The following is a 72,089-nucleotide window of genomic DNA, read 5'->3' on the forward strand; positions in this document are numbered from 1 at the left end:
TGTTCCCTGTATTTGCACTGGTGGCGAACTTTGATGCCCAGTGGATGTAATATGTGTAATAGCCGTGATAGCCTAGTGTAAGTTGCTTGCTTATTTATTTCCTTGTTGTCTTGTTTATTTGTTTGCTTGTAGTCAGTGCAGTTCTTTTTCTGCGGTTTGCTAGTGGCTGCAATAACCTATTTTTTAAAACTAGGCCACAATAACCATGGGCTAATATTTACTGTAGTGACACTAGGCCTCCTACGGGCCGTAGAAACAGTGGGCCTTCTACGGGCCGTAGAAACAGTGGGCCTTCTACGGGCCGTAGAAACAGTGGGCCTTCTACGGGCCGTAGAAACAGTGGGCCTTCTACGGGTCATAGAAACAGTGGGCCTTCTACGGGCCGTAGAAACAGTGGGCCTTCTATAGGCCGTAGAAACAATGGGCCTTCTACGGGCCGTATCATCAATGGGCCTTATATGGGCCGTATGATCGATTGGCCAAACATGGGCCAAACAGACTGCATTCTAGCCGTAAACGGGCTAGAGTTGGAATCGTCCGTTCATGGGCCGACCATAACGGGCCATCGTTAATAGGCCGTATTTGATGACGCTATGAAAACGGCCCAACGTATTAACGGACCACAAACGGGCCGACTGTAACCACGGGCTGAATTTGGCCCATAAGCAGAAAATGACAGTAACGGGCCGTAAGTAAACGAATGCTGGAAATTAGCCCAAGAATAAATGGGCTCTGAGAAGGCCGAAAGATAACATGGGCTGGAAACGGCCCAACGGAATAACGGGCCGTTAATGGGTATAAAGTAATACACTGTTCTTTACGAGCCAGTTTCACCATAGGCCGTTAATGGGTGTAAAGTGATACACTGTTCATTACGGGCCAGTTTCACCACGGGCCGTTAATAGGCCAAGAGTTACATAGGGCCTCATATGGGCCGAAAGACGTCATGGGCCATACATGGGCCAGAAGTGAAAACGGGCTAGAATCATATTGGATTGCCCAGATGACGCTACTGGGCCTAATTCGAGTAGGGCGTAACGGGCCTTGGGTTAGCGGGTTGTAAATGGGCTATATGTGAACAGGCCGTTAACAGGCTTTCCATGGGCCGGCCCGCCACCTTTTGACCAAGTCAAACGGGCCGGCCTTTTCACAGGAATGGGCCTCTGTTGGGCCGTTCCACGTGTCGACGTATCATAGGCGCCTTCTGTCCAATGAGTGGATGACATCTGTCCCAGCGATAAGCCGACACATGTTTCCTCCAGCCAATGATGATTTTACACGTGGAAAATCCCCATTGGTCGGGGCTGTTAACGGGTTATCGGATGCAAAACCCAACCCGATAGCTTAACGGCGTTCCGTTACGGTGGATGCCACGTGTTGGTCACCCTTGACGAAAGCACTTCTGTGACGTGCGATTTATCGTCATGGAAGTGGACACTTCCGTGATGATAATTTTGGTAATGTCATGGAACACTTCTATGACAGCACAGGTATGACTATCTTGATTCTGTCATAAATTTGTCATGGATGTACATGCATGACAAAAAACGCGACCTACTGTGACAAACACGTATCATCACGGAAGTGTATTTTTTTTGTAGTGTCTCCCGCAGCTATGCAACACCCTTGGGTGCAAGGAGCTTTAGCCGTTACAAGAAAGCTTCATAAGGAAATAATGGACCTCAAACATCAAGTCAATAAGCTCGAGGAGGAGACTCGTATCCTGAGGGGAATCATCGCCAAGAATATCATATCACCATCCCCGAAGAAAGAGATATAATCACATGGGTATGGGCACTCCCCTTGGCAACTGCCAAGCTTGGGGGAGGTGCCCCGGTATCATATCACCATCACACCCCTATCTTTACCTTTTTCCTAGTTCGATCCTTTTAGTAATATCTTGATCTAGTAGAATAAAGTTTTAGTATGATCTAGTCATGAGTTTTGCTTTATGATCCCTCTATGTAATCGAGTCCGTGAGCTATATAATAAAGATTAGTGTTGAGTCAAGGGCTTGATTTTCTTGCTATCATCTTGAGGGAATCAAAGAAAAAGAAAGAATAAAAAGAAATAAAAAGAGATCATATTGATCTTATGGAGAGTAATGACTTCACATATAAAGAGTATGATGATTAAAAGTTGTTGAGAGTTGACAAAAATAGCTTTGGTCATCGTTGCAATTAATAGGAAGTAATAAAGAAAGAGAGGTTTCACATATAAATATACTATCTTGGACATCTTTTATGATTGTGAGCACTCATTAAAATATGACATGCTATAGAGTTGATGTTGGACAAGGAAGACAACGTAATGGGTCATGTTTTCTTATATCTGAGATAAAGTATATTGTCATGGATCATCCAACATGTTGAGTTTGCCTTTCTCCCTCATGCTAGCCAATTCTTTGCACCAAGTAGAGATACTACTTGTGCTTCCAAATACCCTTAAACCCAGTTTTTCCATGAGAGTCCACCATATCTACCTATGGATTGAGTAAGATCCTTCAAGTAAGTTGTCATCGGTGCAAGCAATAAAAATTGCTCTCTAAATATGTATGATTGATTAGTGTGGAGGAAATAAGCTTTATACGATCTTGTGATGTGGAAGAAATAAAAGCGACGGACTGCATAATAAAGGTCCATATCACAAGTGGCAACATAAAGTGACGTTCTTTCGCATTAAGATTTTGTGCATCCAACCCTGAAAGCGAATGACAACCTCTGCTTCCCTCTGCGAAGGGCCTATATTTTACTTTTATCTTCTACCTTATGCAAGAGTCATGGTGATCTTCACCTTTCCTTTTTACATTTTATCCTTTGGCAATCATAGTGTGTTGGAAAGATCCTGATATATATATCCAATTGGATGTAAGTTAGCATGAACTATTATTGTTGACATTACCCTTGAGGTAAAAGGTTGGGAGGCGAAACTATAAGCCCTATCTTTCTCTGTGTCCGATTAAAAAACTCTATAACCACAAGTATTGCGTGAGTGTCAGCAATTGTGAAAGACTAAATGATAGTTGAGTATGTGGACTTGCTGAAAAGCTCTTATATTGACTCTTTCTGATGTTATGATAAATTGCAATTTCTTCAAAGACTGAGATTATAGTTTGTTAGTTCTCAATGAAGTTTCTGATTCATACTTAACATTGTGAATAGATTGTTACTTTAGCATAAGAAATCATATGACAATATCCATATATGTTGTTGTTATAAGAATGATCATGATGCCCTCATGTCCGTATTTTATTTTATTGACACCTCTATCTCTAAACATGTGGACATATTTATCATTATCGGCTTCCGCTTGAGGACAAGCGAGGTCTAAGCTTGGGGGAGTTGATACGTCCATTTTGCATCATGCTTTTATATCGATATTTATTGCATTATGGGCTGTTATTACACATTATGTCACAATAATTATGCCTATTCTCTCTTATTTTACAAGGATTACATGAAGAGGGAGAATGCCGGCAGCTGGAATTCTGGGCTGGAAAAGGAGCAAATATTAGAGACCTATTCTGCACAACTCCAAAAGTCCTGAAACTCCACGGAAGTTATTTTTGGAAATAAAAAAATACTGAGCGAAGAAAATACCAGAGGGGGCCCACACCCTGGCCACGAGGGTGGGGGCGCGCCCTACCCCCCTGGGCACGCCCCCTGCCTCGTGGGCTCCCTGGTGGCCCTCCGGTGCCCATCTTCTGCTATATGAAGTCTTTCATCCGAGAAAAAATTAGAAGCAAGCTTTCGGGACGAGACTCCGCCGCCACGAGGCGGAACCTTGGTGGAACCAATCTAGGGCTCTGGCAGAGCTGTTCTGTCGGGGACACTTCCCTCCGGAGGGGGAAATCATCGCCATCGTCATCACCAACGCTCCTCTCATCGGGACGGGGCCAATCTCCATCAACATCTTCACCAGCACCATCTCCTCTAAAACCCTAGTTCATCTCTTGTATCCAATTTTTGTATCCAAGTCTGGGATTGGTACCTGTAGGTTGCTAGTAGTGTTGATTACTCCTTGTAGTTGATGCTAGTTTGTTTATTTGGTGGAAGATCATATGTTCAGATCCATTATGCATATTAATACGCCTCTGATTATGAACATGAATATGCTTTGTGAGTAGTTACGTTTGTTCCTGACGACATGGGAGAAGTCTTGCTATTAGTAGTCATGTGAATTTGGTATTCGTTCGATATTTTGATGAGATGTATGTTGTCTCTCCTCTAGTGGTGTTATGTGAACGTCGACTACATGACACTTCACCTTTGTTTGGGCCTAGAGGAAAGCATTGGGAAGTAATAAGTAGATGATGGGTTGCTAGAGTGACAGAAGCTTAAACCCTAGTTTATGCGTTGCTTCGTGAGGGGCTGATTTGGATCCATATGTTTCATGCTATGGTTAGGTTTACCTTAATACTTCTTTTGTAGTTGCGGATGCTTGCAATAGGAGTTAATCATAAGTGGGATGCTTGTCCAAGTAAGGACAGCACCCAAGCACCGGTCCACCCACATATCAAATTATCAAAGTACCGAACACGAATCATATGAACGTGATGAAAACTAGCTTGACGATAATTCCCATGTGTCCTCGGGAGCGCTTTTCTCTATATAAGAGTTTGTCCAGGCTTGTCCTTTGCTACAAAAAGGATTGGGCCATCTTGCTGCACTTTATTTACTTTTGTTACTTGTTACTCGTTACAAATTACCTTATCACCAAACTATCTGTTACCGATAATTTCAGTGCTTGCGGAGAATACCTTGCTGAAAACCGCTTATCATTTCCTTCTGCTCCTCGTTGGGTTCGACACTCTTACTTATCGAAAGGACTACAATAGATCCCCTATACTTGTGGGTCATCAGCGGGCACGACAGAATCAAGAACCTGATGACATCTCGATGGCCTCATCTGACCCTCGAGTGCGTCCAGGCCAACGCGAGCCCTGAAGGACAGGCGGAGGGGAGACGCGCGCGTCATCATTGGGCGATGCCGCGACGACCACCGCCGGGCCGATGGGTGCGACGGCCCCGATGTTGGTGAGCCTGCGCTCGGGGTTGGTGGGTGCCTGCCTTTCGAGGTTGGGTGCGCTGCCTTTACTCGTGAGATGCGGCAAGTCCATTGGCCGTCCGTCCGCATGTTCAAGACAAAGATGCCCAAGAAGTATGATGGAAGGCTAAACCCGGCAGAGTTTCTAAGCATCTACACCATCATTGTTCAGGCTGCCGGGGGAAGAGATGAGAAGGTGTTTTCCAACTACTTCCCTTTGGCTCTCAAATCCAATGTGAGATCCTGCCTGATGCACCTATCGGAGAACTCCATTTCATCATGGGCTGACTTGTGCCATGAGTTCATTGTCGCCTTCACTAGCGGCCATCAAGAACCAGGTCGGCCCAGCGACTTGCAGCTTCTCCAACAGAAAGAAGGAGAGACTCTCCGGAAGTATTTGCAGAGATTCAGCAGAGTCCACAGGAACATCCCGAACATCCATCCAGCAACTGTGATAGCCGCCTTCCAGTCTAATGTGTGCAATTGTGTAACACCCACGATGCGACTATATCTCCCACGTGTCGAGGCACGACTTAGAGGCATAACCGCATTGTGGTTTTGTCGCAAGAAGGGTCATCTTCACACAATCCCATGTAATGAACAAGAATGGGATAAGGAGTTGGCTTACAATCGCCACTTCACACAATACATAAATAAATCATACATCAATCAGAGTACACACATAGGTCCGACTACGGAACCAAAAGAAAAGAAGACAACCCCAAATGCTAGATCCCCGATCGTCCCAACTGGGCTCCACTACTGATCATTAGGGAATGAAACATAGTAACGACCAAGGTCCTCGTCGAACTCCCACTTGAGCTCGGTGGCATCACCTGCACTGGTCTCATCGGCACCTGCAACTGTTTTGGAAGTAACTGTGAGTCACGAGGACTCAGCAATCTCACTCCCACGAGATCAAGACAATTTAAGCTTATAGGAAAGGATGGGGTATGAGGTGGAGCTGCAGCAAGCACTAATCATATATGGTGGCTAACATACGCAAATAAGAGCGAGAAGAGAAGCAACGGAACGGTCGTCAACTAGTAATGATCAAGAAGTGATCCTAAACTCCTACTTACGTCAACCATAACCCAAAAACCGTGTTCACTTCCCGGACTCCACCGAAAAGAGACCATCACGGCTACACACGCGGTTGATGCATTTTAATTAAGTCAAGTGTCAAGTTCTCTACAACCGAACATTAACAAATTCCCATCTGCCACATAACCGCGGGCCCGGCTTTCGAAAGATAATACCCTGCAGGGGTGTCCCAACTTAGCCCATTATAAGCTCTCACGGTCAACGAAGGATATTCCTTCTCCCGGGAAGACCCGGTCAGTCTCGGAATCCCAGTTTACAAGACACTTCGACAATGGTAAAACAAGACCAGCAAGACCACCCGCTGTGCCGACAAATCCCGATAGGAGCTGCACATATCTCGTTCTCAGGGCACACCGGATAAGCTAAGCGTACAGGTACCGACGTAACCCAAGTTGCCAAGGGATGGTCCCGCACGGTGCTCTAGTTTGGACCAACACTCAGAGGAGCACTGGCCCGGGGGGTTAAAATAAAGATGACCCTTGAGTCTGCAGAACCCAAGGGAAAAAGGCTTAGGTAGGCAAACGGTAAAACCAAGGTTGGGCCTTGCTGGAGGAGTTTTATTCAAAGCGAACTATCAAGGGGGTCCCATAAATCACCCAACCTCGTAAGGAACACAAAATCAGGGAACATAACACCGGTATGACGGAAACTAGGGCGGCAAGAGTGGAACAAAACACCAGGCATAAGGCCGAGCCTTCCACCCTTTACCAAGTATATAGATGCATTAATTAAAAATAAGATATATTGTGATATCCCAACATATCCATGTCCCAACATGGAACAAACTTCATCTTCACCTGCAACTAGCAATGCTATAAGAGGGGCTGAGCAAAAGCGGTAACATAGCCAAACAACGGCTTGCTGGGAAAGGTGGGTTAAAGGCTTGACATGGCAATATGGGAGGCATGATATAGCAAGTGGTAGGTAGCGCGGCATAGCAATAGAACGGACAACTAGCAAGCAAAGATAGAAGTGATTTCGAAGGTATGGTCATCTAGCCTGAGATCCCGCAAGGAAGAAGAACGAGTCCATGAAGAAGACAAACGGACGTAGTCGAACTAATCCTCACAACTCCGGAACGAAACCGAAGCTAACGAGAGAAGCAACCCAGAAAGAAACAAACAACATAGTAAACAACCACCACATACACATGGCATGATGCAAAAACAAATATGATGCATGTCTGGTTTAATGAGGCATGGCATGGCAAAGTGCAACAAACAACACTACAAATTAAGTGGAGCTCAATATGCAACGAGTAGCATATTGACGAAACACCACATCAATTATTTAGTTCTCTCTCGGTTATGTACCCAACAATATTAAATGTTATTAAACATGGCAAGAGGTGAAGCATAAGTAAACTAACTAATTAAGCATGTTAAATGAGGCCGGAAATAACAAACAACAATTCCGAAAAAAATCCTCATGTGCATATTTTAGATTTGGTACTGTTCTGCCCTAAACACAATTTTAATGTTGTTAAACAGCAAAATAAAGTGCACCATGTTAATCTATGCATTTTTCTACCCCATTTACATATAATGTTTATTAAAATCCGAGCTACGGTTATTTAGTTATGAAATAAATCATTTTAGCATGGCATTTAAGCAAATTAAATAAACAGCAAGTTTAAACATTTTAAACATGGATGAGAGCAGCATATTGTGAAACTAGATAAAATTCTGAGCATTTTACATATATAAATCATTTTAATCCGATGCACGGTTAATTAGTTATTACATGCATGAACATGAGGGGTTTTTCTGCAAAACTGGAATACTCTGGATAATGGACAAAATCGTAGCTCTGGGAAAAAAAACTACACGGGCCGAAACTGGCTAGGCCCATAGGAGTAGGGGCGCTGGAGGCTCACCATGGGCCTTGGCCCGTGGGTGGAGCTGGCTGCAGGCCTGGCCGCTCGGGCTGATGAAGTGGGCGCTTGGGGCTGGAGGATGCTGGCCCAGGCACTGGAGGCGCGGTCAACGCGAGCAGCAGGGGCGCGTTGTCCCGTCTCGCTCGAAGCAGGGGAAGCAAGGGCGGCGGCAGGGACTTGGCGAGGCGGCGAAGCCGAGGGCCTTGGGCGACGGCGGTGGACTTGGCGAGGCGATGTAGCTGGCAGGACTTGAAGGAGCTGGCAGGGCGGCGTGGGACTTGGCGGTCAACGCGGCAGCGGCGGCTTCCTCTGTCTTCTCCCGACAGAAGGAGGCAGTGCGTCTCGGGGTAGCGCAGTCAACGGCGGGATTTGGCGAGTGCAAGGGAGGGCGAGGACGAGCAGATCCGGTCGGTGCTTGCCGTTTCCGGCGCGGAGGAGGACGGGAATGGATTCCCGGTGGACCGAGGCAGGTCGGGGACGGCAACAGTGGAGCTCCGGGGCAACGACGACCTCTTGTGATTGCTGAAAGAGGCGTGTTCGAAGTAGAGACGATGCAGCGGTCGCAGGGTTCAGAGAGGTTGCGAGGTTCAGGCGGGGATGGACGCCGGCGACGCGGACGAGGTGAAGGCCTCCGGCTGAGAAGCTCCAGGCGGTGGCGCTGCAAGATCAGGGACGCGAGCATCCATGGCGTCGGGTTCCTGCTAGAGAAGGGAGAGGCGAGAGAGATTAGAGAGGTTGAGAGGGAGAGAAGCAGGGGGTAAATGAAGAGAAGGCAGGGCGTGGCGACCTGGTGGTTGCCGGCGGCGGCGCTGGTCTTCGGACGCGAGGCGAGGAGGAGGCCAGGGACAAGGCAGGGCTCGTGCAGGTGAAGGAGGAGCGCTGCGGGATTGGTCCAGTGAAGAAAACGAGGGAGGATTTGGATCGGGGAAGAACTCGAGGTGGGAGGATACAAAAGAGGAGTGGCGGCGGCGGCTAGGAGGATGGATGGGACATCTCCCTAGAAGTTAGGGTTTGTCCATATTTAGATTAGGGGTCTTTATATAGGGAAAGAAAGGGGTATTTTGGATCATCTGATTAAAATCGGACGGCTGAGAGAATATAGTTTAGGAAGTCCAATGAAGAAAACGGTGATGTTTTATAGATGTTTGGGGATGATCCGAATCCAACAGTAACAACAAACCGGGTCGGGTACGGGACAACTTTCGGACGCGCGGGAGGGGATCGCGGGCTGACGAGAGAGGTTAGTTGGTTTGACAAGAGGGAACCGAAAACACTGTTGGTCTCGTAACGGTCAACGAAGACAAGGGGAAAATGCGGCAACTGCGAACGAATGCAAGTTTTAAAAACAAAGACGACAACGAGTGCCGATGCAATGCAGATGATGCGATGATGAAAGCAACAAACAAATAAAACACACGGCGGTCACGCAAAACATGGCAGGCGTCTGGAGCGTCGGTCTCGGGGCGTTACAAACTGAAGGATTCGTTCCAAGATGAACGTGCGGTTGCCCAAGACTGTGAAAGAGCTCTATACCTTGGTGGACAAGTGTGCTCGGATGGAGGAAGGAAGGAAACTCCCAGGAGAAGAGGATTGCATCAACGTCGACTCAGAGGACGACAATGAATCCACCAGTCAGAAGAAGAGCAAGAAGCGCAACAAGAGGCGCAAGGATAAGGCAGTGATGACTGTTGAAGGATCGGGTACACCTAGTACCGGCAAGAAGGCTAAAGCCAAAGCCCCCGGCAAGGAAGCTGCCGCGTGCGCTGACTGTCGGGAGGCTGCGGCTACCAAGAAGGCCGGGAAGGGCGATTGGCCATACTGCAAAATTCATCCAACCAAGGGCCACGACCCTCAAGAGTGTTATCAAGTTGAGCAGCTCGTTAAGAGATAGAGAGCAGAATATGAGAAGCGTGATAAGGAAAAGGGTTAAAATGCCGCTGGCGGCAAGGGCCAAGGTGGTGAAGTAAATCGCCTCGGCAAACCCTTCCGGAAGTAAGGAAAGCCCACCAGGGGTCGAGAGAAGGAAGCTTGCAATGATGAGAGTGATGGAGGGGATGGAGAGGAAACCAGTGAGCAGGAGTTTCAGAAGGCCACTAACACCCTGTGCATTGACAGGGTGCATCCCTGCACTCCTCTCATCGCCAATTCAAACGGTGGACAAGTGAGGTCAATGTTGTAGAACCAGCGCCAGAGGCCCGGAAGCCACTCAAATGGTCGCGCACACCCCTCATCTTTGACAAAGAGAACCATCCTGATCGTACCACTGTGGTAGGATGTTTCCCATTGTTGGTCTCCCCAACAATTCGCAACCTCAAGGTCACAAAGATGTTGGTTGATGGCGGGGCCGGATTAAATCAGGTTTCCCCAAAGGTCATCAGCAAACTCCAGATAGCAAAGGATGAGTTGAAGGTCACCGGCACGTTTCAAGGAGTTAGTCCCAGCAGGAGTCATCCTAAGGGAAAGATCACGTTGCATGTGACATTTGGAGGGGAGCTAAACTATCGGACTAAGAAGATTGTCTTCGATGTGGTCGACCTCCCCCTGCCGTACAATGGGATCCTTGGATGCCCAGCCCTAGCTAAATTCATGGAGGCATCCCACTATGCCTACAACACCTTGAAGATGTCTGGGCCAGTAGGAGTCATTTCCATCCCATCAGATGAGAAGGACGCAATTATTTGCGTGGACAAGATGTACTGGGATGCAGTCGCGGCAGAGACAGCGGCAGCAGCGGTTCCCACCAAGGAGGACAGAGGAAAGAAGAAGGATAGCAGGGACGATGGCAAGGAATCCGGGAAGCGTACCTCTCTGGAGAGCGTTGCACCTGTTGAGTGACTTGCCGGAGAGTTCCAACAGCAAGAGATCCAAGGTTGCTGCACCACAAGTGAGGAAGGTCCCGACAGGGCTGGCTGGCATTGATGGTTCCTTCACTATCAGTGACACCCTAGATGACAAATAGGAAAGCGCGCTCGTTGCCTTCCTGCGGGCGAATATCGATGTGTTTGCCTGGCAACCATATGATATCCCCGGTGTTCCCAGGGAGGTAATCGAGCACCACCTAGCTGTCTACCCACACGCACGACCTATCAAGCAAAAAGTTCGAAAGCAGGCCTTGGAGAGGCAGTAGTTCATTACAGACGAGATCAAGAAGCTTGAGGCAGTTGGTTTGGTCAAAGGAGTGCTACATCCAACATGGTTAGCAAATCCACTAGTTGTTCGGAAGGCTAATGGGAAATGGAGGCTTTGCATAGATTTCACAGATCTCAACAAGGCTTGCGATTTTCTCTCCTTTTTGGATGCATGTTCTGGGTACCATCAAATCTTCATGTCCAAGGAAGACGAAGAGAAGACCTCGTTCATCACCCCATGTGGTACGTACTATTTTATCAGCATGCCTTTTGGATTAAAGAGTGGGTCTACTTTTGCAAGGGCAGTCCAGATTGGTTTTGAGCCAAAGCTACACAGAAACATTGAGGCTTATATGGATGATATTGTGCTCAAGACCAAGGACAGAGCAACCCTCATCCAAGACATGGAGGAGACATTTGCTAATCTGCGCAAGATCAACTTGAAGGTCAACCCGGAGAAGTGTGTGTTTGGTATTCCCTCCGGCAAGCTACTTGGGTACTTTGTATCCCATCGGGGGATCGAAGCCAACCCCGGCAAGATCAAGGCTTTCGAACAGATCCAGACGCCAAGGACTTTCAAGGATGTGAGGCGTCTGACGGGGTGCGTTGCCGCGCTAAGCAGATTCATTTCTAAGTCTGCCGAACGCGCCCTGCCGTTCTTCAAAATCTTGAAGAAGACAGGGCCCATGAAGTGGACCCCAGAAACAGATGCGGCTTCGCAAGAGTTGAAGGCCTACTTGTCCTCTGTGCCCACCTTGGTTACCCCCAAACCACAAGAACCGTTGCTGCTATACTTAGCGGCAACCAATCAAGTGGTCACTGCAGTCATAGTGGCGCAACGGGAAGTGGAAGAAGCCGAAAGTGAGCAAGGCCCGGCAGACCCAGACAAGGATCACGCAGAAATGAGCACGGTAACGAGGGCACCCCCAAGGACACGGCAAAGAAGAAAGTGGTGCAGCACCCAATGTACCTCGTCAGTTCCCTACTACAGGGGGCTAGATCGAGGTACTCTGGCGTGCAAAAGTTGATCTTTGGTCTCATCATGGCCTCAAGGAAACTGCGCCACTACTTCAAAGCCCATGAGATCATGGTTGTCACTCGCTTCCCGTTGCAAAGGATACTCCGGAACCCTGAGGCTACCGGGAGAATAGTGGAATGGGTGTTGGAGTTATCCAGTTTTGGCCTGATATTTGAGAGCACATCAACAATCCAGAGCAGGGTGTTGGCAGAGTTTATTGCGGAATGGACGCCAACCCCTGATGAGGAAGTGCTGGAAACAGTCATCCCCGGCAAGGAGGCGCCCCAAGAATGGATCATGTATTTCGATGGTGCATTTTCCCTACAAGGTGCAGGGGCTGGCGTGCTTCTCGTCGCCCCTCCGGGGAGCACTTGAAGTACGTCGTCCAGATGCATTTTGCTCGAGAAGAGGCAACCAACAATACAGCAAAGCATGAACGGCTCCATGCCGGGCTCAGGATTCCTGCAGAATTGGGAATTAAGAAGTTGATCATTCGAGGAGACTCACAGCTTGTGGTGAGACAAGTCAACAAGGATTACCAAAGTCCAATTATGGAGGCATACGTTAAGGAAGGGAGAAGATTGGAGGAGCGTTTTGATGGATTGCAAACAGAGCATGTACCCCGTGCAGAAAATAGTGTAGCTGATCATCTGTCAAAGCATGTTGCACAGAAGCTTCCTATGGAACCAGGAACTTTGTTCTCCATCTTACTCAGCCCTCCGTATCCCCAGCGACAATGGCCCGGAAAAGGAGAAAGATGGACTCCGGTAAGCCTCTCCCGATAGAGCCTTCCGCTCCTGGTAGGGACCCTGCCGGAAACAACTCCTCACCACCTGCGGGGCCGCACCCTCCAGCCGGGCCCATGGTCCCCGCAAACGAGGAATGTGCCCCATCAGTTGAGGAGGTGCCGCTAGTCCTTGTTGCCGAGCCCCAGGCTCGAACTTGGGCAAGGCACATAGTCCACTTCCTCCAAACCGGAGAACTTCCCGATGACCAAGTTGAAGCTGAAAGAGTAGCCCGAAGGGCCAGTATGTATCAGTTTGTTGATGACACTTTGTACAGAAGGAGGCCCAACGGTGTGAAATTGAAGTGCATCTGCCGGGAAGAAGGAAAGGAACTGCTGGCTGAGATACACAAAGGCATGTGCGGCTCCCACATTGGATCAAGGGCATTCGTTGGGAAAGCATTCCAGCAAGGATTCTATTGGCCCACAGCCCTCCAAGATGTGGTTGAGCTAGTCACCAAATGTGAAGCCTGCCAGTTCCATTCCAAGAAAATCTACCTACCTGCCCAAGCTCTTCAAACAATCCCTTTATCATGGCCATTTTCGGTCTGGGGGCTCGATATCCTCGGCCCTTTCCCCCGAGCAGTCAGGGGCTTTGAATTCTTGTTCGTTGCTATCGACAAGTTTACAAAGTGGCCGGAAGTTGCTGCCATGAGAAAGGTGACTACTCAATCAGCTATCAAGTTCTTGAAAGAATTGGTGTGTCGTTTTGGAGTCCCAGCAAGGGTCATTACCGACAACGGCACCCAATTCAAGAGTCGTGCCTTCATGCAATATGTTCATGCCCTCGGAAGCAAGATCTCATTTGCCTCTGTTGCACATCCTAGAAGCAACGGGCAAGCTGAGAGGGAGAACGTTGAAGTGCTGCGGGGACTCAAGACAAGAACCTTTGATACGCTGCAGAAGCACGGCAGGCGGTGGATCGATGACCTGCCGGTAGTTCTCTGGTCCCTTAGAACGACACCAAATCGAGCTACCGGGCAGACTCCCTTCTCCCTAGTCTATGGGACAGAAGCAGTTATCCCCACGGAACTCATTCATGGGTCGCCTTGAGTGCTTGCCAACGATGAAGTAGCGCAAGATCAGCAGCGGTGTGACGACGCTGTGCTACTCGAGGAGAACCGTCTCCGGGCTGCTACGCGTGCTGCACGCTATCAGCAAGCCCTACGTCTCTATCACAGCCGCAGGGTTCATGCCCGTTGTTTTGAGGAAGGCGACCTTGTCCTCAGGCACGTTCAGTCCGCCAAGGGTACAAACAAGTTGACGCCGAAGTGGGAGGGCCCTTACCGGGTAGTTCGAGTCACCAGACCTGGCGCAGTCCGTCTGGAGACCGGAGATGGCATTCAATTGCAAAACTCATGGAATATTGAGCATATCCGCAAGTTCTACCATAAGGCGCGGCTGTCGGGCCCTGCCCGACAGCCACCCTTTTGTACAGGCCTTGCCTCAGCTGCATGTAACCCCTTGTACAAAGCCAGGCGATGACCCTGAGCAACAGAGAAATAAACGAAGCACTAGGGGCCCCCGACCAAGTTGCATGCATGCATGAGCATTCCAAGAACATTGCATAAGCATTTCATGAGCATTTGCATGTGCATATAGATAGGATTGCATCTTGCATCATTCCCATCTGCATGAAGCTGCAAGTTCCTATCGTGATTTTGGCTTCTACAAGGAGTTGAGGAGATGGACCAGCACTGCGATCCCGGGCAAGCCAAACAGATAAGTTCTACCTCTTGTCCATAAGTGTTTTGTAAGCTGAAACTTGTGCATAAGAAAACCTCGCCACGCTTCGAAACTTAGGTGCTCCCATCCTTGGCTCGAACGTTGCTTCAGCCAGGATGGTCGCAGTGGCCTTTGATGGAAAGGGGTTGGCGGGGGGCTGGTCCCTTTATTTCTTGCCCGGTAGGCTCAGTTCTTCGGCAACAAAATAAAAAGGGTACTGGCAGGATAGCCTACCGGGGAAAACTCATTTATTTAAAATAAAGAGGCATTTCACCTCTGCATGGACATATACATGCGCGGGTTCCCGGCAAGGTTCATTTTTTCATTAATATGTAGATCCTACAAGTACAAGCCTTACAGAACACAGACATGGACTCGAAAGATTACATTATTTGAACTAAAATTTGGCAAGTGCCGACAAGTTTAAGATGGAAAAAGATAAGTGTCCTGTGATGCCTTTGCCCCTGTGCATCTCCTTCAGGAATAGGTCGAGGAGGCCGGTGGCGAACCCAGCTGGGATTCGGCGCCTCCCCAGGATCAGGATGGCGTTTCCCATCAGCAAGGAGGAAGAAAACGGAGGTCAGGTGCGGATGGTGACACTGCCGGAGGGCCAGATGGGGGACACGGAGGCACAGGCAAACACGGCTCGTCGGAATGGTCGTCCCCGTTCTTGACGCGTCGTGGGTTGCCACCGCCACTCGCATCACTACCACCCGAAGGCCTCAGCACGACAGCCGAACCAAACACCATGCTCTCTGGTATATCCCACAAAGAGCATGGTCGCCCCAATAGCCCTGACATCAGAAACCACTGCACGTTCCGAAGACGTGTATGGGGGCGAGAAGCCCTCCTGCATGGCAAGAGGATGACTCCTAGGGGAGATCAGGTTCGCCTTCGCCAGCGGCGAACCCCTCTCGTGACTCCTCCTCAGCATCGTAGGAATGAAGAATGAGGAGCGACCGACTACCACACCCCGCGCCCAGTACGGGCCTCGAAATGGTGTCATTCACGTCCCCTCCCACTAGAATCAAGGCTACTGGCGACCCGATGACGAGCGCACCGGAGTCACCACCTCCGGCATTGTCACGGCGCCGCCGGAGTACCCCCCCGGATCCGTGAGAAGTTCTAAACAAAAGCCCGGGGCTTGGCCCCAGGCTCTTCTCTTCAACATGACCGGCGAAAGGTAGAAGACAGGGAAGAAAGGATGCAGAGATGGATGGCGCAGCTCTCCCTTCGCCCCTCCTTTTATAGGCGGACCGGGGAGGGGAGCTGCTCCCTCAACAAGCAACCACCGCCCTCCTCCGCCAATTCAAGAAGACCGGGCCCTCGCCTTGATGCTCTTCCGCGCCACGCGACTCCGTTACCTACCCTGCGTGATGCATGCAACATAGGTGGCTAAGGATAAGGGCGTGATGGGAAGAGTGAATTGGCAGTTTCTACCGCGGCGTTAAAGTCATTCACGGGCCATTACAAGGACGGCCCCACCATGATTGGCTTTACGCGACACGCGGGAAAACCAAAAACTGGCCCATGCTCAAGATTAATGAAGAAGCAAAGAAGACTCCAAGAGACCAGCCTCTTTAGTGCCCCTGCCTATGCACTTATTAGGGCCTACCCCGATGACGCTCGGCAATGCGATCTGGCCAGGCCCAGGGGCTTCTATCGGTGCAACCACCCCTGGGTCTGTTGCCCAAACTGTGCACAGGCACGGGAACAAGATTACGGCACCGAACCAAGTCAGAGCACAAGAGATCAAGATCTTCAAAGAACCAACATGCAGATCAAGAGGACCAAGACCCAGCTAAAGAAGCAGGACACCACCAAGAGAAAAGTCTCCCTTGCCGGGCAGGTGAGCCTGGCAAGGACGAGGGCTCCCCCGGAAGAAAACCTCCAAGACTCCCAGACAGGGCCTGCCGGGGCTCGCAGGGACAGAGCCACCTCACAAAGCCGTTTCACCATGACCCACGTCATTCATCAATGCGGTGTCAAGCCGCAAAGTGACTAAGTGGCAGCCATTCGCCACATGGCGGCCTCTTTCTACAGGAAATACCTACTGACGACACCCGTCCTGCGACGTGTCAGGTGAGCGGGCGTGGAGCTGGCAAAACAGCCCGGCAAGGCCGGGCAAGCAACAATGTGACGTTGAGCGGTGCATTTAATGTGCCCTGTCGGCCTGCAGAGTTAGGTATGATAGCACTGTTTGCTATATTATCACTTCATAATGACTGTTTTGCCATTGTGGTGACCCCTTAATCTATAAAAGGAGGCCCGTGGCAACCGTAGAAAGGGATAGAAGGTTGGACACCCACACACTCGTATGTGTGTAGCCACTATCGCCCCAAGGCGACCCTGCCGGGCAAGTGTACTGCGCTCCATCACCATTCTTCCACCATCAATCAACCAAAGCAGGAGTAGGGTTTTACGCCTCGCGGTGGCCCGAACCTGGGTAAAATTGCCCGTGTGATTTCTGTCGTGCTACCCCACGTTCTTCTGCTCTTTGTGCAACGTGACATCCCCCCTGCCGAACCAGCAAGGGGCCCTTGGTCCCATAGGTGGTTGTGGTTTCCCACGATAAGTGGTTTCTCTGGCATGTCATCTGCCCCCATCAAGGCACCATGCCGGGCAAGCCGCAACTTTTTGTACATAAGTTAAGAGTACTAGGGACCCCATTCCTAGTGCACCGACAGGAGCCCCCCGGGCCTGGCCCATACGCGTATCCGAGGCGTCGTTGGGTTAGGCCCAATAACATGCACGGACACATGTGGTGGAAGGATACTGATGTGATCTTTTGATGTGATCTGTAATCATGACGGTTCTGCCACCGCACGTCCAATCCCCGCATTAACCGCGGGTCGTTGGAGTGTGGGTGTTGCTGCAGTTACCCAACAAGGCGTGTCTGTGGCGGACGCGGCAAGGGGAAGCAGCGAAGAGCCAGCCCCCTCGCATTTTCCCCATAAAAAGGGTAACCGCGAAGAGGCGTTGCTCATTCACTTTTTCCCTCCCCTGTTCCATCTTCTTCCTTTTGCCAAGAACAAAATGCCTTCGCCGCCACCGCCGGCACTCGCACCAACCTACTTTGCCCTCAAAACTCTCCTCCTTTCCAAACCATGGATGGCGCCCAAGGCAGCCGCTTCTGAGGGGAAGAAGGCGGCCAAGCCGCTCGACCTCAAAGCGGAGCAGAAGAAGAGGGAGTTGGAGGAACTAGAGAGATGACGGAACGAGAATATCGTCTTCTCGCCGCCCACTTTGTCGTGGATTTGTCACAGCAGATTCCCTAGTGAAAGGACTTAGGTGTGGAGCCATCGCACTATGTTAGCTTAAAGGGGTTGAATGAGACAAAGGACACAAGGAGTTTACCCAGGTTCGGCCCCTCTCAACGAGGTAAAAGCCTACGTCCTGCTTCTAGTTGTATTGCTTGACCTTCGATTACAAGGGAGCGAATACGCTTGACCTAGTTCTCGATTGTGTGTTTCTTGAGTTAACCCGCTGCCGGGTCTCACCTTTATATACACAGGTAGAGACCTGGAGGCTTACAGAGTCCCGGCCGACTCACATAACGTGACCGGCTTGGTTTCTACCTAGCTCTACCTTACAGAGCAAGTCCTCCTGCGGCGGTTCACCAGCCCTGGCCTTGGGCCTTTACCGGGCCTGCCTCCTAAGAGCCGTCGTCTTCATACCTCTTCCTGGGCCTCCTTGGATTTTCTCCATGTTAAACCGCCAACGGTATAACCCGGCCCCTCCTGGACGGGTCACACCTCGAGGTTATATCCCCAACATTAGGGCCCAGGTTGATTTGAACTTGTTCATATCAATCTCCACCGTTCAACTTAGCAAAAATGTATCCTTGCCGATTCTTCACCAGTCTGCTCTAACCCGCCATGACGTCACACAGCAAAAACATTGTAACCCACCATGACATCATGTGCATTAATTTCGCACAAGGCCTAGGATATCTCAACGGATCTTATCTTAATGAACATCCCGAGAATCGAGGCGCTTACGGTTTTAACATAATCATTTTACCTTCTCGATTTCCGCGCATGCCATCATTACCTCCTTATAAATAGAGACACGGGCCCTCTCTTTCACTTTTTTACCTTTTGCCCTGCCTCTTCCTTTCCGTCTTCCTTGCGCCGACCGCTGTAGCTCGAGCTCTGCCACCGTCGTCGACCTTCGTCAACAACTCTGACCCAGGCCGCTGCATCAACCTGATTGTGTCCAGAGATCGCGGTGCCCTTTCGCTGTTCATCAGCATCAACAGGTACTTTTCTCTCTTTATCCCCAACCCGCATTAGATTGCCCTAGTTCATCAGTGTTCATCGGGGTTCATCGGTGTTCGTCGCGGGTTCTCCGCCAATGCCTAGTTCAATCTAAAAAGCAGTACGAAATTTGTGCAATAGCAGTTTTAGCATCCACTTCCAATCATAGATGCATCCTGTCTCCCTAAGATTCAATCCCAGTTCGCATGTTCTTCCACTAGCATACTTAGGTTTAGCAATTATTTCCTTTTCCTGAACCTGTTGTTGATCTAATATTATAGAACAAATCCGTGGAACCTGTTTGTGTAACACTTAGTGAAATTTCAACTGCCTTGATAGCTTACTTGACCGGCCATTTACTTGCTGGGCGGCTTAACCGTCAACTTTCTGTAACCCGCCATAACCTTAGCCGGCTCACCAATTGAGTATCCATAACCTTTTACTATGAAAACAGCCAACTTAACCATGAACCTTGAAAATATTGGGCAATTCTTCCTCTTAACTCTGATCCACCATACTGTATTTCTCAGGCGTTCATCTTTAACAAATGACCAAGACTGTTGCCTCATGCGACTGGGTCGCCTCTACTAACGTAGAGCAAACTCTTACGGAATATGTTCAAGTGGGCTTCCAACCCGCTAAAGATGTTATTCACTGGCGAGCCCCAGGAACAGAAGTGAGACCTGAGCCGAAGGAAGGCGAGGTCATAGTCTTTGTGACCACGTGAACCGCGGCGGCTTCTCTCTGCCCGGCTCAAGATTCTTTCGCGATGTGTTGCACTTTTCAACCTACATCCTCAAGATATTGGACCCAACTCCATCTCCAACATCTGCAACTTTCAACTCTTTTGCGAAGTTTATCTTCAAGAGGAGCCAAGCGTTAATATTTTCCGAGAGTACTACTATCTGAACCATCAGACCGAGTTTACAGATGGACCCAGTCTGGAATTAGGTGGAATTTCAATCCAACGGCGAAGAGATGCTATCTTTCCTGCCGCTTCACTTCCCAGTCATCACAAGGACTAGAATCGGACCTGGTTTTACTGCCAGGACACCTCTCCATCTGATGAAAATCCTTTGACGGGTTTCCGCGACTGCCGGCTCAGCCCAAAACATCCACTTCCAGACCGGCTCACCACTGCCGAGCATGCTAAATATATGCCTACCTTCTCAAAGGTGCGGGCCTTGCTAGCTAATGGACTGACCAGAGTTGACCTGGTTCGATGCTGGGTCGCTTCAAGGATCATACCTTTGAGCCGTCGTTCCGGTTTAATGTGTGAATATACTGGTGATGTCAAGGACCCGCTGCGTTATTGTTCAGTCCGTTTGGAAAACAAGGAGATCAACGACATGACTAAAACACTGCTTAACGAGAGTTTAGAGACTTGCAGCAAAACGAGGCTAAACCCCTTCTGCACTCTTAACCCGGCTCCAGATGTAAGTGCTTTAAGCCAATTTTCCTGTAACCATTATTTATACTCAACTGCACATTCCTTATCTTTGTTTTCTTCATCTTTAGGATGACACTCCTTTCTGGAGCAAGAAGTTGCAAGATAAGCCGGCCAAAAAGGCCAGATACAAGGCCAAAGCTTCCAAGAAAACTGCCAAGAAGAAAACAAACACATCGGAGATATTTGCACTGAATGATGATGAGTCAGAGGTAAAACTTGATTCCCTTGGCTCCTTTTTTGTACATCTTATTGACGTTGACCCCTCTCAGGATGACACGAAAACTAGCCGGGCTGACGCTGCAGAGGTAACTATTATTTCCTCCGACTCAGAGCCCTTGCCAAGGCAGAAAGTTTGGCACGTGACTCGGAAAGTAAGATTTTCTCACCCTTTGGCTTACTTGGATCCAAACTTTATTTTGAAGAAACAATAGCATGAAGCTCAGCGTACGGAACAACGAAGGGGAGAACTTCATGCCGGCTTAACCAATACGTCGGTCCCTCGCAAATGCCGAGCCGGGGTGCTTCAGAGTTCAAACTTTTCTTTTCCAAAGGCGGGTCTTATCTGTCAACCACTTAATCCCGCCGACTCATATTATCAGGGAACTTCTCACTCCTCCTCCGGTGACTCTACACGGACTCAGATTCCTCTCTTCAAACTCACTCCTGGGTGAGAACATTTGACCTCTTTGTTTTTAATCACTTTATAAGCTAATACATTAACATCCTCATGTGTCTTACTTTCAGCGGTATAGCCAAACCGAGCAAGAAATTGAAGATGAATAAGCCGGCCGAAGACCCCAAGGTTACTAAATCGAAGAATCAGGTCGTCCTCAGGAACTGAGTTCTATGTTTGGGTTCCGGTAACTCGACCCCTCTCAGCTTATTAATCACCCCGATCTCTGTCCAGGAGTTGCAACTAGTTTCTGGTGTTTGTAAGTTGTGTTAGTAGTCTACCAAGTGGCACTCAGCCAGGTGGGCTTGGGACAGACTAGGCACAGTGGCAAGGTGTACTAAGTGGCACCCGAATGGTGGGCTTGGGAACCCTGCTCACATCGTTTGGGGCTGTAGTGGAAACCCCGGCCGGACTTCCTTGCGGATGGAACCTGAATAGGCAATAAACCTGGACCAGAATCTTGTGTGGTTAGTCAGCTTGTGGCCGACACCCTCGTTGGGCTTCCGCTTGAAGGTTGCCGAGTACATGTCGTGTAAACGGCGATAAGTGGTGAGAGCGTGTGTGAAGAAGTACACCCCTGTAGGGTAATATGATCTATTCGAATAGCCGCGTCCGCGGATATGGACCACTTGGAACGCATACATTGTTCATAGATAACTTGAAGTGGATACTCTAAAATGTGCAAGATAAGCGTGAGTGCTATGGATGGCCTTCTCATAGGGAGACGAGAGCGGATCCATAGTGGTGTATTGATATGGTGAATATGTGGACTCGTGTGCGCCACCTCAAAAGAGTCACCAACAGTCGTAGTACAGGATAGCCACTGAGTCAAAGCTGGCTTGCTGCAGTTAAACTCCACCACCCCTTTGTTGATACTGATGCATATGTAGCTAGTTCTGATGTAAGTCTTGCTGGGTACATTTGTACTCACGTTTGCTTAATTTATGTTTTGCAGAGGAGACTTCAGTCTCACTAGTAGTTCCGCGTGGACTTCGATGTTTAGCTTGTTACCTCAGCTACGATCTTGTACCCTTGGGAGGGTCTTGTAGATAGCCAGGCTTCTCAGCCTTTTTCATTTGCAGTTGTCTGTACTCAGACATGTTATGCTTCCGTTGCTTGTATGCTCTGCATGTTGGGTCATGTGACCCCCTGTTTGTAATAAATGCTATGTGGCTCTTCTGGGTCTTTATCTATATGAGTTGTTGAGTTATGTTGTGATGCCATGTTGTACAACACATACTTGCATGTTATGCATACGTGTAACGTGTATTGCTATGTGTGGGATCCGACACCTAGTTGTTTATTCTTGGTAGCCTCTCTTATGGGGAAATGTCTCCTAGTGCTTCCACTGAGCCATGGTAGCTTGCTACTACTCTGGAACACATGGGATGATCGGCATGTGTCCTTCTTTGCTCCTGTGTCTGTCCCTACGGGGAAATGTCATGTGGTGCTTACCGGAGTCCTGCTAGCTTGCTACAGCCCAGTTTCACTCGCTGCTGACTGACACGTGCATTGTTGGGTAATGTATGCATGTCCCTATAAGTTTGTGCCACCTTGGGTTTACGACTAGTCATGTCGGCCCGGGTTCTCTATCATATGGATGCTAGCGACACTACCATATACGTGAGCCAAAAGGCGCAAACGGTCCCGGGCCAGGTAAGGTGGCACCCGTGGGGATACCGTGCCTGAGGCCGCAAAGTGATATGATGTGTTACATGCTAGATCGGTGTGACTTAGGATCGGGGTCCTGATAGTCGCGAAGTTGAAGACGAAGTGAAGACATAACATTTATTTCATTCTTCTTCTTCCTCTCTTTTTGAGTCATAGGACCTTCGTACTATTAAGAGGGGTATAGGTTCTTGATGCTTAGGTCCGCTATGATGCTTAGCTGAAACCTTTGAAAGACCGAGAGAAATCTCTTTATACTTCAAATGATTACATATCAGCATAAGACATTGTTCTTCGGTGCTGTAGGAGATATCTTTCAAATTGAGGAGTTAGAATTTCTTGCTCCACAAGGATTGTTACCATTGTGCTCAATTTCCGACCATTGGAATCGTGTCATTCAGCCTTTGGCTGATTCGCATGTCCAATTTGGTCATTTCCCATCAGGGAAGGTGATTTCTTGTATCTCCGTTGGTAATGCCCCGAAGAGGAGAGGATGATGCGGCACAGCAACGGTAAGTATTTCCCTCAGTTATGAAACCAAGGTTAACAATCCAGTAGGAGAACCAAGCAACACTATGTAAACGGTACCTACACACAAAGAACAAATACTTGCAACCCAGTCAATCCCTCCTCGGTATTGAGATAGCTTGAATTGTATGAGATTTGATAAATAGATCTAATGAAAGCACAAAATAAAATAGAGAAAGAAAAAGTGCAGAAAGGTATTTTTGGGTTTTCAGAATAATAGATCTGAAAATAATATGATTGGAAATAGACCCGGGGGTCGTAGATTTCACTAGTGGCTTCTCTCGAGAAAATAACATACAGAGGGTAAACAAATTATTGTTGGGCAATTGATATAAAAGCAAATAATCATGACGATATCCAAGGCAATTATCATGTATATATGCATCATTTCCAAGATTAGTAGACCGACTCCTGCATGCATCTACTACTATTACTCCACACATCGACCGCTATCCATCATGCATCTAGTGTATTAAGTTCATGGAGTAACGGAGTAATGCAATAAGAACGATGACATGATGTAGACAAGATCTAATCATGTAGGAATAGATCCCATCTTTTTATCCTTAATAGCAACGATACATGCATGTCATGTCTCCTTCTGTCACTGAGATTGAGCACCGCAAGATTGAACCGATCACAAAGCACCTCTACCCATTTCAAGATAAATCAATCTAGTTGGCCAAACCAAACCAAAGTTTCACAGAAGAAATACGAGGCTATAATAATCATGCATATAAGAGATCAAAGAAGACTCAAATAATATTCATAGATAAAACTGATCATAAACTCACAATTCATCGGATCCCAACAAACACACCACAAAAAGTCACTACATCAAATAGATCTCCAAGAACATCGAGGAGAACATTGTATTGAGAATCGAAAAGAGAGAAGAAGCCAGCTAGCTACTGCCTACGGACCCGTAGGTCTGTGGTAAACTACTCACACATCATCGAAGGAGCACCAATGAGGATGATGAATCCCTTCATGATCGTGTTCCCCTCCGGCAAGGTGCCGGAAAAGGGCTCTAGATTGGATCTCATGGTTTTGGAACTTGCGGCGGCTGGAATTGTTTTTCGTCGACTCCCCCAGGGTTTCTGGAATATTTGGGTATTTATAGAGCTGAGAGGTAGTAGAAAGGACCTCCGTGGACCCCCACTACCCATCAGGGCGTGCCTAGGTGGATAATGGGCCCCACGGGCCTCCCCTCTGGTACTTCCATGGCTCCCAACTTGCCTTTTGGGCAAAAAACAATCTCCAAAAAGTTTTTCTGCATTTGGACTCCGTTTGATATGGATATTCTACGAAATATAAAACAAGCAAAAAACAGCAACTGGCACTGGGCACTATGTCAATAGGTTAGTCCCAAAATGATATAAAGTTGCTATAAAATTAATTTTAAACATCCAAGAATGATAATATAACATCATGGAGCAATAAAAAATTATAGGTACGTTGGAGACGTATCAGAAGGCTGTGGCTATAAATAGCCATCCCGGTCCAACGTTGTATGTTGGCTGCTCCGCTTAAGATTTCTGAGAAGATTGATTGAGCATCCCCTTTCTGAGAGATTTGAGTTTCAAATCCACAAGATAAAACCAAGAGCCAAAACTTAGACAGTGATTGAGCATCACAGTAGTTCTAAGCTAGTGTTCTTCTACCTAGTACTCTTGAGAGCTGCACACTCTCTAGACGGATAGGTGTCGGCTTGAGTCTCCACCAAGCAAAGTCTTTACCAACCAAGAGTCATTCTGGTTTATGAAGAAGTCTGTCGAAGGTTTGGACATTGTGGATAAGTATCTACCATGAGTGAAATCAACTGGAGTTCGATCAGCTCCTAGTTGAAGGAGAATAGGACAGAGAGAGGTTTGCTCCTATGTTCAATCACAAGTCCCTCCAACCAGACGTAGTACTTTGGCAAAAGGGCGAAGTGGTCTACCAAATCCTTCTGTTGCCATCAAGAACCACTGGTTTATCTCTCTTTACTGCTTTTCCTTCAGCAGTTTACTTTGGTCCTCTATGTCGATAGATATATCGGATCTAGTATTGTATCATCTGCGTTAGCCTATATATCTTTCGTTGTCATCTTAGTTTATCCCGTTAGATTTTCCTTCATATCTTTGTTATCATTCTTCCATGTTACTTCATATGATAGCTTACAGCATCACCATTGTTATCATCAAGCCCGTGATCTATAATGCTCGAATTACTATAACTTCTTACCTTGAATGATTTGCTCCTCAGTAAAGTGCACGTTCATTATTCTCTTATTCGAACATATTTCGTTGTTGTGTTTGGGCTCAATTTAAAACATTTGCAAGAATTTTTGAATCTCCCATTCACCCCTCCCCCATCTGGTCGATATACGCTCGATCCTAATAGTTTCCAAAAGAATAGTACTACTACTATACTGTATGGGGGAGAAGCCGATTCAGCGAAGAGTAAAGGTTGCTTCGTCGGTCCAACTTACAGCCGACTCTATGTGATTTGACGGCTCATTGGTCATTATTGCAATGGCGGTACGGCCGTGGTGAGTCTCGGTTGTTCTATGACACTCTACTTTGGTGCATGACATGTGGACCCGGATGGTGGATGTCCCACATTTCGGCGAAAGGAGGTAGGATGATTTCGGAGCCAGGAACCGTGTCATAGAGCGTCTTTGATTCGTTCACGTGTGGTACCCACAACTACTACACGTGCCAAATTATGATGTGGGTTGCCTCTTCATACAGAAATAAGCTCCACCGTGTAACCACGCGTGTGTGGTTGGAATGAGTATGTGCATCGGTACGTGCACCTCTTCTCTTCGTGCATGTACCCCACCTACGTGGGTGTTTGTGAGAATGATACATTGACCTAGAGAGAGATGGTGTGTGCACGAGAAATCACTAGAGATTCGATAGTGTTTTTTGGTGATTTCATGAGCGTATTTGAGTGCGTGAGAGATAGACAGGGAATATATATCAAAGATATCTTAGAAAAATATATAACATATGCAATGTGTGTGAAATAGAGGCGTTGACTGCTGACTGGGCAGTCAACTGGGCCAACCTTGTCAGCCCCTGTAGCACACTGCTATGTACACTCTGTGTGTGCACCTAGCAATTTCTATTTTAATTTTGAATTAATGATATTCCAGAAAATCATTTAAACTTTGCAAATTCATAGGTAATAAACGTAAGTTAGGTGAAATAATTTATATATGAAAAATGATCACAAAAATATAACGAATCCGAATATGTCATCCACATACCTGTCAGGCCCCTTTAACATAACGAAGCTTGAACATTTGCATCAGGATCATCTGACTGAATTATACATGGAACTGGGAAAACATTGCCAGATGTTTTCCCTCTTCTTTTAAAATGTTTAGGGATGCATTAGCATATCATCAACACCCTTTGCCATGACGTGACATGCATCTGTGTTGCATTCGTATGCCCGTTATTTATTTGTTTTCCCCATCTCCTTTATTCTTTTGGTAGACCCCGAGACTGTCGATGCCTCTGAGTACGACTACGTCGACGACGACCCTTCCTTCTCGGCAGAGCTTCCAAGCAAGCAAACCCCCCTTGATCATTCTGATATCGCCTATTCCTTCTATCTATTGCTTGCATTAGAGTTGTGATACTGTTACTGCTTTATCGGTAGATCATATACTGCTGCATAGCATGTCTTTCCTACTACTATTGATACCTTACTTGTTATCCTATATGCTTAGTATAGATATGCTAGAGTCTCATTAGTGGACCTACATCCTTGTCCGTCTACCATGCTATACTATCGGGTTGTGATCCCTTCGGGCAATGTTCATGAATATGCCTTATACTGCATACTATATATGTTACTTCAGTGGACCCCGGACTTCGGTGGCCTACGACATGGAGCGAGATGGACTACAATGAGATGCCGATGAAGACGAAGACTATTACTGCTTTATATTATGTCATGTTAATGTTCGGATAGGTGGTTCCATCCAGGTAGTGATGAGCCTGGATTCCCGGCGCCCCCCCCCCCTCCCCGAGTGATTCTTTGTGGAAGAATGACAGGGTAGGTAGAAACCACCTAGGAGAGAGGTGGGCCTGGTCCCTGGTCGGTGTCTGTGGTTATTTCATAATAACACACTTAACGAGATTGAGTATTTGATTTGAGACTGCCACTGGCATATACGTACTAACCGCCGTGCGAGATAATGGTATATGGGACCATCGGCGTCGTACGCTTTCTCCCAAAAGCTCTACAGACATCACAGTTGAGCGGCACAAGCCCGGGAAATCCGTAAGTGCCTTCTTTGTATAAAGAGGTAGCTAGGATTGGTCCCGTTCGTCCACGCAACATGCAGGAGAGCTTAGGGCGATCGGCCCATGACCCCTTCGGGCTTAGGATTTAGACCGGCGCATTGACCTCTCTAGAGAGTCTAGGTAGGACTACAGCGTGTCGATTATCCGAGACCGAACATTACTTGGAAAAGTGTGTCCGGCCAGAGGTAATCGAGTGTATCGGGTAATGTGGTCCACCCCTGCAGGGAAGTAATCTATTCGAATAGCCGTGTCCACGGTAACAGGATGACTTTGGAGTTGTATCCCAGCCTCTTACAACTAAAATCGGATACTTGTTAAAACACACCCAGATAAGAGACAGATACCCCCGGTGATCACTTTCTCTCAGGGAGACGAGGAGAGGATCTCCAGGCAGGAATATTGCTATATGTTCATATAAGACGATACTATATACGCTCCTCTCTTCTACTGCTGAAAGATGTAGTCTTCGATAGGATGAGCTTCTCCCCCTTTATTCTGGCATATCTGCGGCTTAGTCCACAGATACTACCCCATTCCTTTGATACCAATGCATATCTAGTATAGATCTGATGTAAGTCTTGCAAGTACTTTGGATGAGTACTCACCATTGCTTTGCTCCCCTTTTCATTTGACCCAGTTGCTGCAACAACTGGTAGCACCGCAGATGCAGATTTCCCCGATGGTGCTTACTACGTAGAGACCGATGACTAGGAGTAGTCCAGAGGTCCCAGGCAGGAGGCCTTGCCTTTCGATCTAGAGTCGTTGTTTTGCTTAGCCTTCTTAAGGAAAAATTTGTCTAACTACGTCTGTACTCGGATAATATTTGCTTTGATTTTGGGTCCTCGTGGCCCTGGCTTGTAATATAAAGATTTATGTTTAAATTTGTGTCGTAGAGTTGTGTTCTGATATGGACTTGAGTCATCGTTTGTGGTCGTGCATGATGCGTATATGATTAGTGCACGATTATAGACGGGGCGTCACGGGACAACCCCTGGGATAGGTGTGGAACCAAAACAGGTTTTTGAACCAGCTAAGGTGTGAAAATGATTAAGAAACTATTTGGCTAATGCATGGTTGCCTTGGCAAGGTAAAAGCCAAATAGAATTCCCGCGCAACTTTGACAGCCTAGACACTTTCCACCAAAATGGCCAGAGCTTTGGCTACATAGCACCAAATGATGCACAATTTTTTGGGTTGGAAAGTAGACTTCAAGGAGCTTCTGATGATACTAGATGATACCCTGCACATTGTTGCGGGATAGTACGCCAAATCGACACAAAAAAAATCCAAGGTCAACAATGTAACAACATAGAGTTAGGTTCTCTATTGGTAGCACACTCGGTCATGTGGATGCATGATATCTTACCATCAGTCACTCGGTCAAGCTCTTCTGATGGGATCATGGTCCTAATGACATTGTCCTCGATGGCACTGCTATCTCGACGTTTTTTGATCCAGTTACTCAATACCAAGATGCTCCATTTGGTCCAACTTCTGTCATAGACCAAGAAGCTACCGCGACCGCTCTCATGACTTCAACTTCTTTCTTGTTTCAGATTCTTCATTGGCATCTTCCTCGAGTGGGTCGGATGAGTAGATTGCCATTTGTTTCTCAACCTATTTGGTCACATGCTTACAAAGGTGGAGAGATCAATGTGTTAATAGCTTCATGGTTCCTTTGGCGGGTTTTGCCTCGGGTTTACGACACTTGCTACTTTGATTTATCTCTTAACGCATTGTAAACTCTTTATGTTGTGCTAATATATAACCATTAAACAAGTTATTCCTCGTGCATGTTTAAACTGCTATCTTATATGCATATGGTTATTCCTGAGAGATCGTTGTTGTATGCATTTTATTATTCCTCTCAAGTTTATCTTATATGTAATGCATGCCCTCAAATTTCAAGACAGAGGATCTCCACGGTTTCAACACTTCATGTGCATTTGCATTCCAAAGCAAATTCTTCAATATGCACATCTTCAGTGGGAGCTATCTCTATGTCTTTGAATTTAGAATCCTCCTTCTTTTACTTTTAATTTAATTTTTCCTCGCTCGAAGCTTTAACTGGTATTGTCATCAATCTTCCAAAATGGAGGAGATTGTAAGTGTATATAGTGCCCCCTAGAGGGTTTTGGTTTATTGATGACAAAGTAGTTAAGGACTAATGTGTTTGTGAGTATACAAGGTGAAAGTCCTTAGGATTAGGTTTAATATGAGAGTTATGACCCCCTAAAAATTCTGGTGGCAATGAATATCTTTGGAATGCTTCTTCGAGGAACAATCAACTCGTTGCAAGGAATACGAAGTGTAGTGAAGACTTTGTTTTTCTAGTTTAATTTTCTTCTATTTGAGTCATAGGACAAATCGTACTATTAGGGGGTACTATTAGGGGGTCTAAGCGAAAGTTGAGATTGAGGTCTCCGATAATCCAAATGTATTTTTTTGAGCGAAGACTTGGATATCTCTTTTGAACGGATAGTTTTTCTTCGGTGCCCAAGGTGATATTCTTCGGTACGTCGAAGAGAAAGTCCTCGCCAGTTGAGTCGACTGACTTGTTCCGCAAGTCAAGTCATTGGTTGCGTTCGAAATCCGACCATTTCGTGACGTGTGGCATACATGTTGCATGTACGTTGGCAGTTGGCTGGCCACCACGTCAAACGGTCATATCAGCCCTCAGGATTGCTCTCAGCCATAAATGGCCACCCACTTCAACCTTTGATGGTTGACTGCTCCGTGAGAGAATTAATTCGCCTGAGCAACCCATCCTCCCGGGGAGATTGAGAGAATTCTGAGAGGAGAAACCCTACAGCCTAAAATCTGCTAAGTGATTGAGCTTCACCAAAGAACTTGTCTTCACCCTATTACACTTGTGGACTATGCATAAACTTGTCTTCACCCTATTACACTTGTGGACTGTGCATCCACTAGACGACTTGTCTTCACCCTATTACGCTTGTGGACTGTGCATTCACTAGACGGTTATCTATTCAAAAGCGTCCAAAAATAGTTGTGGATTGCCGAAGAACATGTCTCTGAGTGTCAAAGAGATTACCTTGAAGATATATCACAAGTGATTAGGCGATGTCTCAAAGACTTTAACTCAAGGTAAATAGGGTGAATACTTGGTCTTCTCAGTTTAATCCTGACCCCTCCAACCAGACTTATATTAGGTGAACACATGTTTTTCCGAAGAATTTGTGGAATCTCCCATTCACCCCGTTCGATACCTGATCCTACAATCACGAAATAGGCTTTCGGCCCATTATATATAAAGCAACGCAAGGTTTTACATGAACCATACAACAAATAGCATGGTCTGCTGGAAATCAACTACAAGCAAAGAGAAAGTTGGATCCAGGGGCACTTCGCCTAAGTGCATCACAGTTGCTTGTACATCACAGTTCCTAATACATCAAGGGAGAAAAAGGGTGGAGAAGTGCCTTGCATGGCACTCGTTTTTATTGCTCTTATGATCTCTTCGCGGCCTCGTTGGTTGATTCCAGACTGATGCAAGTAGCCCTGTCCCTTGGCACACATTTCACACCTGCCTGCAGGGCAACCCAAACAGAGTCAACTACTTACAAGAAGAGTGCTAAAAATCTCGAAGTGAATGTATAGGATACCAGTGCATGGTTTGTATGTACCAACTGTATTGCTGCATTTGCATCATGTTTGGTTTACAACATGTTCATAGTTCTGAAGCAAAACATTACTGATTGCAGACACCGAGGTGTGTATGATGAGACAACTTACTTCATATGACTGTTCCACTAGGGAGTAAAGCATCCTTGATCACAGTTACAATGCCACTTTTGATGAAGTATCCATCTGTCTCCCTCGCCGCTTCTTGAACATTGTCAACATTGATTATCTACAATATACCAACGAGTCCAGATCACTACCAAAAACAACTCACAGTGCGTGATATCATGTTGAAGGAAATGGATATACAATATATGATATGTTTGGTTGGTTCACAGGATTATTAAAACGTAGGAATAGAAGAAGAACAATGGCAAAAAATAGGATAGGAATGCAAGTGCAAAACAACTTTTCACACTAATATAAGTCTTGTTCTAAGGAATAGAACATAGGACAACAACAGCAAAGCCTTTCAGTCCCAAACGAGTCGGGGTAGGCTAGAGTTGAAATCCATAAGATATCGAAACCAAGTCATGGTTCTGGCAGTGGACAACTAACTTACTCGCACCCCTGTCCATGGCTAAATCTTTGGTGATATTCCAGTTCTTAAGATCACTCTTTAGAGACTCCTCTCATGTCAAGTTTGGTCTACCCCAACCTCCCTTGACATTATCAGGACGTCTTAACCATCCGCTAAAGACAGTCAAATCAAACTCAAAGCACATGAAGAACGATAACTAGGATGGAAGTCAAGTAGATTATAAAATTCCTGCTATTTTCTTTTCAAAATGTGATCAAAGGAACATTCCTCCACTTTTCCTTTGAACAAAACGATTGAACAGTGTTGCTAAAAGAAAATTTCCTATTCTTACATTTTTTTTTCACTTTTCCTATGAACTAGGCAAGGCCTAAAGCTTGTTATATAATGGTTACATTTTGGACATTACCATGAGAAAAGTTATGTTCGAGTTACATATTCAGTATGACAGTGTTGCAGTGGAAAAAAAAAGAGAAACCAATAGATGCTTAACCATCAGTATATTAATATGGCATACCATCACGTTATCTCCAATACGAGCATTCTTGTCAATTATTGCTCTTTTGATGTGTGAATTCTTTCCAATACCAATGGGAATGCCACCTTTTTCAGCAAGGAGTTTCTTATCAGCTTCAGTCTGTTGAACAAGAAAAGAAAGGGTGAGTACATCACTTTGCCAGAAGCATATTACACCTGTTTGATTTTACCTCATAGTAGTCCGCACCCATTAGCAATGTGTCCTCTATTATTGCCCCTTCAGATATGCAGGACCGGAGTCCAACTACTGAATGGTGTATCTTGCAGTTCTACGTGGACAGCAAAGGCAGAGGGAACATAGAAGCCGTTATTACATACAGCATAAAAAATCACTTGAGAGAAGATATAACAATCACAGCCCATAAATAAGTATAGATGGTTTTGAAATATGTCTTTAAAAGCTTAAAGTTCGTTAGCATGAAATGAAACACCTGAAGAAGGTTAGCATACCGAGAGCCAACTGAAAAAGGCTACTTACTTTAATAACACATCCTTCACCAATAACACTGTCTGTCACATCAGCATCAAGAACCTTTGAAGGAGGCAAGTGTCGAGGTTGTGTGTAAATGGGAGCAGAACGGTCATAGAAACTGCATTCAAATTGAACGTATACAATAAATCAACAGGGGACAATTCTAACACTTTACATGCATGAAATTTCATTATTTTTGTCCACAACAAGGCAAAAAGTGAAAGCACACCTGAAATCGGGTATTGGCTTTTTGGTAATTCCCAAATTTGCATTATAGAATGCCTCGATTGTACCAATATCTTCCCAGTAACCATCGTATAGGTATGCTTGTACCTGTCGGCAACAATAACAAAACTCTTAAGAAGCACATATCACAACTATGAATGCCAATGGAACTGCAAATCCCCTTTCTTACGATAAACATATGACTTGACAGTTTCTGTGAAGCTAAAATGATTCAAATCATAAAAGCAGAAGCAGCGAAAGGAAACTACTAACTCAATGAGCTTTGCATACCCTCATGCCAGTGCTAGTTGCACCAGGAATAACCTCACTTCCAAAGTCATTAGCTCCAGGAAATTGCTCACGGAGAAGCTGAAGCATCACATGTTTGCTAATAACATAGATACCCATGCTAGCAATATAAGGCATTTCCTTTGCCCTCGCATCATCAAGGCCAAGTATGGTCGTATCAACCTACAAGATCAAAACAGGCAGCAACATGGTGTAAATGCATTCAACAGAAGAGCTTTTTGGTGTAATAAATGATGGTTCACAACTGTATATCTGAAATTAGTTAGAAAGGCACAGCGTCAGTGTACCATTACAAGATCAAAACAGGCAGCAACGTGGTGTAAATGCATTCAACAGAAGAAATTTTGTGGTGTAATGAATGATGGTTCACAACTGTATATCTGAAATTAGTTAGAAAGGCACAGCGTCAGTGTACCATCATAGCTTTCAACTGTTCTCCTTTTGGTTTCTCTGCGAATTCAATTATCCTCCCTTCTTCATCGATTTTCATAAGGCCAAATGCAGTTGCACGTTCCTCATCCATGGGCAACGCAGCAACAGTAATATCAGCATCTGTTTCTCTGTGTGCCTGAATAAACTTTTCATAGTCCATTCGGTACAGGTGATCTCCGGCAAGAATTAGATATTCCATAACATTATGCTCCTCGAATAGCCACAAGTACTGCCTTACAGCATCTGCAGTACCCTGAGATAAGATGATAAGACAAAGTGAATACCCTGCAAAAGCTTGCATGGGATCCTAGAAACACTTTATGTTGATAAGAAAGGCTTATGATCATCAAGAAGTGAGCAGAGCTCACTTTGTTAGGGGAGTGGATCTACAGCCCAGCCACCCAGGTTCAAGTCCTCACGGACATGACTTTGGTTCTTATTATCTAGAAAAACGCTGTAGGGTACTGGTTTGACATAAACTAGCAGAAACTGCATGTAGCTGTGTGGTATAACACTCACAATCTAAACCAAAAACTATGATGAATAGTATGTTATAACGGCAAACATATGAAAGTATGAAACATAGTTTGATCCGCTATGTTTACTTATAAATGATGATGACTGGCTAATGCTCATAAGAATCAAAATCAAAGTTACATCACTAACCATTCACGTATACTAATTCTAAATTCGTAACTAGTGAACTTGTTCAGGACCAGATCCTGGTACATAAAACAGATTCGTATAATACAGAAACACTGTTAAAATCAATTTGTGAAAATTTCTGAGCATCTCTACTTGAGCTTAAAACTGTCTTGTGATAGCATGCTATCAAGAAAAAATAAATAGAGAACTATTAGGGTAGTATTCAACTAACAATTCTTATAATCTATATCAAGGTTTTGTAAAAAGGAATACTGATGACGCCTTGGAACAGTTTGTTTCTTTTTTATTCTGGATCTTGAAAGGCTGGCCCTGGGATTTCCACAGAGGGCTTAGTGAAATTCATTCGTGGTGAAATGATACAATCATGCGTACTTATGAAGGAATTATAGATTTTGCCTTCTTCTAAATGCTAACATGAGACAAATTATGATCATCAGTAGATGAATCTCGCATTTCAGATTAAACAAAAACACTTAAATAACAATGAATGAGATACCTGAAACCAGTCAGGGTTATCTGGGCTCTGCTGTGCAGCAAGGACTTCAACAAATCCTTCATTCTTGTAACCTCCAATGTTGCTCCCATAGGCTCGTGAGAGATGACGATTAAGAGAAGCTGAGTTGAACTGCGTGAGCACATAGATCTTTGATATGTTGCTGTTCAGACAATTACTGACAGGAATATCAATAAGCCTGTAGTTGGCACCCAATGGCACTGCAGGCTTCGCACGCTTCTTCGTCAGGGGATACAATCTAGTCCCTGCACCACCTCCAAGAATAATTCCGAGAACACTCTGCACAAACAGCAGAAACTCATCAATTGCCTATTGCAAAGTAAATCAAACAAAGAACGAAGAAACAAGTGTTCCAGGCGGTTGGCATTGAGTTCAGCTTGTTTATCACCAAAAGAGATCATGGAACGAATGCAACATGGGGCAACAAGTTTATCCAATAAATTGGAGCTACAATATCTAGCAATCTTTTGTAGATAATGGCCGGCTGGCTGGTGAATAGTTCTGACCTTTTATTTACCAATCAAGCTGAAACTTATGTTCAGTTTTTTTTTTTGAATATGGGTTTAATCGGACGTCAGATGTCTCAATCAGCATTGCAGCTGAGACATGATCCAAGTTCTTCCTGTTGTGCATAACTTTTTCACATCAATTAGAGTCTTCCATCAGCACAGAAGACCCCAATCTATCATCGCCTAAAACTCGTCTGGTTGTATTACTTTGTTTAGTTGTGTTGATGTCAGAACGGTTTGTGAGGAAGAGAGGCAACCACCATTGATTTGCACCACGTGGAATAGACTCTACTGCCCTTTTTAATTAAAATGAAAGGGCAAGTTTTAATCTCCACCACATCCGAAATCGTAATGTTTTCTGAAGGGGTGTACTGAAGCAGAACTCAAAGAAGAAAACTGAACAAGTTAAAAAGAAAAATCCAAGAACTTGATCTGATTGCCAAGTATAGTCTTTAAGAGCCACATGCCATGGATCATGCCATCTTCTTTATGAATTTCTTATGGGGCTCACACCCACACCTATTGATTAAGTAGGACTGTTCAACAAACGTCCACAGTTGCCACATTTACTGAAATCTAGTAAAAATAAACAATTGGAGCCAATGAATATGTCCACATGATTAGTCGCCAGAAAGCTCCTGCTATGCGCTAGCAAAGTAGAGTAGTATTTTTTGATCATCTCTAATAAATGTCCACATGAGAACACAAGGCGTGAATCACATTTGCGCATCTAAATTACCGAGGCAATAATTTCCCGCATGTATCAAATTCTCATCCGGAAAGATACGGACGCAATGGATCAGGGCGGCGAGACAAGACTAGGCGGCAAGCGCCGCATTTGCGCACCTATGCTAGGCGAGGCGACGTACCGTGCTTGCGTCGGGGTCGAGACAGGTCTGGGAGCTCTTGGAGTCTGACACGGCACGTGGGGAGAAGAAGAAGGGCCGCCGCGGAGCCGGACGCGCGACCAACCCGCGCGGGCGCTGGCGCCGTCCTCGCGGCGCGCAGAGGAGGCGGAGGGAGTCGCAGGAGGTGGACGCGGCAGCGGTCGCGGCGGAGGCTCGGTGCGGGGGGATCAGGATCTTGGAGGGGGAGGCGGCCGCGGCCATCGCCATTGAGGTGAATGACGAGCTCGAGTCACGGGGCTCCCGTGGCGAGAGATCACGAGGGGGAAGGGAGAGAGATACGCCTGACACCGAGTGGTGCAGTGTGGCTGAGTAAATTTAACTAATCTTTTCGCAAGATCTTTCCATTTTCAGTTTTTTCCCATTTTTCTTTTGGAGAGAGAGAGAGAGCGCGCGCGCTGCGTGGGAGTGAGAGGGAGAGAAAGTGAGTGAGATTGTCAGCAGGTCACTTTTGGAATGATCTCCTTGGGGTAGGACATGACCACGATGATTTTGGACATATCACTTGTAAAATAAAATCTCCTCTTAATTATCTTGTCACTTGGATTTTTGCTACTTGACGGGCTAGCACATACTTTCTCCCTTCCGAAACTTTTGACATAGACTTATTTAAGATACGAATGTATCTAGTTACGTTTTAGTATTAGATACATCTGTATCTAAACAAATTAAGACAAAAATTTTAGGACAAAAGTAATATATAAGAGGAAGCATTAAGAAAAAATAGCATTGTAGAATCAACTTTTAGTCCTTTTTCCATACAAGTGAGGTGCACACATAGCTAATAACATACTGCTTAATTCAATGCAAGCTCTTGTGGAAAATCTTCTAATTATGCTCGAAGCTGCCCTAAAGAAGCCTTTCTTAGAACTTTATAGAAATAATATTACTGCATATGAAACTCGAAGCTGGAATAGAAAATGAAAATCATGGTTAAGATAGTTACTACTTACATCATTAGCATGTGGATTGAGATCTGCATGCTTCGATGAGCTCTTATGGCCATCAACGTTGCATTGTTCACGCTTGGAAGGGGAGGGCGAGGGGAAGGTTTTAGATGCCAAAGGCATATCCATTGCCGAGGGACAAACAATGAAAGTATATAGATATTGAGTGATGTGTGAGCAAACTGTTCTCTAATTTATAGGTGAAGGAAGTATATGCACGTATAAAAAGGTGCACATGGATATCCTTATGCGACGAAATTAGTTGTTATGTGACAATCTGTAAAGTTTTTGACTTTCTAGATATGCTCTTCGCTTTATTGGCAGCAAGTTTAGCCACATACAAAAAGGCACATGGATATCTTTGTGCGACGAAATTAATTGTTATGTGACAAGCTATAAAGTTTTTGGCTTTCTTCATATGCTCTTCGCTTTATTGGCAGCAAGTTTAGCCACATAAAAAAGCACACATGGATATCTGTGTGCGACGAAATTAGTTGTTGTGTGACAAGTTGTAAAGTTCTTGGCGTTCTAGATATGCTCTTCGCTTTATTGGCAGCAAGTTTAGTCATACAGAAAGCACACATAGATCATTTTTTCGAGAACACACCCAAAAATGGCGTACAACTTTTATGAAAGAAAGGACAAAGATGCCCACCCTACATAGCGGCTTACAGCTCTTGAAGGAAGGATCCAGCTAGCCCACAACAGAAAACAAAAAGGCTACTCCTCGCTAATGACTACCGATGTGTCAGCGTGGAAGCACGATCACCTATGAGGCATGTGTGCCCCTTTGTGGTTTGGCATGGGGACGGCCACGTTGCACAAAGAGCAGAAACAGCAGGGGATAGCATAGCGATGGACTCTCTCTTTTTACCCAGGTTCGGGGCCGCTTTGCAACGTAAAACCCTACTCCTGCTGTGGTGGTGGTGGATTGATTTGGGGGAACATGAAGGCTCGACGCGCTCTGGCCCGGCAAGGTTGCCTCGGGGAGAGTGACGTGAGCGTACAAGTGTTGTGGGATCGAATGTCCGAACCCCTTGCTAGGTTGCCTCGGGCCTCCTTTTATAGGTTAAGGTGTGACTATAGTGGCAAAACAGTCATTTGGGTGTGATTAGATAGCTAGCAGTGCTATCATACCTAACTCTGGCAGTTAGGACAAAGTGCATTAAATGTGCTGCTAGGTGTCGTGCTGAGGGTGAAGCCCGGCAAGCCCGCCGCGCCGCTTATCTGCCTCTTCTTATCAGCTTGACACGCCTCCTGGACGGGTGTGAATAAAGCTGATCTCTTCTCTTTTATGCTGCCACGTGCCTGATAGGTTCCACCAGGTTGCTTGGTTCCTTGACACCGCACTGATAAGTGACTTGGGTGCGATGAGGTGGAGCGGTGGTGTCTCGGTGAAGGTTCCCCGGAAAGGGAGTTTGGCGGGCTTTGGTCTTGGCAACCCTGTCGGGGCGAATCTGGACCTGTCCTCAGGTGCGGCCTCGACCTGGCTAGGCTCTCCTGCCCGGCAAGGGACGCCTTCCCAAGGTTGCCTTCTGCTAGTCTTGGTCTTCTTAATGCTCTCCTTGATCTCACGAAGAGCGGCTTCTCTGGCTTAACTTTATGTCATGCATTGGTGTTAAATGTATGATCATCAGCATGCCTGTGCATGAGTCCAGTCAGCAAACGTGGATGTTTGTTGCACTAACAGGAGCCCCTGGGCCTGGCCCACACGTGTTGTCGGGCATCATTGGGGTAGGCCCCAAACAATGCACAGTCCGACAACCTGCCCTTGCCACGGTGGAATTCAGGTCGCTGAGATCTTCTTTGCTTCTTCATTAACCTGAAATTGAATCAATTCCCGGGTTCCCCGCGAGTCGTGCGACGTGAAACGACGTGGGTCTACCCATGTAATGGGCCAGAGAACACCCACGTTCATGGGGAGTTGATTGAAGTGCATGCGGACGATCCGGGGGTAACTGCCATTTCACCTTACCCACCACGCCTGCCATTTCCGCCACGCGCACTGCATGCATTGCATAGGATTGGTGGCGGACACCCAGGGTGCGGGAATGAGTGCCATGGCAGAAAGCATGGTGCCATGGATTGGCACAGAGGGGTGGCCGACGAATCTGGACGTCGTCAGTGACACGGATAAACCGGATTAGAGGAGTGGGGCGGTTGCCTCAGGATGGTGGGGAGCCAGCCCCATGCCACGCTCTGCTATAAAAGAGAGCGCGGGGGGAATGGAAGTGCTCACCCACGCACCTTCTCCTCCTTCTTCTCGTGTTCTTCTCCCACCATGGTCAGGGTAAGAGGACACACTCGAGCTCTAGTGCGCAAGGCGGAGCTGCAGGACGCGGTCGTGGCCGGCGAGGCGCTCGGGGCCGAGGTGGATGCGGTGGTCCTTCGGTCATGCCTCCCCCAGCCGCTCTGACTCCAACGGAAGGCCATGTTGGAGATACGACACTGGAATTCATCGTCAGGCTACGCGAGCCCCCGTGTAGCCGTCTTCGGCTTCCTGGCTGATGTCTACTACGCAACTTTATTCTTCTAGACTCGTGTTGGGCCTCCAAGCGTAGAGTTTTGTAGGACAGTAGCAATTTTCTCTCAAGTGGATGACCTAAGATTTATCAATCTGTGGGAGGCGTAGGATGAAGATGTTCTCTCTCAAACAACCCTGCAACCAAATAAGAAAAAGTCTCTTGTGTCCCCAACACACCAAATACAATGCTAAATTGTATAGGTGAACTAGTTCGGTGAAGAGATGATGATACAAGTGTAGTAATGATAGTAGATATTGGTTTTTGTAATAGTAACAATAAAAAACAACAAGGTAGCAATTGATAAAACGAAGCACAAATGGTATTGCAATGCTTGAAAATGAGGCCTAGGGTCCGTACTTCCGCTAGTGCAATCTATCAACAATGCTAATCTAATTGGATCATATAACCATCCCTCAATGAGCGATGAAGAATCACTCCAAAGTTCTTATCTAGCGGAGAACATAAGAAGAAATTGTTTGTCGGGTACGAAACCACCTCGAAGCTATTCTTTCCGATCAATCTATCCTAGAGTTTGTACTAAAATAACACCAAGCTATTCTTTCCGATCGATGTAACCAAGAGTTCGTACTAAAATAACACCATATGATACACATCAACCAACTCTAATGTCACCTAGATACTCCAATGTCACCGCGAGTATCCGTGAGTTGATTATACGATATGCATCAAATAATTTCAGATTCATAATACTCAATCCAACACAAAGAACCTCAAAGAGTGCCCCAAGATTTCTACCGAAGAAACAAAGACGAGAACGTGCATCAACCCCTATGCATAGATTACCCCAATGTCACCTCGGGAATCCGCAAGTTGAGTGCCGAAACACATATCAAGTGAATCAATTTGATACCACATTGTCACCACGAGTATTCATAGCAATACATACATCAAGTGTTCTCAAATCCATAAAAGTATTCAATCCGATAAAACGAAATCTCAAAGGGGAAACTCAATTCACAACAAGATAGAGAGGGGGAAAACACCATATGATCCAACTATATTAACAAAGCCCACAATACATCAAGATCATGACATCTCAAGAACACGAGAGAGAAAGAGAGAGAGATAGAGAGAGATTAAACACATAGCTACTGGTAAAAAACCTCAGCCTCGAGGGTGGACTACTCCCTCCTCATCATGGTGGCCGCTGGGATGATGAAGATGGCCACCGGTGATGATTTCCCCCTCCGGCGGAGTGCCGGAACGGGATCTAGATTGGTTTTTCGTGGCTACAGAGCCTTGCGGCGGCAGAACTTCTGATCTAGGGTTACCCCAAGGGTTTTTGGAATATTTGGCAATTTATAGGGCGAAGAAGCGGTGCGGGAGGCCACCGAGGTGGGCACAACCCACCAAGGCGCGCCTGGGTCCCCAGGTGCGCCCAGGTGGGTTGTGCCCCCCTCGGGGCACCCCTCTGGTACTTCTCTGGCCCATCCTGGGTGTTTTGGTCCATAAAAATTATCCAAAAAGTTTCGCAGCGTTTGGACTCCGTTTGATATTGGTTTCATGCGAAGTAAAAAACAAGCAAACAACAGCAACTGGCACTGGGCACTATGTCAATAGGTTAGTCCCAAAAATGATATAAAGTTGCTATAAAATGATTGTAAAACATCGAAGAATGATAATATAACAGCATGGAACAATAAAAAATTATAGATACGTTGGAGACGTACCAGCATCCCCAAGCTTAATTCCTACCCGTCCTCGAGTAGGTAAATGATAAAAACAGATTTTTTGATGTCGAATGCTGCCTATCATGTTCATAACATTCTTTTCTTGTGTAGCATGGACATATGGACTTTTATATGGTTCAAAGCAATAGTCTAGTTTTGACATGAAGATTTCAATACTCAAGCATATCAACAAGCAACCATGTCTTTCAAAATATCAACACTAAAGCAAGTTATCCCTAGCCCATCATGCTCAATCACTGATCCATTCATGAAACACACTCGCATATTAGCTACATCCAATGCTCAAGTACGATCATAGTGCCCCTTAGTTGGTGCTTATAAGAGAAGATGGAGACTCAAATAAAAATAAAAATTGCATAAAGTAAATAGAAAGGCCCTTCGCAGAGGGAAGTAGGGATTTGTAGAGGTGCTAGAGCTCAAAGCTTAAATTGAGAGATAAAAGTTTTTGGGAGGTATACTTTTCCCATCAACAAAAACGACCAAGTAACTCCCAAAACTTTCCATGCTAGATATATCATAGGCGGTTCCGAAATAGAAAATAAAGTTTATTCCTTTTTTCCACCATTCTTTCACAATCCATGGCTAGCCGTATCCATGGGTGCCCTCCATACCAACACTTTCCAAGGAATTTATTATTTGACAACATGAAGTAAATTTCTTTTTCATTTCGGGACTGGGCATCCCTAATACCTTTGTCGTACTCTCGCGCAATGACAAGTGAGTAAACACTCATCTTGAGAATAACACATCTAGCATGGAAAATATTGGCCACCCCCTGCCGCTTCATGAGCGGTACGAGCACAAAAAAGGGAAATTATTTTGAAATTTTAGAGATGGCACATACAAGTTTGCTTAGAATGGCACGGGAATTCCGCATATAGGTAGGTATAGTGGACTCATATGGCAAAACTGGGTTTAAGGATTTTGGATGCACAAGTAGTATTCCTACTTAGTACAAGCGAAGGCTAGCAAAAAGGTTGAGAAGCATCCAACCAAGAAGCAAAAAATCTCATAAGCGAGCATTAAGCATAACTAACACCGAATAATGCACCACAAGTAGGATGTAATTTCATTGCATAACTATTGACTTTCGTGCTTGCATAGGGAATCACAAACCTTAACATCAATATTCTTACTAAAGCATAATTACTCACCAACATGACCCACATATCACTATCATCACATCTCAAAACTATTACAAAGAATCAAGTTTAATTTGTCCAATGATCTTCATGAAAGTTTTTATTATATCCCTCTTGAATATCTATCACTTTGGGACTAGTTTCATATGTTGCAATTGCTTTTGACAAGCTCAAATAAATTTAAGTGAAGAACATGAGCATAAAAATTTTCATCTCTCAAAATAATCTAAGTGAAGCATGAGAGTGAATGACAAACTACTCCAAAAAGATATAAGTGAAGATCAAATGAGTAGTTAAGTAAATGGGTAGCTATTTAAGGACTCTCTCTTATTTAAAAACTGTTAGATCTAAGTATTTTATTAAAACAGCAAGCAAAACAAAACAAAATGACATTCTAAGAATAGCACACATTATGTGAAGAAGCAAAAACTTAGGCTCAACCGATACTAACCGATAATTGTTGATGAAGAAAGGTGGGATGCCTACCGGGGCATCCCCAAGGTTAGATGCTTGAGACTTCTTGAAATATTATCTTGGGATGCCTTGGGCATCCCCAAGCTTGATATTTTGTGTCTCCTTAATTCCTTTTATATCACGGTTTCCCTAAATCTTAAAAACTTCATCCACACAAAACTCAACAACAACTCGTGAGATAAGTTTGTATAAACCAATGCAAAAACCTTATCATTCTCTACTGTAGCAAATCACTAAAATTATTATTCAACATTGCATACTAAATGCCTCTACATATTTAATACTCCTATCCTCAAATAGAATCATTAAACAAGCAAACATATGCAAACAATGCAACCATAACAGCAACTTGCCAAAACAGTACAGTCTGTAAAGAATGCAAGAACATTCATACTTCTGTAACTCCAAAAATTCTAAACATTTAACACACTGTAGAAAATTTATCAGAACTTATTGTGCAAAAAGTTTCAACATTTTATCACTTTCTAACTTTTCTAGGGAATTTTTGCAACAGCGATAAACTTTCTGTTTTGAAACAGCAACATGTAGACTTGCAAAATAAGCATGGCAAAGGCTATACTTGACATTTTTATTGAAATAAAAAATGCAAACATTATTATAAATAACAGCAAGAAAATACTAATAAAATAAATGACGCACCAAGCAAAACACATATCATGTGACGAATGAAAATATAGCTCCAAGTGAGGTTACCGATAATGTTGGAGACAAAAGAGGGGATGCCTTCCGGGGCATCCCCAAGCTTAGTTGCTTGGATCTTCCTTGAATATTACCTTGAGGGTGCCTTGGGAATCCCCAATCTTAGGGTCTTGTCACTCCTTATTCTCCTCATATCGATATCTCGCCCAAAACTTGACAACTTCAATCACACTAAACTTAACGGAACTTCGTGAGATAGGTTAGTATGATAAAGATGAATCATTCACTTTGATACTGTCAATGACAAGATTCATAATTGTTCTCACGCAATTCCTACTGTACCTTATCATTTCCACAATTTATATTGAGCAATATAAGCCATAGAAACTAGGAAAGAAGCAAATTTGTATTGAAAACAGAATCTATCAACAACAGAACAGTCTGTAGTAATCTGTACTCCAACCATACTTATGCTACTCCAAAAATTCTGAAAAAATAGGAAAACGTAGGGAATTTGTATTTCTATCACCTGTAAAAAATTAAGATCAAAATCAAGTTCTAGTGAATTTTCAAAATTCCTGGACTGAGCGGAAAAGTTTCTGTTTTTGCACAGAATCAAGTCAACTATCATCCACACTATCCCAAAGGCTTCACTTGGCACTTTATTGAAACAAAAGCTATAAAACATGATTACAAAAGTAGCCTAATCATGTGAACACACAAAAACAGTAGGTAAAAATGTTGGGTTGTCTCCCAACAAGCACTTTTCTTTAATGCCTTTTTAAGCTAGGCATGATGATTTCAATGATGCTCACATAAAAGAGAAGAACTGAAACACAAAGAGAGCATCATGAATCACATCGCAAGCACATTTAAGCCTAACATACTTCCTATGCATAGGGATTTTGTGAGAAAACAATTTATGGGAACAAGAATCAACTAGCATAGGAAGGCAAAACAAGCGTAACTTCAAGATTTTCAACACATAGAGGGGAAACTTGATATTTTTGCAATATGTAAAAGCATATGTTCCTCTCTCATACTAATTTTTAGTAGCATCATGAAGAAATTCAACAATATAACCATCACTTAAAGCATTCCTTCAGTGACACAAAAGCATAGAAAACTTATTACTCTCCACATAAGCAAATTTCTTCTCATCAATAGTAGTGGGAGCAAACTCAACAAAATAACTATCATGAGAGGGAAAACTAAAATCATGATGACAAGTTTCATGGTTATCAATATTCTTTATAGCATACATGTCATCACCATAATCATCATAGATAGCAACTTTGTTATCATAGTCAATTGAAGCCTCATCCAAAATGGTGGATTCATCACTAAATAAAGTCATGACCTCTCCAAATCCACTTTCATCATTATATTCATCATAAATAGGAGGCACACAATCATTATAACAAATTTGCACATCAAATCTTGGGGGACTAAAAATATCATCGTCATCAAACATAGTATCCACAAGCTTATGGCTTTGCATATCATTAGCATCATGGATATTCAAAGAATTCATACTAACAACATTGCAATCATGCTCATCATTTATACCAAACATTCTATTGAATTCTTCTTCTATCAATTGAGCACATTTTTCCTTTCCATCATTTTCATGAAATACATTATAAAGATGAATAATATGATGCAACCTCAATTCCACTTTTTTGTAGTTTTCTTTTATAAACCAAACTAGTGATAAACAAGAAACTAAAACATTCGACTGCAACATCTAAAGATATACCTTCAAGCACTCACCTCCCCGGCAACGGCGCCAGAAAAGAGTTTGATTTCTACTATGCAACTTTATTCTTATAGACTCGTGTTGGGCCTCCAAGTGCAGAGTTTTGTAGGACAGTAGCAATTTTTCCTCAAGTGGATGACCTAAGGTTTATCAATCTGTGGGAGGCGTGGGATGAAGATGGTCTCTCTTAAACAACCCTGCAACCAAATAACAAAAAGTCTCTTGTGTCCCCAACACACCAAATACAATGCTAAATTGTATAGGTGCACTAGTTCGGCGAAGAGATGATGATACAAGTGTAGTAATAATAGTAGATATTGGTTTTTGTAATAGTAACAATAGAAACAGCAAGGTAGCAATTGACAAAAGGGAGCACAAACGGTATTGCAATGCTTGAAAATGAGGCCTAGGGTCCGTACTTTCGGTAGTGCAATCTGTCAACAATGCTAATCTAATTGGATCATATAACCATCCCTCAACGTGTGATGAAGAATCACTCAAAATTTCTTATCTAGTGGAGAACATAAGAAGAAATTGTTTGTCGGGTACGAAACCACCTCGAAGCTATTCTTTCCGATCAATCTATCCTAGAGTTTGTACTAAAATAACACCAAGCTATTCTTTCCGATCGATCTAACCAAGTTTTCGTACTAAAATAACACCATATGATATACATCAACCAACTCTAATGTCACCTAGATACTCCAATGTCACCGCGAGTATCCGTGAGTTGATTATATGATATGCATAAAAAAATTCAGATTCATAATACTCAATCCAACACAAAGAACCTCAAAGAGTGCCCCAAGATTTCTATCGAAGAAACAAAGATGAGAACGTCCATCAACCCCTATGCATAGATTACCCCAATGTCACCTCGGGAATCCGCGAGTTGAGTGCCAAAACACATATCAAATGAATCAATTTGATACCCCATTGTCACCACGGGTATTCATAGCAAGACATACATCAAGTGTTCTCAAATCCATAAAAGTATTCAATCCGATAAAATGAAATCTCAAAGGGAAAACTCAATTCACAACAAGATAGAGAGGGGAAAACACCATATGATCCAACTATATTAACAAAGCCCGCGATACATCAAGATCATGACATCTCAAGAACATGAGAGAGAGAGAGGGAGATTAAACACATAGCTACTGGTACAAACCCTCAGCCCCGAGGGTGGACTACTCCCTCCTCCTCATGGTGGTCGCCGGGATGATGAAGATGGCCATCGGTGATGATTTCCCCCTCCAGCGGAGTGCCGAAATGGGGTCTAGATTGGTTTCTCGTGGCTATAGAGCCTTGCGGCGGCAGAACTTCTGATCTAGGGTTACCCTGAAGGATTTTGGAATATTTGGCAATTTATAGGGTGAAGAGGCGGTGCGGGAGGCCACTGACGTGGGCACAACCCACCAGGGCACGCCTGGGCCCCTAGGCGTGCCCACCTCGGGGTACCCCTCTGGTACTTCTCTGGCCCATCCTGGGTGTTTTGGTCCATCAAAATTCTCCAAAAAGTTTCGCGGTGTTTGGACTCCATTTGATCCTGTGAAGTAAAAAACAAGCAAAAAACAGCAACTGGCACTAGGCACTATGTCAATAGGTTAGTCCAAAAAACCATGCAGCCAGCCTGGGTTCCGTCGCGGTGGCGGCGGCGGCGGCCCATCACACGGCCACGACGAATAACACCCCCAAGCCCTCACTTCCGAGCAGTGGGAAGAGCTGCATCGTCGCAACATGGAGGCGCTCAACACCCCTATCATTAGGGAGACCTCTGAGGCTCGGGCTTTAGAGGCAGGGCGCCTGGCTACTTTAGCTGAGCGCGCGCATCTCGAGAACCACCAGCATTCACTCGACGAACGCGCCCGCCAGCGGATCCCCGTATCCAGTCGACGGCAACGACAGTTGTTTTCGCCTGAACCCCAGGTATACCGCACTCCAATCCAGAATCTTGCAGCTGCAGCCCGTATAGCAGAGTCAATCCAGCCTCCCTGTTCGGAGGCTGGTAGAGGTTGTTGCAAATCCGGGCGCTGCTCCGATGCGGCAGGTGAACAAAACTCGGTTGTTTCTTAGTCGCGCAACAGAATCCACAACAGATCTGTAGTTGCAGACACAGTTTAGTCAGCACACAGTCCAAGATCGCCTCTGCGGCGTGACAACCGTGGGCACCGCCAGGATCAGCACCTGGACCAAGGCCACGGACAGTATGATCATTGATACGCCCGTAATGACCACCGTCGAGTGCCTACGCCTCCTCCGAGGGACAGATCGTACGCGCCCCGGCGGTATGATGACAGGCGCCCGTATGGTGATGAGCGGAGAGTTCCAGTCGACCTAAGAGAGCCTGGGTTTGATGCAAGATCAGTTCTCGTACAAGGTTTGGTTGACAGAGGCCGAGCACACAAAGAAGGTCAAGACAGAAATCGTCCGACTGGAAGCAGAGTGCATGTTTTTGGCCCGAATGTTTCAGTAGAGCCATCCGAGCTGCAGAGATCCCTCCCAACTTCAGGTTGGCGATGGGCGTAAGCAAATTCACCGGTGAGTCAAAGCCCGACACTTGTCTAGAGGATTACCGAGTGGCAGTATAGATTGGCGGCGGCAATGATGATGTGGCCATGAAGCACATCCCCCTGATGCTTGAGGGTTCAGCCCGAGCTTGGTTGAATCAGTTGGCCCTGGAAGTATTTTCTGCTGGGAAGAGTTGGCCCGAGTGTTCGTCAAAACATTTGAGGGCACCTGTAAGCGACCTGCTGGGCTGGTCGAGTTGCAGCACTGCATTCAGAAACAGAATGTGACTCTAAGAGACTTTATTTAGAGATGGACTACCCTTTATCATACCATGGAAAATGTATCAGAGCACTAGGCAGTGTGCGCCTTCAAAGAGGGCGTTCGATACAGAGAGCTCAACCTAAAATTCGGTCGGACTGGGGATATGTCTCTGGGTCAAATGATGGAAATAGCCACTCGGTATGCTAATGGTGAAGAAGAAGATCGACTCCGCAGTGGTAAGAGCAAACCAGTCGCCCAGGACGCCGGGGGCGGAAATTCCAGTCGAAAGCAGAAGCACAAAGCTGAACCTGTAGGTCCTGCCGAAGCTGCAGTTTTGATTCAAGGGAAGTTCAAAGGAAAGCCTAAGGGTCCCTGGACCCCCAAGAAAGTGAAAGATCAAGCGGGAAACGATGTTCTTGATTTACCATGTCACATACACACCAAAAAAGACGAAGAGGGTAACTTGATTCTGTCGAAGCATACCACTCGGCAATGTCGACTCCTGATTCAAAGCTTCTGAGAGGGTCATCCCAGTGAAAAGGAGAAGGAATCTGATAAGGAGGAAGATAAAGAGGAAGATGCTAGTTACCCCAATGTCAGTGCCACTTTAGTTATTTTTGCTGACATAGAGCAAAAGTCGAATGAAAGTTATTAACAGAGAAGTAAACATGGTTGCTTCGGCAACTACGACGTATTTGAAGTGGTCAAAAACTCCCATTACATTCGACCAGTCCGATCACCCAGCACACGTTGCTACCCCCGAGCGGCAAGCGTTGGTGGTCGACCCAGTCATTGGGGGCACACGACTGACCAAGGTTATGATGGATGGTGGCAGTGGTTTGAACATTCTGTATGCTGAGACCCTCAGAGGGATGGGCATCCCGATGTCCAAGCTAAGTGAGAGCAACATGTGATTCCACGAAGTCATCCCAGGAAAGAAAGCAGATTCACTCGGTCAGATCACCCTTGACGTGGTTTTCGGCGATTCAAAGAATTACCGCAAGGAAAAGTTGACTTTTGAGGTGGTGGATTTTCATAGTGCCTACCATGCTATTCTGGGCAGGCCTGTATATGCTCGTTTTATGGCTCGACCATGTTACATTTACCTCAAATTGAAGATGCCTAGTCCTAGAGGTGTGATTACAGTCACAAGGAATCGGCAAAGAGCGGAAGAGTGCCTCCAGAAGGCCTTAAAGATTGCCGATGAGCAAATGGCGGCAGTAGAGTGGGAAGAACATCAGAAGAATGCAGATCCGAGTGACTTGTTACGAGCTAAGAAGCCCACTTCAGAGTCCACATTTTAGTCGGCCGGTGAAACAAAGCCTGTTCATATTCACACGACTGATCCCAATGTTGCTCCGACCCACATCTCAACAACACTCGACAGCAAATAGGAAGAAGCGCTCATCCAGTTCCTCCGTGAGAACTGGGACATCTTCGCATGGAAACCATCTGACATGTCGGGTGTACCCAGGGGACTGGCTGAGCACCGTTTGTGCGTCGACCTAAAAGCAAAGCCTGTTAAGGAACATCTCCGTCGGTCCGCCGTGGAGAAGAGGAAGGCAATTGGTGAAGAGGTAGCTCGACTTCTGACAGCTGAGTTCATCGGAGGGATATACCACTCCGAGTGGCTCACCAATGTTGTCATGGTCCCCAAGAAAGATGATTCACTTCGTATGTGTATTGATTTCAATCACATCAATCGGTCCTGCCCGAAAGATCACTTCCCTCTCCCCCGCATCGACCAGATTGTCGACTCAACTGCGGGATGTGAGCGTTTGTCCTTTTTGGATGCGTATTTCGGGTACCATCAGATCCGACTGTATGGGCCCGATGAAATAAAAACAGCCTTCATCACCCCGTTCAGGTGCTTTTGCTATGTTACTATGCCCTTTGGTCTCAAGAATGTTGGCGCCACGTTCATGCGCATGATTCAGAAGTGCCTGCTCACTCAAATTAGTCGGAACATGGAAGCGTACATGGATGATATTGTGGTCAAGTCACGTAAAGGTTCCGGCCTGCTGACTGACCTCGCTGAAACATTTGCCAACTTAAGAAACTATGATATCAAGCTCAATCCATCAAAGTGCACATTCAGAGTCCCTGGCAGAAAGTTACTCGGTTTTCTCGTTTGCGAACGAGGAATCGATGCAAACCCAGAAAAGATTGGAGCAATTCTCCGAATGAAGCGCCCTGTGCGTGTGCATGATGTGCAGAAGCTAACTGGTTGTTTGGCTGCATTGAGTCGATTCATTTCTCATCTCGGTGAAAAGGCACTGCCTCTTTACCGACTGATGAAGAAGTCTGACAAGTTCGAGTGGACTCCCGAAGCCGAAGCAGCGTTTGTAGAGCTCAAAGCCCTGCTTTCCACCCAGTCAGTGCTTGCTGCTCCAATCAGGAAAGAGCCTCTATTACTATATATCGCAGCCATTGGACAAGTTGGAGCACGGTGCTCACAGTTGAGCGGGAGGAAGAAGGCAAAGCCTATAAAGCTCAGCGCCCAGTGTACTATATTTCTGAAGTCTTGACTCCGTCCAAGCAAAGGTATCCACATTACCAGAAGCTTGTCTATGGGATTTAATGACCACAAAGAAAGTTGCACATTACTTCGCAGACAACTCGGTTTCAGTTGTCAGCGATGCTCCATTATCGAAAATCTTGAACAATCGAGACGCAACTGGTCGAGTGGCCAAGTGGGCAATTGAACTCCTCCCTTTGGATATCAAGTTCGAGGCAAAAAAGGCGATCAAGTCTCAGGCAATAGCAAATTTCCTGGCCGAGTGGATCGAACAGCAGCAACCAACTCAGATTCACTCAGAACATTGGACTATGTTCTTTGATGGGTCCAAGATGTTGACTGGGTCTGGTGCTGGAGTGGTCCTGGTATCCCCAAGAGGTGACAAGGTCATTTATGTCCTCCAGTTCACTTCGATTCTTCAAATAATGAGGCTGAATATGAGGCACTTCTGTATGGGTTGCGTATGGCCATCTCACTCGGCGTCCGTCGCCTGATGGTCTACGGCGACTCAGACTTGGTGGTCAATCAAGTGATGAAGGAGTGGGATATCAGGAGCCCAGCTATGACTGGTTATTGCAATGCAGTAAGGAAGCTAGAGAAGAAGTTTGAGGGGTTAGAGCTCCACCACGTACCCTGAATCAAGAATCAAGCTGCTGATGATCTAGCGAAGATAGGTTCCACTCGGAAACCTATTCCCAGTAATGTGTTCTTGGAGCATCTCCACACCCCGTCAGTTCAAGAAGATCCTTTTACAAAAGAGCCCCTGCAACCGATAAGCTCAACTGATCCGACTGAGATTGAAGTCCCAGCTGTAGTCGACTTGATCATGGAGGTTTTAGTGATCACCCCTGATTGGACGGTGCCGTATATCACATATCTGCTCTGGCAGGAGCTCCCAGAAGATGAGGATGAGGCCCGCCAGATTGTCCGTCGATCCAAAGCCTTCATAGTGATAAGTGGACAACTCTACTGGGAAAGTCTTACCGGAGTTGCTCAGCGTTGCATCTCTCCAGAAGAAGGTCGACTGATCCTAAATGAGATCCACTCGGGGACCTGTGGTCACCATGCGTCCTCTCGGACCATCGTAGCCAAAGCATATCGAGCAGGATTTTACTGGCCGCGTGCAAATGAGATGGCTAAAGATATAGTCGACAAGTGCGAAGGCTGCCAGTTTTACTCAAACCTGTCCCACAAGCCTGCATCTGCCTTGAAGACTATTCCACTCGTCTGGCCTTTTGCAGTTTGGGATTGGACATGGTTGGACCTTTCAAGACCGGCAGAAGCGGTTTTCCTCATTTGCTCATAGCAGTCGAAAAATTCACCAAATGGATTGAAGCCAAGCCTATCAAGAATCTTGTTTCAAGCACTGCCATTAGTTTCATCAGAGAGATGATATTCAGATATGGAGTCCCTCATAGCATTATCACAGATAACGGCTCCAACTTTGATTCTGATGAGTTCAGAGCGTTCTGCGTGTCCCAAGGCACTCGGGTCGACTACGCATCCGTTGCGCACCTGCGGTCGAATGGGCAGGCAGAAAGAGCAAATGGCTTGATCCTTCAAGGGCTGAAACCCCGACTGATGCGCGACGTCAAGCATGCTGCTGGAGCTTGGGTGACAGAGTTGCCATCTGTCTTATGGGGACCGAGAACAACTCCCAACCGGTCGACTGATCGGACCCCTTTCTTCATGCTGTATGGTGCTGAAGCCGTGCTTCTGAGTGATTTGCTGCACAATGCTCCCCGAGTGGAACTCTTCTCAGAAGCTGAAGTAGAACAGGCACGTCAAGATGCAGTGGATCTCCTAGAGGAAGAGCGAGAGATGGCTCTGATCCGGTCGACCATCTATCAACAAGACTTGCGTCGATTCCATGCCCGAAATGTCAGAGGTCGAGCATTTCAAGAAGGAGACCTTGTGCTCCGAGTGCACCAGAAACGGCCTCACAAGCTCGCTCCGGCCTGGGAAGGGCCCTTCATCATCACCAAGGTGCTCCACAACGGGGCATATCACCTTTACAACATAGCCAAGAAAGAAGATGAGCCACGCTCGTGGAATGTGGATTTGCTCCGCCGTTTTTATACCTAAACACTCGGATCGACGAGTTGTAATAAGAATCCTTCAGTTTGCTTATCAAAGACAAGACTTTTGCAGTATCTTAATGATTGTTATCCCGTAAGCATTCGTGTTCAAATCCCCCAGCGGGTGGCTTATCCGCGAACCCGATTCGCCTAAGTTTCAAAAACACTCCGAGTGAAGAGCAAACCTCTCACTCGGGGGCTTAGCGGCGAACCCGATTCGCCTAAGTTTCAAAAACACTCCAAGTGAAGAGCAACCCTCTCACTCGGGGGCTTAGTCGCGAACCCGATTCGCCTAAGTTTCAAAAACACTCCGAGTGAAGAGCAGCCCTCTCACTCGGGGGCTTAGTTGCGATCCCGTATTCACCTAAGTTTCAAAAACACTCCGAGCAAAGAGCAACCCTCTCACTCGGGGGCTTAGTTGCGATCCTGTACTCGCCTAAGTTACAAAACACTCTGAGTGAAGAGCAACCCTCTCACTCGGGGGCTTAGCTACGATCCCGTACTCGCCTAAGTTACAAAACACTCCGAGTGAAGAGCAACCCTCTCACTCGGGGGCTTAGCTGCGATCCCGTACTCGCCTATGTTACAAAACACTCCGAGTGAAGAGCAACCCTCTCACTCGGGGGCTTAGCTGCGATCCCGTACTCGCCTAAGTTACAAAACACTCCAAGTGAAGAGCAACCCTCTCACTCGGGGGCTTAGCCGCGATCCCGTACTCGCCTAAGTTACAAAACACTCCGGGTGAAGAGCAACCCTCCCACTCGGGGGCTTATCTGCGATCCCGTACTCGCCTAAGTTACAAAACACTCTGAGTGAAGAGCAACCCTCTCACTCGGGGGCTTAGCTGCGATCCCGTACTCGCCTAAGTTACAAAACACTCCGACTGAAGAGCAACCCTCTCACTCGGGGACTTAGCTGCGATCCCGCACTCGCCTAAGTTACAAAACTACTCCGAGTGGAGAGCAATCCTCCCACTCGGGGGCTTAGCTGCATACTCAGAGCTGCGCCACCAGTACAATGTTTGGTTGCACTCAGAGCTGCACCACAAGTACAACGTATGATTGCACTCAGAGCTGCGCCACAAGTACAACGTATGGTTGCACTCGGAGTTGCGCCACAAGTACAACGTATGGTTGCGCTCAGAGCTGTGCCACAAGTACAATGTCTACTCCGAGTGAAGAGCAGACCTTTCACTCAGAGTCAACAAATCTGAAAGTGTTGAAGACAGAACAACCACATTCGAAAGAAACCCAAGTTCGGATAAATCCAGCAAGGTTCAGAACCTCAAACAGAAGTACTCGGGCGTTAGGCCCGAAAGGTTTAAACGATTACAAAATCACTCGGCATCCGAGGCAAATAAAGTCAAGTTATCAAGTTTTTCACTCGGCAGGAGGAGGACTAGCTGGCTCGACGAACTCATCCAGGTCGATTCCATCTACGATGCGAGTGGCAGCGTCGATGAAGGTCTCCATGAAGGACTGGAATTGAAGCTTCTTGGTGTTGGCGACCTTGAGAGCTACCAGCTTTTCTTCTCTAACTTCCTTGCAATTAACACGGACTAGAGACAGAGCCACGTCAGCACCACATCAAGCAGGTGACTTCTTCCACGCCTGCACTCAACCAGGGATTTCATTGAGTCGAGTCATCAGAGACTCGAGGTCATTCTGGAACGTCACACCTGGCCAGAGCTCCGTGTCGATCTGCGAAACTGCCACTTTCAGTCGAGCAAGGTAGTCCGTAACACTGGCGAGGCGGGATTCCAGTCGCATCACGTTCATTGCGGCTTCGTCCTTGACGGGGGAGTTGATGGGGTCCAGATTCATCTCAATCCGCCCAGTCTCTTCCTCGAAGTTTTGACAGAATTCTGCATGCACAGAAAAATAATGAGTAGGCAGTTGTATGATGAGTCGGCAGTTGCAAGTCAGTCAAACGAGGGAAAGTACCTTCAAGCATAAGGAACATCTTCTTGGCAAGGTCTCCCAGATAAGTCTCCAGTTCGTCTTTCCTCCGAGTGAGATCTTCGACTTTGTCGGTCAAGGCCACCTTGTCCTTCTTCAGCTGCACGACTTCTTTGTTTGCTTCATCAACGACAGTCTTCAATTTGGTGTTTTCTTCTTCCAACTTGCCGACTGAAGCCAGCTTCTTATCAGCAAGTTCAATTTTCTCTCGCACCGTCTTCTGCGCTGCTGCAAGGTCGAGGTCCTTCTGCTCCAGAGCCTGCTTCATTTTGTCTAAAGAAATAACATTCTTCAGACGAGCTTGGAGTTATCGTTTTTCACTACGCACATCTGTTCGAGTGGAGTCACTCGGTTCAAAAGACGAAAAGAAAAGATGGCAAGGTGACCAGTCGACAAGTTATTACCTCCCATGGCAGCTGCTTCATCCTTAGCCTTCTGCAAATTCGCTTTGACCAGCTCCGGGTTGAGGTTGAGTTGGATCTGTTTCTTCTCCAGTTCAACAAACTTGGCTCCAAGATCATAGGATTTCTGCAGTAAACGACAGGACAAGTCAGTCGACAGAGACAAGGGACAGTCACTTCCGAGTGATAATATGCAAAGATCATATTATTATGGCAAAAGAGTTCTAAGACTGCGCCAAACCAAACATCAACAGTAGTCTCGGGGACTACACCCAGTGGGTGCACTTGGCGTGCCCCCACTGGTTCGATTTCCCACTCGACATGGTCTGCCCAGTACGAGTAGAAGGGGTAAAAACATTTGATATCAGACCACCACCGACTCCCGCAGTCGACCGTGGTCTCGGGGACTACACCTAGTGGGTGCACTTAGCGTGCCCCCCTGTTTCAGTTCCCACTCGGTATGACTTGTCTAGTCCGAGTGGAAGTACTTCAAACAAACATTTCACAAAGAGTTCAAGAGTTCACTCGACGCGACCTGGCCGACTCAAGTGAAAAGAGCTACACAACATAAGTTGAAACACCCAGTGGGTGAGCGGATGCAAAGTGCATACTCATGATAGATGCACATCAAAGGTTCCTAACAGAGCAAAGAGCAAGCTTAAAGTTGACTCAGAAACGAACTTACAATCCCACTTACTTGGACGTTGGCTTGGAGGGCAGAGCTGGCATCATAGGTGGCCTTGCTGGTCTCGTACACCACCTTCATTTTGTCCATCATTAGGCCTGCCTGTATCATGGCTTCCTTGGCAGCGCCTACTTGATCCTCTGGGACATGATGAATAGTAAAAAGAGGAGCTGGTGGAACTGACGAGGTAGCTGGAGGAACCGAAGCTTGGAGTTGCACAGTCGGAACAGAAGGCTGAACAGTCGACGCTGAAGGCTGGACAGTCGACACGGGGTCAGCAAAAGAAACAGAAGTTCGAATTGGATCACCAAGTTGCTGAACGACTGAGTCTGGCGCTGATGTCGAGTGAGACACCTTGCTGGCAGGCACCTTCTTGCCCAGAGTCCTGCTCCTTCTCCCTGTATTCTTCTGGGGCTCTACTTCGTGGTCATCATCATCTAGAAGTTCGATAACATTCGGTGGCACTGCAAATCACTCGACCATAAGACATTCGGCCAACCGTCAGAACAATTGACAAAGTAAGAACATGACTGTGGAGCTGCACCTACTCGAGAGGTGGCCGCGTCTGTAGTTTCCTCTTCATCTTGCCCCTTGTAAATATCCATGGACGTCCCAGAAGTAGCAGTGCTAAAAGTTCCAAAACTCACTCGGTCAAACAAGAAAATGAGTCGACAATAAATAGAAGTTCTCTAGCAAAGCAAAATGGAGAGGAGAAACACTTACACAGAAGCAACAGGGACATCCACCTTGATTTTGGGCAGGGCCTTTCGGGGCTTTGATGGCGCGACCTTGGGCTGCTTCGCAGCCTTCTTTGATGGCTCAGGGGTAGACGTCCGAGTGCGCTTCGGAACCTGCGTACTTGGCTGGGCAGCTTTGCCGCGTCCACCCGCTGGATCATGTGATTGCTTAGAATGCCGCTCAGAGCGAGGCGGCGAGTCGACCTCCTCACTGCTGTCAGAGTCTTTGCTGTCTTCATCACTTTCCTCCTCAGACTGCCAGTCGGCACTCTCGCTTGCGCTCTCCCCTCCCTCCTGGAACTGTTCCCCGTTGGGCATGGAGTACATCTTGGTGTAGATCTGCAAGGCACAAGTCAACAAAAATCAGTCGGATTCAAGAAGCAGTTGCAAATCAAAGAGAAAAAATACTCGGTATTTTGAGCCTAACCTCTTCCGGCTCACGGGTGTTGTCGAATGGTTGAACTCTCCTAGACCCTCTGGGGTTGTCCTTGTTCCTGGTGATGCTTCGCAGCCACTGAGCCACCGTCTCCTCGGCGACCTCCTCTGGGTGGACCCGAGCGGTGTCTCCAGGGCCTGAGTACATCCACATCGGGTGGTCTCGAGCTTGGAGAGGCTAGATGCGTTGACTGAGGAACACCTCCAACAAATCCATGCCAGTCACACCCTCCCGAACTAAGTTCACAACTTGGTCGACTAAAAGAGATACCCCGCCTTTCTCCTCTGGGGTCACAGCCAACGTAGAAGGTTGACGAAGTCGCTCCATAGTGAAAGGGGGGAGACCGGTCGACTGACCGTGAGTCGGAATGTCCTTGCAATAGAATCAGGTCGACTGCCAACCCCGAACTGACTCGGGAAGGGTCATGGAAGGAAAAGTACTCCTACCCCTAGTCTAGATCCCTAAACCCCCACACATCTGTATCACATGGTCTTTTCGTCACTCGGATTTGCCTTCTTCACCGACTGAGAACGACAAGTAAATATGTGTTTGAACAGACCCCAGTGTGGTTGACAACCCAGGAAATTTTCACACATCGAGATAAACGCAGCAAGGTACGTGATGGTGTTTGGAGGGAAATTGTGGATTTGAGCACCGAAAAAGTTCAAGAAACCCCTAAAGAACGGGTGCGAAGGAAGAGAAAAACCTCGGTCAACATGGGTGGCGAGGAGGACACGCTTACCCTCGTGCGGCTGAGGCTCGGTTTCCCCCTCCGACAGCCTCCAAGATCCAACGGCAATCAAGCCGTCCTCAGCAAGCCTCTCCAGGTAATCCCGCTCAACAGTGGAGCGGATCCAGTCCCCCTGGATCCAGCCCGGCGGCAGACCGGACCGCGACGATGTCCCCCGAGCCGTCTTCCTGCCCTTCGCCATCGTCGTCACCTTCTTCACGCGCTCCAAAGCCATCATCTTGTCCTTCACCATTGCGACGGAGTGCACACGGGCGGAGCGGGGGCGTCGAGGGTGGAGGAGGGCACGGTGGAGAAGCAGAGGAAGCAGAGGGAGAATGAGGCGCACTATGCAACGCATCGGCCTCGACGCCTTTTATGGACCTACTTCCAAGTGGCAGACCCGTGGGCCCGAGCAATCCCATCAAATCCTGCAACAGTCGCGCACCCGATACGTGGCGAAAAAGGTGGCGCAAGAATCAAGGCACCCCTGTCTATCCACTCCGATTACCGTGGCATGCCCCGTCCTGCGCGCTTCTCCAAAATTTTGAATCCCGTGAGATCCGGGAACCGCAGAGCAATCAATCACGCCGAAGATTTTGCACCATAATAACACACGAAGATTGTCAGTATAATTCACTCGACGACCTCTGAATCGATCAAGGCAACTGAAACAAGGTTGAAGATTCAGCATGATTTCCAGACTCTAGTAAAATGCCTCCGAAGCATAAGAATTGAGTCAGAGTCAACTTCAACCCTTCTTCACTCGAACCTCAATCCATTCGGGGGTGTCGGTGTCAAAACCGGCGGATCTCTGGTAGGGGGTCCCGAACTGTGCGTCTAAGGTCGATGGTAACAGGAGACAGGGGACACGATGTTTACCCAGGTTCGGGCCCTCTCTATGGAGGTAATACCCTACTTCCTGTTTGATTGATCTTGATGAATATGAGTATTACAAGAGTTGATCTACCACGAGATCATAATGGCTAAAACCCTAGAAGTCTAGCCTATATGATTGTGATCGCCACTATAGACTAAACCCTCCGGTTTATATAGACACCGGAGGGGACTAGGGTTTAAAGTCGGTTACAGAGAAAGGAATCTTCATATCCGAACGCCAAGCTTGCCATCCACGCTAAGGAGAGTCCCATCCGGACACGGGTGAGAGTCTTCGGTCTTATATCTTCATAGCCCATCAGTCCGGCCCATGTCCAACAGGCCGGACGCCCGAGGACCCCTTAATCCAGGACTCCCTCAGTAGCCCCTGAACCAGGCTTCAATGATGAGGTGTCCGGCACGCAGATTGTCTTCGACATTGCAAGGCGGGTTCCTCCTCCGAATACTCCAAAACAGCTGTCGAACACAAAGAACATGTCCGGATCTACAAAACAAGTACCATACACAACCGCAGAGAGTATAATATTTCACGAGTCCAATCCACTGCCAACTTTTGTAGCGAGACGTCACGTCACCACCCGGTCATTATTTCGAATCATTTTTAGCCTGCCGCTCCATGTTCTGAGATGCGGTTTCATTGGCACGTCTTGTCAAAGCAGAGATCGTGTCCCCTTATTGCGGGATTCTCATCAATATGGGTGTGGATAACTCAACCGCCCCGTTGGCATGATTCCTTGGGAATAGGCAGGTTTTAAGGCCTACGAGGAGGCGTTTGATATTAATCGTCTTTATAAAGGGGCACAGACCCGCCTTTCTCCTCTATGCCTACCTCTTCCTTAACCCTTCCAGCCTCGAGTTCTAGCACCCAAGTTTCCACTTAATTGCTCCGATCCTCCCAGTCATGTCCAGACCCAGCCCTCAAGGCCGGTGGGTGGTTTCCTCCGTCACAGAGGAGGATATCGTGAAGCTCCGGGCGGCAAGATACCTGACTGCGGAAATCCTTCACAGGCTCCCTGCTAAAGGGTAGGTTATTCCTACTCCCAGATCTGGCGAGAGGGTCGTATTCATCTCCCACTTCCTCCGGGGGCTAGGGTTCGCTCTCCATCCCTTCGTTCGTGGACTCATGTTCTATTACGGGCTAGATTTTCATGATCTAGCTCCGAACTCCTCTCTTCACATCTCGGCATTCGTCGTCATGTGCGAGGCCTTTCTCCGTATTCCCCCACACTTCGGCTTATGGCTCAGGATCTTTAATGTGAAGCCAAAGGTAATCAAGGGGAAGCAAGCGGAGTGTGGTGGTGCCACGGTGAGCAAGCTTACCAATACTCTTTGGCTAAAAGGCTCTTTCACGGAATCCTCCAACTTATGGCAACGAGAGTGGTTTTACATCACTGAACTCCGCGGTACCAAGTGGGCAGCTACACCCGCGTTCCGATCTGGCCCTCCAGTACAGCTCGCATCCTGGATCAATAAGGGATTGGACTGGGGATCAATTGACGAAGTGCAGACTCTACAAAGCCGCATCCGGTTTCTCCTTGAGAAGGACACCAGTCTCATCAACGTAATCCAGGTAATGCTAGTCTGCCGGGTCCTGCCGTGCTAGCGACGGCCCCTCCGCATGTGGGAGTTCAATCCGGAAGGACCACGAACCCTTCAACACTTCTTTGGCACGACGCACACACTACAGGAATTAGCTAATTTGCCGTCAGCCAAGGCAGACGGCAAAGGCATGGAAGGCGGACGGCAAAGGCATGGAAGGCGGACGGCAAAGGCCTTTGCCGTCTGCCGCGGACGGCAAAATGCACCGGCAAAGAAAGGATCGGTAAAGACCTTCTTTGCCGTCTGCTTTCTGAAGCGGACGGCAAAGGGGCCTTTGCCATCAGCGGCTGACGGCAAAGAAAGCCGATGACAATAAATTCGCTGTTAGTCCTTTAGGTGGCTAACGATAGTATTTACCGTCCGCGGCTGACGGCAAAGAGCATCAGGCCTTTGCCGTCGGCCGAATGATGTCAGTTGGACGTCACTGCCCACCAAGGCTTTGCCGTCCGCCGCTGTAGGCAAATGCGGTGATCCATTGCCGTCTGCCACTGTAGGCAAAGGCTTTGCCGTCCGCCACTGTAGGCAAACTGACCAAATGGGTCAGCTTCCAAAAAGCATAGGTGGCTGCTGATGTCTACTATGCAACCTTCTCCTTGTAGACGTTGTTGGGCCTCCAAGTGCAGATGTTTGTAGGACAGTAGAAAAATTCCCTCAAGTGGATGATCTAAGGTTTATCAATCCGTGGGAGGCGTAGGTTGAAGATGGTCTCTCTCAAACAACCCTGCAACCAAATAACAAAGAGTCTCTTGTGTCCCCAACACACCCAATGCAATGGTAAATTGTAAAGGTGCACTAGTTCGGCGAAGAGATGGTGATACAAGTGCAATATGGATGGTAGATATAGGTTTTTTGTAATCTAAAAATATAAAAACAGCAAGGTAACTAATGATAAAAGTAAGCACAAATGGTATTGCAATGCTAGGAAACAAGGCCTAGGGTTCATACTTTCACTAGTGCAAGTTCTCTCAACAATAATAACATAATTGGATCATATAAGTACCCCTCAACATGCAACAAAGAGTCACTCCAAAGTCACTAATTGTGGAGAACAAATGAAGAGATTATTGTAGGGTACGAAACCACCTCAAAGTTATCCTTTCTGATCGATCTATTCAAGAGTCCGTAGTAAAATAACACGAAGCTATTCTTTCCGTTCGATCTATCATAGAGTTCGTACTAGAATAACACCTTAAGACACAAATCAACCAAAACCCTAATGTCACCTAGATACTCCAATGTCACCTCAAGTATCCGTGGGTATGATTATATGATATGCATCACACAATCTCAGATTCATCTATTCAACCAACACAAAGAACTTCAAAGAGTGCCCCAAAGTTTCTATCGGAGAGTCAAGACGAAAACGTGTGCCAACCCCTATGCATAAGTTCACAAGGTCACTGAACCCGCAAGTTGATCACCAAAACATACATCAAGTAGATCACGTGAATATCCCATTTTCACCACAGATAAGCACATGCAAGACATACATCAAGTGTTCTCAAATCCTTAAAGACTCAATCTGATAAGATAACTTCAAAGGGAAAACTCAATATATTACAAGAGAGTAGAGGGGGAGAAACATCATAAGATCCAACTATAATAGCAAAGCTCGCGATACATCAAGATCGTGCCGAATCAAGAACACGAGAGAGAGAGAGATCAAACACATAGCTACTGGTACATACCCTCAGCCCCGAGGGTGCACTACTCCCTCCTCATCATGGAGAGCGCCGGGATGATGAAGACGGCCACCGGTGAGGGATCCCCCCTCCGGCAGGGTGTCGGAACAGGGTCCCGATTGGTTTTTGGTGGCTACAGAGGCTTGCGGCGGCGGAACTCCCAATCTAGTTTATTTTCTGGAGGTTTCAATATTTATAGGATTTTTTGGCGTAGGTCTCACGTCAGGGGGTCTCCGGTTGTCCACGAGGGAGGGGCCCACGCCCAGGGGGGTGGGCGCGCCCCCCACCCTCGTGGGCAGCCTGGGACTCTCCTGGCCCAACTCTTTTACTCCGGGGGCTACTTTTGGTCTAGAAAAAATCATCAAAAATTGGCACGGCAATTGGACTCCGTTTGGTTTTCCTTTTCTGTAAAACTCAAAAACAAGGAAAAAACAGAAACTGGCACTGGGCTCTAGGTTAATAGGTTAGTCCCAAAAATCATATAAAATAGCATATAAAACATCCTAGAAGGATAATATAATAGCATGAATACTTCATAAATTATAGATAAATTGGAGACGTATCAGCATCCCCAAGCTTAATTCCTGCTCGTCCTCGAGTAGGTAAATTATAAAAGAAATAATTTATGAAGTGTGAATGCTAGCAGGTGCACAAGTTTGATCAATGATAATTTCAATCACCTTTTCTAGCATCATTATATGTCATAACAGTAGCTCAACTCATAGAACTTTTCATGATCAAGTAACAAGCTATTCACATGTTAAAGTATAGATCATAAACTTTCTTGAAACCTAACAAACAACTCTCAGTCATCAAACAATTGCAATTCATCTTATTTCCAGGAAGGGTCTATGTAAGAGCTTTGATTTAGAAAATCCAACATACTCAACTATCATATAGTCTTCCATGATTGCTACCACTCAAAGCATATTTTTAGAACAAATAGCATCCCTCGAACACAGAGAAAGATAGGGGCTTAATGTTTCGCCTCCCAACTTATTTATCATATAGATAATTGTTAACAATAATAATTCATGATCAAATATATTTGAATGGCCATATATGCTTAGATCTTTCTCCACCACATGATGCTTGCCAACTAAAAAGTTGGTTGGAATGAGAAGGAATACTACTGACTCTTGCATAAAAGTAAAAGATAGGCCCTTCGTAGAGGGAAGCAGGGATTTGCAGAGGTGCCAGAGCTCGAAGCTAAAACAGAGATGAAAATAATTTTGAGAGGTATGCTTTCATTGTCAACATAACGACCAAGAGTTCCCAATATCTTCCATACTAGATACATTATAGGCGGTTCCCAAACAGAAAGGTAAAGATTTTACTCCCCCTCCACCAACAATCACACTCCACGGCTTGTCCGAAACAACGGGTGCCGTCCACCTATCAACAATCCTGGGGGAGTTTTGTTTAAATTATTTGATTTTGTTTTTGATCTTTTGATCATAGGACTGGGCATCCCAGTTACCAGCCATTTTCTCGTGAATGACGAGCGGAGTCCACTCATCGTGAGAATAACCCACCTAGCATGGAAGATACTGACAGCCCCTAGTCGCTACATGAGCGATTCAGGCATACAAAACAGATTATTATTTGAAGGTTTAGAGTTTGGCACATGCAAATTTACTTGGAACGGCAGGTAAATACCGCATATAGGTAGATATGATGGACACTCATGGAAGAAACTTGGTTCAAGGAAATTGGATGCACAAGCAGTATTCCCGCTTAGTACAGATATTTTGGCTAGCAAAGGATTCTAAATAGCAAGCACCACATGTTAGAGGATCCATAACAATATAACTTCTATACAAATATACCCAAGCATAACTCATTATGTTGTCTTCCTTGTCCAACTTCAACTAATTTGCTCAGGTTTGAAAGTAATTAATGGGGCTCACAATCATAGAAGATGTCCAAGATAGTATATTTATATGTGAAATCTCTCTTCTTCAATATTCTTTCATGAATTGTTCAAGTGACCAATACAATGTTTGCTAACCTTCAAAAAATTTACCACCTCTACTTCTTATATGTGAAGGCATTTCTCCCCATGGGAAAGGCATATGAAACATATATAATTGCAGATTTATGACATTCAAATCATTCAACCATTTACTCATAGGATATAAGTGAAGCACACGAGTAAATGACAAACTACTCCAAAAAGATATAAGTGAAGATCAATGAGTAGTTAAATAATTATGTAGCTATGTGAGGATCTCTCATTTAAGAATTTCAGATCTTGGGATATTATTCAAAAAGCAAGCAAAAAAAAATTAAAACGACATTTGAAGGATATCACTCATCATGTGAAGAAGCAAAAACTTAGGCTCAACCGATACTAACCGATAATGGTTGAAGAAGAAAGGTGGGATGCCTACCGGGGCATCCCCAAGCTTAGATGCTTGATACTCCTTTAAATATTATCTTGGGGTGCCTTGGGCATCCCCAAGCTTGAGCTTTTTTGTCTCCTTAATTCCTCTCATATCACGGTTTCCTAAATCTCGAAAGCTTCATCCACACCAAACTCAATAAGAACTCGTGAGATAAGTTAGTATAAACCAATGCAAAAACCTTATCATTTTCTACTGTAACAAATCACTAAAATTATTATTCAACATTGCATACTAAATGCCTCTGCATATTTAATACTCCTATCCTCAAATAGAATCATTAAACAAGCAAACATATGCGAACAATGCAAACATAACAACAATCTGCCAAAACAGTACAGTCTGTAAAGAATGCAAGATTCATCATACTTCCCTAACTCCATACATTATGGAATTCTACCACACTGTAGAAAATTTATCAAAGCTCAATATGCAAAAAGTTTCAACATTTATCATATTCTGACTTTTCTAGGGAATTTTTGCAACAGCGGTAAACTTTCTGTTTTGAAACAGCAACATGTATGCTTGCAAAATAAGCATAGTAAAGGCCATCCTTGACATTTTTATTGAAAATAGAGATTCAAAACATTATTCTAAATAACAGAAAGCAAATACTAACGAAATAAAATGATGCTCCAAGCAAAAAACATATCATGTGGTTAATAAAAATATAGCTCCAAGTAAAGTTACCGATGAACGAAGACGAAAGAGGGGATGCCATCCGGGGCATCCCCAAGCTTAGGCTCTTGGTTGTCCTTGAATATTACCTTGGGGTGCCTTGGGCATCCCCAAGCTTAGGCTCTTGCCACTCCTTATTCCATAGTCCATCGAATCTTTACCCAAAACTTGAAAACTTCACAACACAAAACTCAATAGAAAACTCGTAAGCTCCGTTAGTATAAGAAAATAAATCACCACTTTTGGTACTGTTGTGAACTCATTATAAATTCATATTGGTGTAATATCTACTGTATTCCAACTTCTCTATGGTTCATACCCTCCGATACCACTCATAGATTCATCAAAATAAGCAAACAACACATAGAAAACAGAATCTGTCAAAAACAGAACAGTCTATAGTAATCTGTATCAAACGTATACTTATGGAACTCAAAAAATTCTGAAATAAATTGGTGGACCTGAGTAATTTGTCTATTAATCTTCTGCAAGAAGAATCAAGTTAAAAGCACTCTTCTGTAAAAAATAAAAGCTAAACTCGTGAGCACAAAGTTTCTCTTTTTTACAGCAAGATCACATTAACCTTCAACCAAGTCTTCCCAAAGGTTCTACTTGGCACAAACACTAACTAAAACATAAAACAACATATTACAAGAGGATAGATAGATTATTTATTACTAACGAGGAGCAAAAAGCAAATAACAAAAATAAAATTGGGTTGCCTCCCAACAAGCACTAACGTTTAACGCCCTAGCTAGGCATGATGATTTCAATGATGCTCACATAAAATATAAGAATTGAAACATAACGGGAGCATCATGAAGAATATGAGTAGAACATTTAAGTCTAACCCACTTCCTATGCATAGGCATTTTGTGGGCAAACAATTTATGGGAACAATAATCAACTAGCATAGGAAGGCAAAACAAGCATAACTTCAAGATTTTCAACACATAGAGAGGAAACTTGATATTATTGCAATATGTAGAAGCATATGATCCTCTCTCATAATAATTTTCAGTAGCATCATGAATGAATTCAATAATATAACTATCACATAAAGCAATATTTTCATGATGCACAAGCATAGAATTTTTATTACTCTCCACATAAGCAAATTTCTTCTCACGAATAGTAGTGGGAGCAAACTCAACAAAATAACTATCATGTGAGGCATAATCCAATTGAAAATTAAAATCAAGATGACAAGTTTCAATAATCATCATAAATAGGAGGCATGCTTTCATCATAATAAATTTGCTTATCAAAACTTGGGAGACTAAACATATCATCTTCATCAAACATAGCATCCCCAAGCTTGTGGCTTTGCATATCATTAGCATCATGGGTACTCAAAGAATTAATACTAAAAACATTGCAATCATGCTCATCATTCACATATTTTATGCCAAGCATTCTATGTAATTCTTCTTCTAGTACTTGAGCACAATTTTCCTTCCCATCATTTTCACGAAAGACATTAAAAAGATGAAGCATATGAGGCACCCTTAATTCCATTTTTTGTAGTTTTCTTTTATAGACTAAACTAGTGATAAAACAAGAAACAAAAATATTCAATTGCAAGATCTAAAGATATACCTTCAAGCACTAACCTCCCCGGCAACGGCGCCAGAAAAGAGCTTAGTTGACGGGGTGTTAGTGCTGCTTACCTAGCCTCCTCGGCAACGGCGCCAGAAAAGAGCTTGATGTCTACTATGCAACCTTCTCCTTGTAGACGTTGTTGGACCTCCAAGTGCAGAGGTTTGTTGGGAAGTAGCAAATTTCCCTCAAGTGGATGACCTAAGGTTTATCAATCCGTGGGAGGCGTAGGTTGAAGATGGTCTCTCTCAAACAACCCTGCAACCAAATAACAAAGAGTCTCTTGTGTCCCCAACACACCCAATGCAATGGTAAATTGTATAGGTGCACTAGTTCGGCGAAGAGATGGTGATACAAGTGCAATATGGATGGTAGATATAGGTTTTTTGTAATCTGAAAATATAAAAACAGGAAGGTAACTAATGATAAAAGTGAGCACAAACGGTATTGCAATGCTATGAAACAAGGCCTAGGGTTCATACTTTCACTAGTGCAAGTTCTCTCAACAATAATAACATAATTGGATCATATAACTACCCCTCAACATGCAACAAAGAGTCACTCCAAAGTCACTAATTGCGGAGAACAAACGAAGAGATTATTGTACGGTACGAAACCACCTCAAAGTTATCCCTTCTGATCAATCTATTCAAGAGTCCGTAGTAAAATAACACGAAGCTATTCTTTCTGTTCGATCTATCATAGAGTTCGTACTAGAATAACACCTTAAGACACAAATCAACCAAAACCCTAATGTCACCTAGATACTCCAATGTCACCTCAAGTATCTGTGGGTATGATTATACGATATGCATCACACAATCTCAGATTCATCTATTCAACCAACACAAAGAACTTCAAAGAGTGCCCCAAAATTTCTACCGGAGAGTCAAGACGAAAACGTGTGCCAACCCCTATGCATAAGTTCACAAGGTCACTGAACCCGCAAGTTGATCACCAAAACATACATCAAGTAGATCACGTGAATATCCCATTGTCACCACAGATAAGCACATGCAAGACATACATCAAGTGTTCTCAAATCCTTAAAGACTCAATCCGATAAGATAACTTCAAAGGGAAAACTCAATACATTACAAGAGAGTAGAGGGGGAGAAACATCATAAGATCCAACTATAATAGCAAAGCTCGCGATACATCAAGATCGTGCCGAATCAAGAACACGAGAGAGAGAGAGAGATCAAACACATAGCTACTGGTACATACCCTCAGCCCCGAGGGTGAACTACTCCCTCCTCGTCATGGAGAGCGTCGGGATGATGAAGACGGCCACCGGTGAGGGATCCCCCCTCCGGCAGGGTGCCGGAACAGGGTCCCGATTGGTTTTTGGTGGCTACAGAGGCTTGCGGCGGCGGAACTCCAAATCTAGGTTATTTTCTGGAGGTTTCAGTATTATAGGATTTGTTGGTGTAGGTCTCATGTCAGGGGGTCTCCGGTTGTCCACGAGGCAGGGGCCCACGCCCAGGGGGGTGGGCGCGCCCCTCACTCTCGTGGGCAGCCCGGGACTCTCATGGCCCAACTCTTTTACTCCGGGGGCTTCTTTTGGTCCAGAAAAAATCATCAAAAATTGGCACGTCAATTGTTCTCCGTTTGGTTTTCCTTTTCTGTAAAACTCAAAAACAAGGAAAAAACAGAAACTGGCACTGGGCTCTAGGTTAATAGGTTAGTCCCAAAAATCATATAAAATAGCATATAAATGCATATAAAACATCCTAGAAGGATAATATAATAGCAGGAATACTTCATAAATTATAGATACATTGGAGATGTATCAGCTGCCACGTGGCTTCTTTGCCATCCGCGGCGGACGACAAAGAGCCCGTTGCCGTCGGTGGCAGACGGCAAAGAGCCTGCATTGCCTCTTTTTTCTGTTTTTTTAAATCCAACAATTTTCACAGCAAATATATATGACATATATAGATATATTTCACAGGGCTATTTCACAGCAAACATATGACATATCCAGCACATAAGTTTCATCGTACATACATATATAGTTCCATCCATTCATACATAGCAAGTTGCACATACACATTGTTCCATCATAGCAAGCTAAGAATACTAGAAGAGAATGAAAGAAAAAACAAGCACTCCATCATAGCAAGCTAGCTTCCGTGAAGTGAATGAAATCTGCAAAATGGCAAATAAGAAAGTTAGAAAAAGGTGACTAGAAGAAGAAGTATATGTCATTTATGAGCAAACTTAGGTGAAATGGATCATTTATGAGCTAACTTAGTTGAAATGGATCGTTTATGAGCTCACTAAGGTGAAATGGATCGTTTATGAGCTAACTTAGTTGAAATGGATCGTTTATGAGCTAACCTAGGTGAAATGGATCGTTTATGAGCTAACTTAGGTAAAATGCATCATTTTAGAGCTAACCTAGGTAAGATGGGTCATTTTGGAGCTAACTTAGGTAAAATGGATCGTTTATGAGCTAACTAAGGTAAAATGGATCATTTTAGAGCTAACTTAGGTAAAATGGATCATTTATGAGCTAACTAAGCTAATTATGCCATTTTTGACATAAGTAAGCTAAGTACATGTCATTATTGAGCAAACCTAGTTAACTAAGCATATTAGAGCTAACTTAGGTCATTTTGGAGGAAACAAAGCTAAGTATAGATCGTTTTAGAGCTAACTTAGGTAAAATGGATGGTTTTGTAGGTCAGTAAGCTTATTAAGTCATTTTGGAGGAAAGAAAAGCTAAGTCTAGGTCTTTATGCATTTGTTAAGCAAAACACTAGAGAAACTTACCGTGATCATGGAGGTGTAGGAGCGGGCTACTAATAATCTCGATCACTATCATCAATAAATGCATAATCATCATCATCACTATCATCAATGACGTGCTCATAGGGTTCAGCGGCATCAACATGTGGAAGGCCACCTTGACGTAATCGGTCAAGCATTGACAGGTCATCCGCAGCAGTTAACCTCTTCTTGTTCCGGCTCTTCTTGTTCCTCCTCTGGGGTGATGCCAGATTCACTGTCGCTGTCTACCTCAATGTTTTGGGGTGAAGTATAGCGGTTCTTGAAACGTTTTTTGGAAAGACGTGTCTCTTGGAAGAATTCTCCTTCATATGTGTCTGGGTTAATGTGAGGTTCATAATCCTCTTCCTTTGGGGGGATAGTCTAGCACGTGGCGGCACTTCATAAACGACATCCCAACCTTTCAGATTTGGATTAGTTTGGCAGGCCCACGGTAGATAGAATACTTGGGTCGCCTGTTGAGCCGTAATATAGACATCAGGAACATCTAAATGGGTGCTTTGTTTGATTTCAACTAGCCCTATATGTTCATGAGTCCTTCTAGTCTCCTTCGGCTGAAACCAATAACATTTGAAGAGTACGACATTCGGTGGGTTTTCATCATAGAACATAAGTTCATAAATTGCTTCAACTCTCCCATAATACTCGGTACCTCCTTCGCCGATAGCAGATACACAACAATTTGTAGACTTTCGGTCGGCCATAGATAGCTCTTTGCCATAGGTACGAAAGAATACCCGTTGATGTCGTATTTGTCAAATGAACGGACCTTATAGTCAAAACCATTAGCGACTTGTCTCAATTTGGCGTCCATAGACTCTGAATTAGCCCACAAGTTTAATACGAAAGGATTGTTGCATTAGGCACAAATTAGCGAATGAAATGAAATGGTCTAATAGAAATTACCGTTTGTTTGAACCAAGAGATGAAACCGGGATAGCCGCCTCCTTGCTTTGCGAGAAGCTCATACTCTTCGACGGAATCCTTTTGGATCACCGCTCCATACGAGAATATGGCGACGTATTGACTGTATGAAATATCCAGGAATAAGAGCAGTTCAAAGGAAATAGAAGTTGCGAAACAATGTACCGAGAACTTACTCGATGTACGGCCGCACTTCTGTCAGGTTGTTGAAGATATACAACGTAATGGTCCGCCATTCTTCGTTATACAAAGATACTGGTTTCGAACCACTGGCTGGTGCGAGATTCCATTTGAATAGGCTGAGGTTGGATCCACCCTTTTTAGGGTCGTCAGCATTGTACCAAGGCTTCGGATTATGCAAATGACAATTTTTGGCTTTGTAGTGTGCTGTCACGAAGTTTGCCGCCTCCTCAGTGATGAATGCCTTAGCCATCGATGCTTCAATTCTACGTTTATTTTTACATTTTTCTCGAAGCGTCTTCTGCATCCTCTCAGTTGGGTAGCACCAACGATTTTGCACGGGCCCCCCCAATCTTGCCTCGGTCGGGAGATGCAAAATCAAATGCTGCATTGGATTAAAGAAGCCCGGTGAAAAGATCTTCTCTAACTTGCAGATCAAGTCCGGTGCCAACTCTTCCATTTCTTCTAGCATGCCAGGCGATAGTTCTTTCGCACAAAGAACACGGAAGAAATAGCTGAGTTCTGCCAGTACTAGCCATTCATCCTCAGGGATGAAGCCACTCAACATCACCGGCATTACCCGCTCAATGCATATGTGCCAATCATGACTCTTGAGACCAAATATCTTCAATTTATCAAGACTCGCTCCCCTCTTTAGATTCGCTGCATACCCATGGGGGAACATCAACTGCATTTTCACCCACAAGATAATTTCCCTCATAGCTGGCCTTCCAAGATTGAACCATGCCTTTGGCTTCGTCCAGTTCTGCTTTCGTTTCGGTTCTTTCATGTTTTGTAACGGCCTATCACATAGCGCCTCCAGATCGACTCTAGCCTTAGTATTATCCTTTGACTTCCCATCTATGCCGAACAATGTACCAAAAAGTGCCTCGGCGATATTCTTCTCAGTGTGCATCACGTCGATGTTGTGTGGGCAAAGGAGGTCTTTGAAGCAAGGCAGATCCCATAAGCATGTCTTGTGAGTCCAGGCGTGTTTAGAATTATACCCCTTGAAGTACCCTGGACGCTCTGGATCTGGCTCAAGAGCGTTTAATTGATCCAGGGTCTGTTGGCCTATCAAGCAGGTGGTGCAGAGTTTTTGACAACTCTACCTCTGATGAAGTTCCTTTTGTCTTTCCTGAACTTATGGCGAGGATCCAGGAACTGTCTATGCATGTCGAAGCAAGAAAACTTGCGACCGGCTTGAAGCCAACGGAACTCAAGAGCTCCCTTGCATGTGGGGCACGGGAACCTTCCATGCACACACCAGCCAACGAATAGCGCATACGCCGGCAAGTCATGCGTCGAGTACATGTACCAGACACGCATTATGAAGTTCCGTTTGCTATAGGCGTCGTATGTCTTGAACCCATTATCCCAGGCTTCTTGCAATTCGTCCTTAAGCGGCTGCATGTACACATTCATATTTTTCCACGGATAGTTGGGCCCTGGAATTATCAATGTCAGGAAAATGTTCTTTCTTTGC

The 72,089-nt window shown here is 45.6% G+C and overlaps 1 protein-coding gene across 2 annotated transcripts; it reads right to left on the reverse strand.

The window, feature by feature from the left end:
- Positions 1-30,805: 30,805 nt before the first annotated feature.
- On the reverse strand, positions 30,806-37,475 carry LOC123164076 (glucose-1-phosphate adenylyltransferase small subunit, chloroplastic/amyloplastic-like). Of its 2 annotated transcripts, none has more exons than XM_044581488.1 (10): positions 37,269-37,475; positions 34,884-35,180; positions 33,705-33,974; positions 33,272-33,451; positions 32,985-33,088; positions 32,762-32,873; positions 32,454-32,552; positions 32,264-32,383; positions 31,320-31,437; positions 30,806-31,114 (listed from the first exon to the last, which is right to left on the reverse strand). In XM_044581488.1, exons 1-9 carry the CDS (start codon positions 37,389-37,391, stop codon positions 31,321-31,323), a joined length of 1,422 nt encoding a protein of 473 aa, XP_044437423.1. In that variant the 5' UTR covers positions 37,392-37,475; the 3' UTR covers positions 30,806-31,114; position 31,320. The 2 variants fall into 2 exon arrangements, with proteins under 2 accessions (XP_044437423.1, XP_044437422.1); XM_044581487.1 differs by lacking the exon at positions 37,269-37,475 and adding an exon at positions 36,280-36,604.
- Positions 37,476-72,089: the final 34,614 nt, after the last annotated feature.

Source organism: Triticum aestivum, chromosome 7D, assembly GCF_018294505.1.
Source record: "Triticum aestivum cultivar Chinese Spring chromosome 7D, IWGSC CS RefSeq v2.1, whole genome shotgun sequence".
NCBI classification, from domain to species: domain Eukaryota; kingdom Viridiplantae; phylum Streptophyta; class Magnoliopsida; order Poales; family Poaceae; genus Triticum; species Triticum aestivum.

Bases quoted from the DNA above. Each gene is read 5' to 3' on its own strand.
- LOC123164076 (XM_044581487.1), bottom strand. From the start codon at position 36,525: ATGGCGATGGCCGCGGCCGCCTCCCCCTCCAAGATCCTGATCCCCCCG. The intron at 33,975-34,883 runs GTATCTCATTCA...ATCTTATCTCAG, and splicing joins ATAACCCTGACTGGTTTCAG to GGTACTGCAGATGCTGTAAG. The intron at 32,384-32,453 runs GTAAAATCAAAC...CTTGTTCAACAG, and splicing joins TGGGTGCGGACTACTATGAG to ACTGAAGCTGATAAGAAACT.